Below are 72,089 nucleotides of genomic sequence, written 5' to 3' on the forward strand. Positions count from 1 at the left end.
CCTTAGGCCCCGTTGTGGGTTGATGACCTGTGCCCAGGTGGGATATATATACCGTATATATATATATATATATATATATATATATATATATATATATATATATATATATATATATATATATATATATATATATATATATATATATATATCATGTATCCACACTGATGGATAAGATCTTGATAAAATCACACGGGAAAATGGAAACAACGGAGTACCTTAGCTTTCGTCTTTATTCAAGACATCTTCAGAGGCAACTGGATTACATGGACAGAGAGAGGCTTAAATATACAGGGTGACCTAAAAACATGAGGTCAGGTCATAATGATGACATCCACTAATCCCCACACCAACACACACGTAGAGGAGCTTAAGAGAAGGGTGATGACGTGACTAGACAGGTCAGGTCAGAAAAAAGGGACCCACAAAATAACTATCATACATCAAGATCAAAGGTTTTCAAAGCATTTTTAACCTTGGGCCAGTCATCAAAACATTACCGAGTTCTTCACCTGCCACCCACCACAGCCGGCCCAAGTCAGTGATAGTGATAATTATAGTGAGGATATGGACTTATATGGCCTTTGAGGGGTTTGACAAAGAGGCCCTGCAAGCCTCTGTGGTGGATAGTGATACAATTGATACAAGTGATACAGGTGAGGGCCAATAATCTGCCCTCTGCCTCGGAACCAACCCCCATCCCCGTGTGCCCAGCCATCTTTTCTACTAATGCAAGTGTTAAAAAACCTAATATTATTGATATTTCTCTTAATTATTAATTGTGTGTGCATACCATCATAAAGTTAAGATAAAATTTTTACTACAACATAGTTGTGTGTCATCAAAAAGTGGAGTTTTGGGTCAGGCCAGTCTTATTGAATTAATCCCTGTGGGTTCAATTGACGCGTTAGCGGCATTACTGTGTGTATATATATATATATATATATATATATATATATATATATATATATATATATATATATATATATATATATATATATATATATATATATATATATATATATATATATATATATATATATATATATATATATATATATATATATATATATATATATAATTGAATCCTGGAATCTGCCAAAATGTCAGTTTTTTCTGCTATGTTTTTGAGATGTTTGCATATTTGTGACACTGAATTGATGAAGAACTGAAACACATTCAGTCCATTGCACAAAAACTTCGGTAGCCTTCATTGTTTGTTGATCATTTTTTAAAAGGGCTAAAAAATCCTTTCATTCGACTCAAACCAGGCGGCAAATTCCTACATTTAAGAATATTTTGACTGCCTTATCGCAATGAATTTGTCCCGTGAGTTCAGTCCCTTAAATTATTAAAAATTAATGTTGTTTTTAAGTATGACTACTACTACCAACATATTAAATCAAGAATAGCCCAACCTTGAATGTAAATGGAAGTGTTTACTGCATTCCATGTAGTAACTGTAATGGAAATTATGTAGGACAGACTGCATCAGGGTTGGCCGATTTAAACCAAACATTTTTTTTTTTTTAATCTGCCATTTTCTTGGGTTGAATAAGATTTTGTGAGGTTTTATTACATACAGATGGTTTTAATGATTTATAGTATATTTGGAAAAGGTATATTATACAGTGAACAGAAAAGTGTTGTGGGAGGTAACAGTGTATGGGGTGGGGGTAAGGCTATTAAAGGGAGTAAAAGCATTCTATGTGAACACCAGGGCAACATTAAGAGTAAATGGGAAAGAAAATGAAACTTAAGAAAATAAATGTGGGTGTTAGACAGGGATGCCTTATGTCCACGTGGTTGTTCGGTATATACATAGATTTGAACTATTATACAGTATTCCTGTACTGTATTGGTGAAAGTGAAAAAAATAAGCTTTCTTACAGGGCTGCATGCATATCTAATTCTGATTATAAGAGAGCCAAGTTGCCACTGGTGACTGCTTCTGTTCATGGTTGGGCTCTGAGCCTTTGATTCTAGCGTTTACAGATCACGTATTATATGGGTCCAGAGGAGCCAAGTTGCCACTGCCCATCACTCTCTCTAACTGTACTTAAATGAACCCTTTAAAACTTTAAATTATAAAAGTAGAATAATTTTTTCCAGGCATTAAGATGAACATAAACTTAGTTTTTGCCTTTTAACACTCCTGGGCTTCGAGCTATGGTTGGCACCCCCCCCCCTCCCCCAAAGTGGGCATATTCAGGAACATTTAGAAAACAAATAAAAAGCAATTAATTCTAATCTTACAAACTGACCATGCAAAAAGATATAAACAAGAAATAAATAAGATATAAACAGGAAATAATTATATGTCCTTACCACAGGTTGCCAACACGGGCTAGGAAGAGTCAAGAATGTTCGTAAAGTGGAGTATGTATGACACAACAGTATGAGGTTAACAACACTAATTTGTAGGTACCTGTAGTATGAAGTACAGGACACTTGTTTTACTAATTGCACTATTAACAATCATAATTACTGCTCCAGTAATTGATCACAATATACTAGGCTTGTACTTGGGTGTTGGGGGGTAGAAACACATGGTGAAGTGAGTCAAGTCCAAGGGCAAGATTCCTACATCACAAAAGATGAGAAGAGACTGGGAGGCTCTCATGTGTGAATGAGTGAAAGATAAATACCTACTGTACTTGGCAACATACTCTAGCCAGGACCGCCCTATTTATTCAAACAGGCCCGGGAAGGATCAAAACATAAGGGCCGGATTGATAGTCATTACGAAGCACAATGCCAATTGATAGTGTTCGTGCTGGTCTATTAATAGTCATCCCGATAAACGAGGTATCGGAAGGGAACCATACGCATATCCCTGAAATGTTGGAAACAACATCGGGTGGCTACCCCCACCCGATAGCTGCCTTACGACAAATAATAATCATCATTATATTTTATGAAAGTTCTTCCAGTACTTTATATTACAGATGTCTACGTCGAATTATATTATTTTTTTTGATAAGAACAATTAAAAGAAGTGTTAATACGGATAAATGAACTTTCACAACACTGTTATGAACTTGAAACATTATTGGAATGTTGACGTCACAGCTCCGACTTCGATGACAACTGCTGTCTGTGCTGTGAGCCTCATCTTCAATTAACAATTACTTCTGTTATCATTTAAGATATGTTTCTTATCTTTATTCAGTCATACAATATTTTTGTCGTAGTAGTAATAAAATTTCAACCATCTGAACCGGGAAATTCACTTATGTTTTCCGGAATGAGGCAAGCCAAGTGAGCTCACTCTATCTTGAGTTAACAAGGAAAATATCACAGTTTTTGGCCCAGTAATATAGTTTTTTTTACTTCACTGTGGTCTTTAATAATGGAGCATAACTCAATATGTAAGGTAATTCACCTGTGAGGTTTTATGAAGACAACAAAAGGAAAGAAATATACATTTATTTTTTTAATAAATGTGTAAAAATTAAGAAAATAAACTATAATTTTTCTATACATAGTTCTGCATTTCCTGAAATTCACAGCTTATATTATAGATATATAAAAATAAATCTTAACTGCCATACTTTGGACAATATTTGTAACTGACATGAAAATATTTCTATCTTGGGCACAAAAAGAAATGGTTCACTCCTTCTCTACAGCTATTTATATCAATGCATAAAATTTAATAAAAGAAACATATCCTCTATACAGTACTTTGCACAGTATAACATATTTTATAAATACCTGTATACACCAAACAAAACTTTATTCTTTATCACAGGAAATAAATTCAATTTTTGAAAATCACAGCCTTTATGTATATTATAAATATTCATCCCCCACAAATAATTACCTGCCATACTTATGACAGCTTTTGTAAACAAAAAAACCTTTGTCAAAATAAACACATGTATGTTTATTTCCTTCAAATAAAATTAGTTGAATATGTAAGAAATAGAACGAATAACTTTTACTTTAGATGCCAATTTCTGAAATATTACAACCTCATTCATATGTTTTAGCCATGGCATCATATGCAGCTCCTGCTTTCCTTAAAACACTATCTAACAAATCCAAAGAATTATTCAATTTTTCATGTGTCTTTTCAATTGCAGTTTGTTGTAGTTTTTGTGTTAACATCATTTCTTTTTTCAGTTTCATTTCCTCCTCATGCTCCCTATTCAATCTGTACAACTTAGATTTATGTAACTCTTCTTGTCTTTTATCACACATTTCATAGACACTTGTCACCCTCCTAGTTCGCCTTGGTTTGCTCCTTGGCCGAGAACCAGATGCCCTGGACACTGAATAAAGGTGTTGGTTGGAAGCATGAGCAGGAGGGGGTGAGGCAATATCACTCGATAGTGAGTCAGGGGCATTGACTGCCGAGGCAGGAGCAATGTTTGGTGAGGCAGGAGCAATGTTTGGTGAGGCAGGAGCAATGTTTGGTGAGGCAGGAGCAATGACTGGTGAGGCAGGAACAATGACTTGTGAGACAGGAACAGAGGGTGAAAATAGAGGTCGATAAACAGTAGATGGAACTTCAGTAAATTGTGCAGAAGACACAGATGATGGCCCTGGGGTAGGACCAGGTAAAACAAGTGGATCATAGCTGGCGTTGAATGAAGCAGTAATTTCATCCCAGGCCTTTCTTTTCCTATAATTTATGGTGTTGCTTGTAGACCTATCCTCAATGATTGGCCTTTGCTCAATATGGCGCAAAAGTGCCATACGTTGGGTTTCAGACAGAGCTGCAGAACGTTCTCTTACTACCTCCATGTTTGATAACCCGCGCGCAAACATTGTTGCCAAGTACTCAGATGAAAAAATTATCTATTTTGTTTCGAACAGATAATAAAGTTCAATTTTATAAAAAAATATATATTTACAATATATTATTGTGCCGGTATAAAATAACAACTAAATATCTCTCAAAATCGTCTTTCTAATTATGTGAAATAATACATTTGGCATTCGCGCATGGCCAAAAAAAATTTTGCCATCCGACACGAGCTGCCGTGTTTACACGCTCATGTAAGTGTCTAGGAATATGGCACTCAGCGTTGGGTGGTTGCATCCCGACACACGATCATCGTGATGATGATCGTGATCGTCATTATCGTCGTAATGACTAGGAATCGCCCAATGTGACATGACCTGAAGCTCAACAGACACATCACAGAACGTCACCTGAAGCCTAGGGGTTAAGCATGTAGGATGAGTCTGGATGACTGCTTTAAAGTATTAATGGTTCCAAAATCATCCTGAATGTAATGTTTATTAGCATTGCCTGTGACAGCATCTCTTCCGCTTTCTCACTTTATCGAGAAAATTTTAGCTGAATTGTATATAATTTTATCAAAGAAATTTTAAAATGCAAACATGAAAAGGAACTTAGGATTTTCTTTTGATATTCTTATACTGTACATCAAATCTTATATTTTATGAATATGAAAACCTTAAACTGTGTATGAGTTGAAAGAGAGAATTGACCCCCATTTATAATGGATCCGTATCAACTTTGCCACACCCCAGTAAGCTTAGGATAATATTTTTATTCCCATTCTCATACCCCTTTTTTTTCAGGTGATCTTTTGCAGTGAGGAGTGTCAGAAACAAGGACTATCAGGTTGTCATTGGCAAGAGTGCCCTATTCTGCCAACGTTTTCTGCTCTGGACATGGGCAAGAACCCTTATTTAGCATACAGAATATTGATGAAGATCTCCCATGTCAGGCTCAAGGAGATAATGCCACTGCTACAATGTGAGGCCAAAACTCAGGCTCCTGAGACACTCGGCTTCAATAAGGAAGGAATCTATGATGCTACAGACTATAGATCAGTGTACCACTTAGTTACCAATAAAGACAAGCGATCGAAATCTGATCTGATCCGGAGATGTATGCAAGCTTTTATTGTAACCAAACTCTTGCAACAGAGCGGGCGCTACTTCCTCGATAGTGATGGGAAACCACTTGCTCCAAGCCATGAAGATATCATCTTGACCGGTAGCACACTTATCCATCACATGATGAACCTCATCTGTAATGCTGAAGCCGATGGAATTATGGAGGTATATTATTTTCCCCTTTGTGTTTCATATTACAGCTTTGCCTGTTAGTACAGTACAGGATATTTTTTTTATTGAGCTTCAGTTACTTTATTCATTAATAATTTATTTTTATTAACTTCTGGTAAGGCTTCAGTTACCAAACTAAGGATATATTACCATTTTGCAAAATTTCTATTAAAAACACGTGTGGGCAAAGCATCAGAGAGTTGAAGATGATAGTTACGCAGACTCAGATCAGTACAAGGCGTAGGTTTTAAATAGATTCTTTGCCTCGGTGTTCACAAAAGGGGAAAGATAGTTTGACACAGGACTGACTCACATTGTGTACTCGGAAGAGGGTATAAAAAATAAACTGACAAAGCCAAAAGTTCATAAAGAGTCCCGGCCCTGTCATGGTGCTTCCCCGAGTGCTAAAAGAGTTGAGCAATGAGCTGAACCTACCTAACCTTACCTAAGATCTTAGCCCGGGGGGGGGGGGCTCCACCCTCCAGATCTATGCAATATTAAACAGAAAGTACTTATTAAAATATCTGGTACTAATGAAAGCAACTTTGTTGAAGCTTCATTGTGTAACTTGTTTTTTTGTGAATATGAGAGTACGCATGGACCAAGCGAGTCGGTTGTAAACAAACGGACGACACACAGTGATTCATTAGATTTTCCAGAGTTGTATTTACAATAAATAATAAATTTCTTCATGTACAAAGCATGTAGAGACATCATTTTATGTTCATATGATCAGTTTTTCCCCACTATGTTTTACCCAGTAATTTCCCCCATCCTTCAAGCCTTTCCCACTACAGGTGACTTACTGTATAATCGTAGATAGAAAAAAATATAATAAAAAATAGTTATTATGCTAAGAATATATGTGGAAAAAATTAACAAAATCGAACAACTCCTTCTGGTGGTGTTCTCATAAATGACCATTAATACCTGTACCCTTCATATACCCTGTATATATATCTCACAGGTAAAAATAATGTTATCAGGAACGCATCTCCATAAATGCAAAGGTAATAAATTCATTTCCTTAGCACAATTAGAGCGGATGTTGTGAATAAAAGTTTATACGCTTTTTTGCTAACAGCCTCTTGCCTCAAAAATACCTTGGCTTTCATCTTTATTCAAGATATCTTCAGGTCATGAGACCCACTAATTCCCCACCCAGCAGTGGGTGACATGACATTGCATCAGAAGGTAAGTAATACATGGAAAAGACCACTAATCCTCCACCTGACATTGCGTCAGTTCAGGCCAGTAACACGCGACCCATTAATCCCCCATAACTCTGTGGTAATGGAAAATAACCATCTTCACTGTAACACAGTTTCTTTCACGTACGTATCATATAGATTTTTAGCTCTGTAAATATTATTATTTAACCAAACTTTTAAATAAACTATTCGGGGTTATTCTATTAAAGAAATGGAGTTTTTAACATAATTAGAACTGCTTTTACAGTCTCCAGTAGTTTAGCCTCTTGAAAAATTTTCCCCAGCACCCAGACACATTCTGGGGATGTGGGCTAGTGTTTGTCTGTGCTAGATGTGCAGTTTAGACTCGGAAACTTTTCCCAGTAACCGGAAAAAATTCTGGGGATAAGGGATTTGAGAAAATTGTCTGAATACCCAGAAATCGTTCATCCCCGAAAGTGCTCTGTACCAATTGTTCCAGCTATTGGGGATATCACTATTATACAATAAAATATCACAAAAAAATGACAGTTTGGCTGCTATCATTCTTATACACTTATCCTCCCATATATGTGAACTCCGTATTTGCGAATTCACTTGGTGATAAAAAATGGTTTGTGACCTTTCATTCAAGATTCACGACCAGTGATTGCCAAAAAATCGGTGGTCAACCAAGTTAACAAGAGGTGCAGATCCTTCCTACTTGAAACAAAAGCATCTAGCCTGTATGGATAGTGATATTAGATAGGCAAGCCTAGAGTGTGTTTTTGTAGTGCACCCTTATGGCCAGGAAATGGAATTTCATATTTTAATCTTTCATTTGTAATTTTTTTAACATTTCAAGTAAAAGTTACAGTTATTCTTTTGTTTTCTAGATTGATTTGACTGACCCTATGATGGGAAGTATAAATGAGTCATTTGGCTTTGGAATTTACCCAGGAGTATGTCTTCTAAACCACTCTTGCAATCCAACTTGTGCAAGAATTACCTATGGTAAGTCAGAAATGATAAGAGCTAAACATTTTATTCCTGCTGGCGGTCCATTAACCATCTCCTACTGTGAAGACTTCACAGAAATGGAACTAAGATCCAGGAGGTCAACACTTTTGACACAATACCATTTTACGTGCAAATGTGATGCTTGTGAAAATAATTGGCCAACTGGTTTGTGTATTCCTCCAATTGTTTCACTAAAATGTATCAAATGTGATCAGGTAGTCAACTCCGACACAAAGAAATGCTTGCAATGTCAGTTGAACTATGATGAACCAAATGTAGAGGCAGGCAGACAGAATGTAAATCTGTACAACTACAGGCACATCATTACTAAGATAGGAGTAGCTCAGGGGGAGTATTTCAAAGCCAAACAAAATATATCTACAAAAGGCATCGTTTCAAATGAAGACTTAAAGTCTGTACGGATTCTAATAAAGCTTTTGTGTAAGTATGCGAAGCAGCCATGTATTTCTCTCGTAGATGCAGGCAATACTTTACGGTACTGCCTTTCACTTCGTGGTTCACACATGTATGTTAGGAGAGATGGTATCTGTAATATACCATTCAAATTTTAAAATCTGATTTGATACAGCATTATGAAATAATGTTAGGAACCCATCAAGCAGTAACTTTTGGAAAATCTTTGCTTAGAATTTACGTAACTTCTATGGATATTAAAATTTGAAATTGTTTTGTATAAACTTGAGGTTTTTCTTTTTGAATTTCTTGTTATAAGATTAGGTTGAATTTAAAAGCCTATAATGATGCTTGTGGTTTTCAACATATGGAATACAGTACCAGGGTTTTGTCAGTGTAACAGTTTGTAGGGTTTTTAGTATACAATAAGTATATTATTATTTTTCTCTAAAATATACCCTGGATGTTGTAGCCTTTTGTTAGAAGGCTTATCATGTTCAATGGCAGGATATGCTATCAAGGTGGCCATGTTCAAATATTTTTATTCTCACAAGCTGCACCTTCTCAGTCAGTTGAGTCAATTATGGTTGACTCAAGGTTCATTGAGGGGTACAAACCCACTTTTACATCTGACAATATATTGGTGTCTAATGAAAAATCATTGCCGATCATCCTAACTCCAAAAAGGGACTGCATGTTCGTGATCAAAGATGATGGTCACAGTCAATGAAGTTTACCTTGCTTGAAGAATAGTCCATAGTTATCAATTGATTGTTACAAAATTAACACAACTAAAAGGAATGATCATTTTCCAGCAACCCACATTCCTGAACATCTAATTTAGTAAGACATTTTCTTAGTGTACACTTTCCAACTCTCACTGTTTTGCATAACCCTAAACCTGACCTAATATTAAATCTGTAACACATGCCACCCACTGTTAGACTGATTCAAAATCCAGTGGTTGCTCTGGCTTGCAACCATGTTCTGACCTTACTAGAACAGATCTGGCTTTATATAACCTAACCTTCTAGAATCTTTGAGAACCAATGTACAAAATGAGCTTCTCTTTCTGGATCTAAGGACTTCCTAATTGGGTTGCTTAAATCTCACAGGTCTCGTGCCAATGACCCATGGATCATAAACTAAGGATTGACATGGAATCCCTCAAAGAAATTGGCAGGAATTGAGAAGATTAACGTATATATTTTATGGCTGCTGTGGGTTTGAATCACATGGGAATAACTGAGAGTTGCAATCCCTGAGTCAAGCAACAGATAAAATAAAATTTATTTGACCCTGATTCAGATGTGTGCTCTGCTAACAGCTCAGACATAAACTGACATTGTCCACCTGGGTAGTCCAACCTACTGTTAAATATTTCAAAACAATATGTAGATTCTGACACGTTATTGCAGTGGGATATTTCTTGAAGGTCACATGTTTCATTCAAGAGATAGGATTAAATTGTTTGGGATCTCATTTTATAACTGAACTCTAATGTTTGTTCTTAATACCAAATTCGGCCTTGGTTCAGTTTTGTAAGTACTGTACAGTACTGTAGTAAAAATTGTATTATACAGGGGATACTGTATACATTATACAAATATAATATTAATACTGTATTAGTAAACAGTTTTCATTGTTCTTCATTAGTAAATATTAAGATGAATAGCTGTATGAGGTACAGTTTAGAGAATGGTGCCATCAATTATGGATTTTTTTTTTACTTCAATTGCACCTTAAGTGTTAAGTATTGATGTTATGACTAATAAAATAGTCAAATAATTTGTTAACCATTTTATTATTATAGGAAGATTCTTGATGATGTCACTGTTGATGCATGGTTTGTTGGGGCTCACTAGACAAGTGTCTCCCACATTATACAGTACTTGTACAGTGTATTGGCAGTGCTAATGTGCTGCTATAGTACATATTTCAAGTTAGTAGCATATCTGGCATGTTGTTGGCAGCCACTACATCGGAAGTGTTTGTTTAACCCCTTTAGTACAATGACATAATCTCCAGAAAATAGTGTCATCTTAATCCATGAAACATATGAAAGGGGTTAAGTTATCCTACATCCTACTTCTTGGGGTAATACTGCAGGACCTCTGTTATCCATAATGTATTGGGAATGTCTAAGAGTTTGTGTTTCTCATGAGATACCTATATAATATAGAAAACAATAAATAGTACCATATTATCAGCAAGGCACAATCAGACATGTTGCATCGGACAGCTTTTTAGGCTATCCCTGGTTTGTGTCGCTGTTTACAATTACAGTACAGTATTACTGTATATACTGTACCTGCACTTGTCTCGGTGCTTAGAAATGTGTATATACCTGTACTCTCATGGCCTATGTGCACCATGTATCTATATTGTTTATATTCATGTTGACCTGCATACCAATAATACTGTATACATGTCTATCCAATTGTAAACCTACAAGATAATTTTACTGAGTATACAAGTACATTACAGTATACTATACACTTATTATTATGTACTTGAGCATCTAGCATGTACCAGTAGATATCCATTTGCTGGCTTAAAATATCATAAATACTACAGAACACTGTATACAAGCATATAATAAATTCAGACATAAAGGAGGCCCAATTCTTGCCTTTGTCTAACTCCTTTATAATTATTTACCTAATGACCACCCACTACAGCAGAATAACCTACTGTCCCTCTTCTTTGTGTTACAGGTACTTGTTTTATTATTATTATTATTATTATTATTTTTTTTTTTTTTTTTTTTGTTGGAGCAAAATAATGTAGAATTATGAGGCTGTATAGGTAAGCTGTCTTAGGAAGTGTGTGGAACCATCAATGCCATTGGTGCATTGCTTGGTGCTCCTGAGAATTATTCTCTTGGACTGCCTGAGTACCAGTAATCAGGAACGAATTTGAGCTTGGCTATAGAGAATGGACCATATTAGTAATACAGTGTATTTGCAATTTTTATAGGTGTTTATAAGTTTAATTATCATGTAAAGTTGAAATACCTGTAATGATGTTGCTAATTTATTTATGACTATTCTGTAATTTGGTTTCAATTTATTTTTCAATAGAATTATAAGGAATTGTACAAAATCTTCAATCATTTATCTAATTTTGATTAATTTTATTAGCCTAAGTAGTAATAAAAAATACTATACATAAGAATTAGGTACAGTACATTTCTATATGGTATATCTCTAGTCTTTCATGTGAACTACTGTACGGAGTATTGTGATGCTAACATAGTTTTTCTCTTTTGTATTAAATAACAGTGACAACGCTCTTAGTTTAATTAATAAATTAACTCCCGTTTCAGTAAATCTTGGCAGTAGGGTAATACCGGGTAATAAAAATCAGGGGACAAGCCCCCTTTTAGCTACCTTGCATCATAGCAGGCAAAGGTTTATATGCATAAAAAGAAAACTAATACTGTACTGTACAGTAGTTGTAGAGTGTAGGTAATTTTCTTGGGCTGAATGAATACAGTATTTAGTTTAATTAGATATCAAAACTGTAGACCTGATATTCTACTTATTGATTGGTAAGACACATGGGCAATGTTTACTGAAGCATTACTAATTACTATACAGTACTATAATTATCTGACTATATTAATTTTGCAGTGGCACTGGTTTTAGAATCCAGTACTACCTAACTGAATAAGATAAGATGCTATACAGTAAAGTAACATATAGTAAAGGCAGATGAAATATTTACTGTAGCTGCAAATTGAAGTCCCAAACAGAAAAGACAAAAAAAAAAAATTTAGAATATTTTATTTTAAAAGCTGAATAACATCTCAAGTACTTTTACTTTTAGCCTCTTCACCACTGATCGGCTCGTTAGCCGCTTGGGCGATCAGTCACGTCTCTGTTACTCACTGTTGTCAAGTACTGGGCATGAACGGGCTCCTCAATGTACCTGAACCTGCTCCAGTGTTGGTCAAGTCTGGTCTTGAAAGAGCTCACACTCGGTGCCGTCACAACACTTTCTGGTAGAATGTTCCAGAGTTCACATCTCTCACTCCGAAAAAGTTTCCCCTTACAGTTTTCTGGACCTGCGGCTTCAATCTTGAGCTGTGACCCCTTGTGGGGCGAGCGTCCGCCAGCTCCAAGTAAGGACACTCGACTGAGTAGTGCCCCCTGAGATACTTATACACCTCAATTAGGTCACCTCTTGCCCGTCTGTAGTATAAGCTAGGCAAGTTCAGGCACTTCAATCTCTTGGGGTAGTTGAGATGCCAAAGTGCTGGCACCAGTCTGGTGGCCCTCCTTTGAACATTTTCAACCAACTGACAGTCTCTAGCATATCTCGGGGACCAGACAGGGTGACAGTACTCCAGATGGGGAAGCACTTCACTCTTGAAGATCGTTAAGAGGGATGGACCGTCTAGATATCTGAACAACCTTCTTATAAGGCCCAATAATTTATTTGCCTATAATTTTAAATATGGAATGTCTGTAACATGTTTGCCATATGCCCACACTCCCATTAATAGTTCAATAATGGCAATATAACAAACCATGTAGATGAAAGATATGGCAGCTTTGAATCTTTTTTTTTTTTTTTTTGCATAGCTGGGAAGCCATTACAGCACTTTTTTACTTTTATCCTCGTTGCCACTGATTGGCTCGTTAGCCACTTGGGCGCTCGGTCACGGCTCTTTTACTCACTGGATGAAAGCATCTGCTGAAAGCCCAGTTAGATGTTAAAATGATCAGTAATGTTGCTTACCACTTAAAATGTAGGCACTTATTGTTTTGTTTTGCAGTCTCTGCACCCACCTTTGAAAATTAATGTGACCCATATCTAGAAGTATTGATTGCGAGGAAATATGAACACCTTATCCAAGGACATTAATTATGTTATCAAAAGAATACTAGTGTGTTAGAAAACATACTTATGTGGTATGCCTTCATTATACAACTTTTTAATGCAAAATTTATTCACAGTATCTTTTGATGATAAATTCAGTAGGAGAAACTATGATTTACAATTTTTTTAACTACTAGTTTATATAATGAAGCAGTGCTTTCTACACTAAATAAAAAAAAAATACGTAAGAATATTTTTTTTCTGTTCATTCTCATTGGGCCATATGTCTCCTGAATAGTTTGTGATGCTGGAACTTAAGAAGTCGGCTGTGGCAGTTCCTCTACAACAATATATAAACTGACTTTATTTAGCCTTGTATGATATGCAGGGGTGAGAGGGATTGACAGCAGCAAATGTAAGAGTCTCTAGTTAAATGGCTCACTGTCTTATTTTTTTATTTACTTTTATCCTCTTCACCACTGATCGCCTTGTTAGCTGCTTGTGCGATCGGTCACGTCTCTGTTACACACTGTTGGCAAGTATTGGGCATGCACTGGCTCCTGAATGTATCTGAACCTGCTCCAGTGTTGGTCAAGTCTGTTCTTGAAAGGGCTCACACTTGGTGCTGTCACAGCACACTGGCAGACTGTTCTAAGAGTTCACAATTATCAAAAAAGTTTGCCCTCAGTTTTTTCTGGACTTATGGCTTCTTCAAACCTTGAGCTTTGACCCCTTGTGGGGTGGGCATCCATTAGCTCCAGGTATGGGGGACACTAAACTGAGTAGTGCCCTGTGAGATGTTTATACACTTCAATTATGCCACCACACAAAACACAAGGGAGTCAGTAAATGAGACTGCTGCAGAGAATAGATAAATAACTGTAGAATGCCTGCAACTGCCTAGGTTATACTATAGACAGGTAAGGTTGATCTAATTGAAGTGTATAAACATCTCAGAGGGCACTACTCAGTTGATTGTCCATACCTGGAGCTGACGGACGTCCACCCCACTAGAGGTCACAGCTCAAGGTTGAAGAAGCCACAATTTTAGAAAACTTTGAAGGCGAACTTTTACAGAGTGAGAATTGTAAACTCTTGGAACAATCTTCCAGTGTTGTGACGACACCCGAGTGTGAGCTCTTTTAAGACCAGAATTGACCAACACTGGTGTAGTTTGTTTACTTTGGTCATACCAGGCCTCTTACTGGAATAATTCTGGTATTAATTTTTGTTTTACCATTTTGTAGGGGTCAAAGTTCATCATTTCATAGGACGTGGGAGAGACATTTTCCATTACATTGCCATCTTTTATAATATTAGAAATTTATTTTTATACAAAGTATCGGTACACGGTGGCAAACTACAAGGTAATAAAACTAATACATGATATATAGCTCTTTTGCCTACTGTATATAATTGTATAGGGCACAATTTTTATTCACTAAATACTTATTAATCAAAATACTGTATGACAATAAATCCAAGATTATCCTAAGCAAAAACTCGGTACAGACTCACAAGCTAAACCAAGAAAGTTTAAAAGCATCAGTCATAACAGAACTTAATGAATATTTTTTGGCTCCATAAGTCAATGTACAATGATTAAAGGAGAAGATTGTAAAGCAATAATAAAATCAGGTAATTAACGGGTGAATAACCTATCAGATTACGTAGTCTTTATCCTCTTCCCCATTGATTGACCTGTTAACCTGTTAGGTGGTCAGTCACATCTCAGTAAGACACTATTGGCAAGTAATAAGCATTCACTGACTTCACAATGTATCTACCTGTACCTACGCCAGTGTAGGCCAAGTGTGATCATGAATGAACACATACTTGGTGCCATCACAACACTGGTAGATTGTTCCAAGAGTTCACAACTCGTACTCTAAAAAAGTTTACCCTGACAATTTCTGAATTTGTGGCTTCTTCATCCTGAGGATATGACCTTTAGTGGGTGCGGTCATCCGCTAGTTTCAGGGAAGATAACTCGGCTAAGTAATGTCCTCTGAGGTGCTTATAGTGATTATCATTGGATTTATGTTATGTACAGTTGAGTGTTTAGGATTATGTATCCTTTTGAGTAAGACAATATAGATAATAACTAGGTATTCCTTGTAATGTATTAGTTTTATTAATTGGTCTCATTGTTAAATTATGATTTGCCACATACATTATGATACAATACATATTTGTATTAATTGTTTATAATCCATTTGAAAAATAATTGTTCAGTGTAAGCTTGGAAATATATATCGGCATGTTATGTATTGCTTGAATTTAAAAACATTCTGATGATGGAAAATTCTATCCCAAACAAAGAGAGAGAGAGAATGTCATCCTCCAATGTTCTGTAACACTGGAAGTGTCCAGTGTTATCAAACGTTACACATCCGGTAGGTATCCTGCCTGCTGTGCCACTACCCACTGCCCATATCCAAAATGCTGTACCCTGCTGTATCAACACCCTTACACTGTACCCTGCTGTGTCAACACCCTTACACTGTACCCTGCTGTGTCAACACCCTTACACTGTACCCTGCTGTGTCAACACCCTTACACTGTACCCTGCTGTGTCAACACCCTTACACTGTACCCTGCTGTGTCAACACCCACACCCTTACACTGTACCCTGCTGTGTCAACACCCCTACACTGTACCCTGCTGTGTCAACACCCTTACACTGTGCTGTGTCACCCCCTGCTGTGTCAACACCCCTTACACTGTACCCTGCTGTGTCAACACCCCACTGTACACTGTACCCTGCTGTGTCCACCCTTACACTGTACCCTGCTGTGTCAACACCCACACTGTACCCTGCTGTGTCAACACCCTTACACTGTACCCTGTCAACACCCTACACTGTACCCTGCTGTGTCAACACCCCACTACCCTGCTGTCAACACCCCCTACACTGTACCCTGTGTGTCAACACTTAACACTGTGTCACCCCTACACTGTGTACCCTGCTGTGTCAACACCCCACACTGTACCCTGCTGTGTCGTGTACCCTGCTGTGTCAACACCCTTACACTGTACCCTGCTGTGTCAACACCCCTACACTGTACCCTGCTGTGTCAACACCCTTACACTGTACCCTGCTGTGTCAACACCCCTTACACTGTACCCTGCTGTGTCAACACCCTACACTGTACCCTGCTGTGTCAACACCCTTACACTGTACCCTGCTGTGTCAACACCCTTACACTGTACCCTGCTGTGTCAACACCCCTACACTGTACCCTGCTGTGTCAACACCCTTACACTGTACCCTGCTGTGTCAACACCCTTACACTGTACCCTGCTGTGTCAACACCCTTACACACAATCCTGCGGTACCAACTAGTCTTTTTTCGGGAATTAGCCCACCCTGGCACAGGTCGAACGACCCACAGCGGGGCCAGGGGAGCGAAAAAATAAGAATAGAACGAAATTAAAAATAGAAAAGAAAAAGATCATACTAATCTACACCAGGAAGATGCCGGGAAACCAGCTTTTAAAGTGAGACATTGTATGAGTATGGAAACAAGAAGGCAGAGCATTCCGCAGTTTGGCTGTGTGAGGAAAGAAGGATGTAGTATAACGGTTATTCTAGTGTGACCGACATCCACAGTCTATCGCTGTACTCTGATGTGCCCTACTGTATTGGCTATAAATAAACTTGCACCTTTAATGTGGTAAATATATAACAAAACACACACACACAGCCATCACTACAATCGCTTCTCGGCCTATTGTCTAAAATCAAAGCGTGTGCCATCACTACAGTTAAATAACAAATATTAAAATGCAACAAATTAATAACAGGAAAAACATATTATAATACAACGTTTCCAAGTCGTAGCTATTTATAAAATATTTCTGCTTGTACTCGGAAAAGTGTTTATTCAGTTTGTAATTTTCACTAATCGTAATTGCCTATGCTTCTGCTTATACAAGAACAAAATATGATATAACGTCTTTTTTTTTATCCCAGTCGTAGCTATTTATGCTTTGTTCTCACTAGAATAAAATATCTAGTGTAAATCTAGTTAATATCTAGTAAATATCTAGTTGTAGCTGTCTAGAGAAGTCGACTTGTGAAAGAGACCTAGGGGTACTTGTAGGCCCGGACCTACGGCCTAGAAAACAGTGCGTTAATGTTCGAAATAAGGCAAACAGAGTATTGGGTTTTATATCTAGAAGTGTAAGTAACAAGAGTGCAGAGGTCTTATTGCAACTATATCTTGCGCTAGTTAGGCCGCACCTCCATTATGCGGTTCAGTTCTGGTGCCCCTATTATAGAATGGATATAAATTCACTAGAGTCGGTGCAGCGAAGAATGACAAAAATGATTCCGGGACTTAGAAACCTTCCATATCAGGATAGGTTAAAGAAACTTAACTTGCATTCCCTAGAAAGACGAAGAGTGCGGGGAGATATGATAGAAGTATTTAAGTGGGTGAAAGGAATCAATAAAGGGGATATAGATAAAGTTCTTATAATATCCGAGCAGGATAGGACTCGGAGCAACGGATTCAAGTTGGATAAGTTTAGGTTTAGGAGGGAGATAGGAAGAAACTGGTTCACAAATAGGGTGGTGGACGAGTGGAACAAGCTTAGCAACTTTGTAGTAAGTGCGGGAACTCTGGAAAGTTTCAAAAGGAGGCTAGATAGATTCATGGATGATAGAGAGTGGTAGTAACTCTCGACAGGAGCTGCCATGCACAGGCCAACCGGCCTATTGCAGACTCTTTATTTTCTTATGTTCTTATGTACTTATAAAGAGAAAAGTTAAAGCATATTATTATTCTAAGATAAGATTTGCAATATTTTAATGCGATATTCAAAGTGTACTCAGCAAAGGATGTGGCACATAATTATTTTGTAATTCACATTCTTAAGTATTGAAAAAATTGCAGACCACAGTCTAGAGTAGGCCTATTAATGTTATAGACAGCACGCTATAGTAGCACCAAAGTTATACACTATTAACTAAGTTTAAACCCAGTCGTACCTTAATTCTGCTCATATTAGGAAAAATAATGCATCGCATGGTGTTCCTAGAAGGCAGAATTTGTTAAGGTGTTTTCTTTAAGTACGTGAGAGTGTAGCGTACTGTAGGATCTGCAGTGGATTCCTCCCCTACAAACGCCGTGTGTCGCTGACTGGCCGACCCCTGCGAATCTACCGGCGTATCCCTCGTGGTCAAGGTCAGGTAACCAGCGGGGTGGCCTACCATCAAGCCACGCCTACCCCCGCTATATAAGACCTCACCTAGCCGTCATCGACCTCTTTCTACCTACAGCCAATCATCAAGCAACACCACCTCCTGCCTGGCGGCCCTCGCTCCCGCCGGCGAGCATGGCGACCCACAAGCTGGTCCTCCTCTGAGCATCCTCACCAACCAGCTCTCTCTACATCACGCTTGTAACCACCCTGCTACTTCCCAGCACCAAGCTGCACTGTACATCCGATACAACATGTATACAGAGAGCACATTGTGAGTTTCCTTTCTCCATCCCATCCTGAGTGTGAACCAACATCCCGTACCCCCACAGATCCACTACAAGTGTGTTGATACCTGTACTGCTCCGGTAAATGGGGCGGTAGCTTGGATGGTAGTGTGGACATCGTGATAAGGGGTAGTTATTATTATTGTTAGTAGTATTTTTTATAAGTTTTTACTTTATTATTATTATGATTGTTGTTATTATAAATGTTATTTATTTTTATTTCTAGTTATTGTTGTCATTATTTAGATCAGTGTTACAGTGAATGTTATCTATCTCACTCCTTCCCTCCACTGTGTTTATATCCTTCCCTCCCACTTTTGGCTTCCCCTCCGCTTTTTCTTCCTTGTTTTGTCCCTTCTCTCTTTTACACTCATACAAACAAACGCACACAAAATCGGGGAAATGACGACAGGAGAGAAAGAGAGAACAGGAGGTTGAGTTATCAGGGTGACGTGATGTGGAGAAGCACCGAGGAGGGGAGGGTGCGTTAATCACGTGATGTGGGAGAAGCACCGAGGAGGGGAGGGTGCGTTAATCACGTGATGTGGGAGAAGCACCGAGGAGGGGAGGGTGCGTTAATCACGTGATGTGGGAGAAGCACCGAGGAGGGGAGGGTGCGTTAATCACGTGATGTGTGCGTTAATCACGTGATGTGGGAGAAGCACCGAGGAGGGGAGGGTGCGTTAATCACGTGATGTGTGTGTGTGTGTGTGTAAGCAAAATGTGTCTTGATTTATTCGGCCGTTGTACAGTACACACTCACACTGTCAAATAAAATATATTATTTGTAGTTGCTTTATCACTCTGGTTTAGGTGCCCCACAAGCATGTTACATATATACTTCGTTGCACTTGGTTATTATGGTATTACATTTTACCTTTAAAGGAATGAGAAAATTTACACTACAAACTGTCACTCAACATTGTGCACTGAATTCTCTCCACGTATGTTGGTAAACGTGACGCAATACTATTATACTTGGTCTTCACAATAATACCGATCTTCTAAATGGCATCTTTTCATTGTTGTACCAGACTGTACTGTTTAGTTTTTAGTTTACTAAATTTCAAAGTCTGAAAAGTAAGACAGTGAATATTTTCGTGCTTCAACGTCGAGGCTATGGTGCTGTCTGAAGGTCGCATGACGTCATCGTAGTATTGCCATTTAGTTTATTATTTTCTAAGGGATTTCCGGTGCACATTGTCATCCAACACACCCACTTCTTGACAGATAATTATACGTATAGATATTACACCAGTTTATTGTAGATAACATACAAACTTAAGAAAATATATTCCGAGTCGTGAATAATCCATGTTCAGTAATACAATAGGATATATAGTGGTGCTAGCACAACTACAGCGTGCGGTCAGGGTTTTTTTTTATCATATTCGCCACTTATCAGCTTACTAGCCGTTAGATTAGGTTAGACTAAAGATATCCTTGTAGACCGCACGCTATAGTAGCACCTATAAATTAATCTCTTAAATTAATCGAATTGATCAAGAGGCATTAAGTTTATTTTGATGTCTCTTCAACATTATCTGTTGATGGCGTATTTATATTCGGAAAATAACCTTCAACACGTTTAGTTCCGATATGTTGACCACTGTAACTCTGATTCACCAACAAGCACCAAACATGAGAGCTGCACGTTCTGGTACGGACCAAAACGTACTGGGCTTGATTTCCAACCAATCAGGGAGTCCCAAGGTATACGTCATCACTAGAATAGTGTTCTCCTATTGGTTGAGAATAACGTGCGCACTGCGCGGTTTCCTAGAACTGGCAGGGATAGGACGTACGAGCTTTGTCGCTTTGTTATACTTTTAGCGTCCAGTGGAGGTGGATGTGTTTGGGGATCGTTATTATATCCAGGAAACTGTTACTGTTATACACAGTTGTATAAAACGTAAACTTTGTGGAACAACTATTGTGTGTACCAGTTCGGATACCCTTCAACTATCTTGTAGAGGAGAGAAGCGTGTGTTACTTAGCTTCTGTTGCAAGTTGTGTTAGGTACATGTAAAATGAGTGATCTTCTTGATGGTGGGTGGAATACGGTGGATCATGTATCGCCTACTTCACTGTCATTACAAGTCTCTGACAACATTCCCATCCCTGTGGGTGGCGGGCAGGACCTACAAGAGCTGGACAACAACACCCTGGTGACTGTGCTCGGCCTTAACCCATCACCTGAAGAATGCACCAACAAGTTGCTGGACGAGTGTCTACATTATACCGACCTCTTGCCATCAACTCCCATTGCCTTCTCGCCCCAGGATGTGTCCACAACTGTCCACCCCACTACCTACATTACCGATCCCCACCACCTAGATTGTGTCACGTACACTCAGCCTGTAACACTGACGCTGGATGACTACCAGGGATTAGAATTTATCGAGAATTTGGTGACAGTAAGTCAAGCACCAGAGGCAGTGACTCCTCAAGAACCTTGTGTCAGCACCACCAGCGAGAGCTCCACGCCTGCTACACCAGCCACACTCAGCCCTCCTTCAGATAGTGAAGGGCCTACAACCAGGAGACGCAGAAGACAACAAGATATCACTAAGGTCAAAGCACCAAGGCAGCGTCGGCCAAAGAAGACCAAGATTTACGAGCGGGAGGATCCCTTCGAGGATCCTGTCGCCGAAAAACGCAGACAAAACGCAATTAACGCCAAGAAGAATCGAGACAACAAGAAGAAATTGCTGGAGGATTTAGACGACAAGGTGGCGGCGGTGACACGGGAGAGAGATGACCTGGAGCAGGAGGTGAAGCAGCTGAGGCAGAGAGAACAAGAACTCAGACAGGAACTGATGTCTCGTTATGGTGTCACTTTCCCCCCCGTCGTCCCCAGTCCTCACAACAGTTTCTGTTAGAACACGTTTACAAAGCTCAATATTTTAAATCACCGAGTGGCTTATGTGGGCCACCCATATAGTGCTGAGAATAAGTTGCAGATACCACATAACCAGATTAGGGAAGGTTGCCGTTGTCATGACCCTAATGATAGTGCCATGACAATTGATAGATAACATCGTTATGCTGTGTTATCGCTTTCCGATTAATTCATACACCCATGCCTAATATTATTTCTGCTAATCTCCAAGTTCAAAACATTAAGAGATGTACTGATTTTAAATTTAAAAATTACTTAAATTTTTTGTTTTGTTTTTCTGACCTTAACAAATTACTCAGTATATGTGATAACTTAATACTATGCTCAGAGTATATGTTAACAATAGAAAAAATTACATCAGAACACAACCATGGATAACATGACTTGTACCATAAGTAATTTAAGGGGGGAAACAATAAATGACAATCATACACCCAAAACATTCACTAATACCGGTGTCAATTATCCGAGTGACTACACCCAGTGACGAACATTTTGTGTACATGCTGCCACTGTAACTACATGTGGAATATTATTGGATTACACATTTAAGAAGACAAATTTATTTGAAGTAAAAATATACATCAAGAACTTTGTTGTGATACAGATCCTGATAGTTTTATTTTAGTCAGAATCTACCAACTTTTTTTTGTGGGGGCCAATAATGGCAACTTTATGACGTCACATTGACGTCAACAACTCTCGCGCATGGTCCCAGGATCTAAATAAATTATTCATAGGACACCACAGTAAGGATATATATATATATATATATATATATCTATCTTGATAAAATCACACGGGAAGATGGAAACAACGGAGTACCTTAGCTTTCGTCTTTATTCAAGACATCTTCAGAGGCAACGAAAGCTAAGGTACTCCGTTGTTTCCATCTTCCCGTGTGATTTTATCAAGATTTATCTTATCCACGTTGTCATTGTGGATTTACATGAAATATATATATATATATATATATATATATATATATATATATATATATATATATATATATATATATATATATGTTAATAACAACAAGGAAATCATTTTCCTTGTGGTTATCAGCATATACCTGGATCAAGTGCACCTATAGTGATTTACTTGCATATATATATATATATATATATATATATGTTAGTTTGATACAGCTGTAATGCCTGTATTTCTCACTAACACGTCATGGGTTCGAGTCACCCTGGTGTGGACACTTGAGAAGGGTGTTATCCAGTGTGACCCTACCAAGCACCACAGGTTTATTCCGGGTTTCTGTACCAATGCTGGACAATAAAGAACATAATAAAGAAAAAACTAACCAACTGAACTGTCAGTAAGTTCACTTACTTATGAAACAGTCGCATACCCTTCCCTTCCCAATGTGACGTAGACATGACGTCAGAGTAACGTCACAATCTCATCCAGTCCCCGGGAATCCCCAGTTAGCCCGAGGCACGTTCCCTTCCCAGCTATGGTTGTCAGGAGCATTGTACCTACTTCACTTACTTTATTCTCTTCGTCTTGGGACAAAACGATCCCTGAATTCGGTGAATTCTGGGATCGCTCAGCGCTGCTCTTATAAGTTAAATATACCGCGGGCATCTTGATCGTTCACTGGAAATTGGGATTATTTTCCAGACTCCGGGTTGATGTTGTGAATAACTTTTACACAGTGAATATTGTATTGATATATGATCCTATAATGCAAAACATGGTATTATATTAAAGAATATTATACTGATTGATATTATATCATAGTATACCATACAACTACAATATTGATAATTTAGTTTTCTTAAGACGTAAATTAGAAATGGGAAAATGACGATGAAATATACCGTAGATCTCGAAGACAACCTGGTTCTATAGGACGATAAGCAAACCACTATATCTAACGGTGAACGGAAATAAAGTCACTTGAAGATGACTTGTACACATTGACAACACATTAAATATATATATATATATATATATATATATATATATATATATATATATATATATATATATACAGTATATCATGTAGATCCACAATGAAAACGTGGATAAGATAAATCTTGATAAAATCACACGGGAAAAGGGAAACAACGGAGCACCTTAGCTTTCATCATTATTCAAGACATCTTCAGAGGCAACTGGATTACATGGACAGAGAGAGGCTTAAATATACAGGGTGACCTTAAAAACATGAGGTCAGGTCATAATGATGTCATCCACTAATCCACACACACGAAGAGGAGCTTAAGAGAAGGGGGGTGATTGATTGATTGATTGATACGTTTATTGAGATACAAAAAACATTAATACATCTCAAAGGGATGAAGTGACATAAGTCATCCTCACCCCAGTCCAGGAATGTCCCTCTCAGGACTCACATAAATCCCTAATATTTCATATAATCAGTTATAGTACATAGTTATATTCTAGATGCAAAATTTCTATATTTCTTTAATATTTCATCTATTTTCCCATTTCCAAACATCCACTCTATTTGCATGGGGACATTATTTATATGAGCATTTCTATATACATTAAGCAATAAGGGGGGTGACGTGACTAGTCAGGTCAGGTCAAAAATATGGGACACACTAAATAACTATCATACATCTATATCAAAGGTTTTTAAAGCATTTTTAACCTTGGGCCACTGACAAATATATTTATGTAACATATTATCAGTTTTGAACTGACCATCACTAAGGTTTATTGATTTTAATTCCTTAATCAAACTAGCTTCAACCAGAAGTCTAGGCCCACTCTTGCTCATAATCTACATAAACGATCTAGATACCGGGATCAGCAGTGACATAAGCAAGTTTGCGGATGACACCAAAATAGGGCGGCAAATTAATTCAGGGCAGGATGCAAATGCATTACAGGAGGATCTAAATAAACTGCACGGGTGGTCTGAAAAATGGCAAATGAAATTCAACACCAGCAAGTGCAGCGTACTTAATATTGGAAGAACAAATACTTATAATGTATACAGCCTTAACAACATCAACCTAGAGAAGTCGACTTGTGAAAGAGACCTAGGGTACTTGTAAGCCCGGACCTACGGCCTAGAAAACAGTGCGTTAATGTTCGAAATAAGGCAAACAGAGTATTGGGTTTTATATCTAGAAGTGTAAGTAACAAGAGTGCAGAGGTCTTATTGCAACTATATCTTGCGCTAGTTAGCCGCACCTCGATTATGCGGTTCAGTTCTGGTGCCCTATTATAGAATGGATATAAATTCACTAGAGTCGGTGCAGCGAAGAATGACAAAAATGATTCCGGGACTTAGAAACCTTCCATATCAGGATAGGTTAAAGAAACTTAACTTGCATTCCCTAGAAAGACGAAGAGTGCGGGGAGATATGATAGAAGTATTTAAGTGGGTGAAAGGAATCAATAAAGGGATATAGATAAAGTTCTTATAATATCCGAGCAGGATAGGACTCGGAGCAACGGATTCAAGTTGGATAAGCTTAGGTTTAGGAGGGAGATAGGAAGAAACTGGTTCACAAATAGGGTGGTGGACGAGTGGAACAAGCTTAGCAACTTTGTAGTAAGTGCGGGAACTCTGGAAAGTTTCAAAAGGAGGCTAGATAGATTCATGGATGATAGAGAGTGGTAGTAACTCTCGACAGGAGCTGCCATGCACAGGCCAACCGGCCTATTGCAGACTCCTTATTTTCTTATGTTCTTATGTTTAAGCTTTTTTCCCAAGCAATGGGATGATTATTATTCCTAACATGAACGAACAAGGCACTGCTTTCAGATGCTGTTCTGATATTATACTTATGTTGTTTGATTCTGAGCTGCAGTGTTTTTCCTGTCTATCCTACATAATTACAATTACATTTGCTACATGGAATACAATAAACACTTCCATTTACATTCAAACTTGGGCTATTTCTTATTAACATATTGGTAATGGTTGAGTTATACTTGAAAATAACATTAATATTTAGTAGCTTGAGGGACCGAACTAACGGGACAAATTTATTACGATAGGGCAGAGTCAAAATATTCTTAAGTGAAGGAATTTGCCTGGTTTGAGAGGAATGAAAGGATTTTTTAGCGTTTTTAAAACAACGATCAACAAACACAGAAGGGTACCCGAGTTTCTGTGCAATGGAACGAATGTGTTTCAATTCATCGTCAATAAATTCAGAGTCACAAATACGCAGACATCTTAAGAACATAGCAGAAAAAACTGACATTTTGGTAGACTCCATGTGATTCGATAAAAAGTGTATGAAACTGTCTACCTGTGTGGGCTTTCTGTATACATTAAATTTGTAGTTTTGGCCATTTCTCATGATAAGCACATCAAGGAATGGATCCCTTCCAAGTAAATCACTGTAGGTGCGCGTGATCTAGGTATATGCTGATAACCACAAGGAAAGAAGAAAATACGAAGTTCCCAAGCGCTTTCGTGTAATTCACATCTTCAGGGGTGAGTACAGTCTGTACTCACCCCTGAAGATGTGAATTACACGAAAGCGCTTGGGAACTTCGTATTTTCTTCTTTCCTTGTGGTTATCAGCATATATATATTTTTTTTACGGGGATTAGCCCACCCGGGCACAGGTCACTGACCCACATCAGGGCCTGGGAGGCGAAAATGTAATAATAATAATTATTCATATTAAATAAAAATTATAATAAAAATACAAAAATAATAATTAAACAATTTATAGTAAATAAAATTTATAATACAAAATTAAACACAAAATAATAATAATAACAATAATAATAATAACAACACTAATAATAATAATAACAATAATGATAAAGAACCATAAAGAAATTAAAAAATGAAAAATCAATAGTGAGAAACAATATATGTACAGTATGTTGTGTCGTCAAAGTAAGAGAAACAATTGAGACCCTGCAATTACATAAGAACATAAGAAAATAAGGAGTCTGCAATAGGCCGGTTGGCCTGTGCATGGCAGCTCCTGTCGAGAGTTACTACCACTCTCTATCATCCATGAATCTATCTAGCCTCCTTTTGAAACTTTCCAGAGTTCCCGCACTTACTACAAAGTTGCTAAGCTTGTTCCACTCGTCCACCACCCTATTTGTGAACCAGTTTCTTCCTATCTCCCTCCTAAACCTAAACTTATCCAACTTGAATCCGTTGCTCCGAGTCCTATCCTGCTCGGATATTATAAGAACTTTATCTATATCCCTTTATTGATTCCTTTCACCCACTTAAATACTTCTATCATATCTCCCCGCACTCTTCGTCTTTCTAGGAATGCAAGTTAAGTTTCTTTAACCTATCCTGATATGGAAGGTTTCTAAGTCCCGGAATCATTTTTGTCATTCTTCGCTGCACCGACTCTAGTGAATTTATATCCATTCTATAATAGGGGCACCAGAACTGAACCGCATAATCGAGGTGCGGCCTGACTAGCGCAAGATATAGTTGCAATAAGACCTCTGCACTCTTGTTACTTACACTTCTAGATATAAAACCCAATACTCTGTTTGCCTTATTTCGAACATTAACGCACTGTTTTCTAGGCCGTAGGTCCGGGCTTACAAGTACCCCTAGGTCTCTTTCACAAGTCGACTTCTCTAGGTTGATGTTGTTCAGGCTGTATACATTATAAGTATTTGTTCTTCCAATATTAAGTACGCTGCACTTGCTGGTGTTGAATTTCATTTGCCATTCTTCAGACCACCCCTGCAGTTTATTTAGATCCTCCTGTAATGCATTTGCATCGTGCCCTGAATTAATTTGCCGCCCTATTTTGGTGTCATCCGCAAATTGTGTGTAAAGGAGGCAGAAAGTCAGATCAGCAACCTGGGACTTGGTCACAATTTTCGTGATGCCATATAGTAGCAGGGTCTACTATTAGACAATACATTATGCTTCCAATATCTTCCCAGGCAGTCGTACCTCCCTGTTTGGTAGCTGCCTACTACCTCTATATATATATATATATATATATATATATATATATATATATATATATATATATATATATATATATATATATATATATATATACTGTATATGATGGCATTGCACGTAGGTTAGGTCTCATTTATTTAACTAACTATTGACACCACAACATACCGACATCATTTCTCACTATTGATATTTGTATTTATTATTTTTGTATTTATTTATGGCTCTTTATTATTACAGGGGTACTTTTATTTATAAGTTTTATAATTTATTATTATCATTATTATTATTATTATTATTATAACATTTACGCCCCCCAGGCCCCGATGTGGGTCAGTGACCTGTGCCCGGGTGGGTTAATCCCCATAAAAAAAGAAGAAAAAGAAGCTTTTCATCTCATGTTCAGCGACACAAAATAAAATATTCCATGAAAATATGAATAATGAATACAAGTTAAATGATTTAATGACACGATCTTATACGGTTCAATCCATAAGTTGTACAACGAACCTTAGAGAATCCTGCTAGCCTCGTGTGAGGCTAGTGTTAGTAGCCAGACAGCATTATTTTATATAATTTATCATTATCTTAGGTCTTATTTAAAATATATATATATATATTTACTGAGGTGTCGTAACTGCCAAAACATTTTTATATAACAACTATAACAAAAATATATTCAATCAACTCGTAGGTAAAGTTGATGATAATATAAGGAACCTGTAATATATACTGTACGATAACTGCATGACACCAGTTACCATGTGGAGAAATACAGTACTCCACCACGCTCAGCCGATACGTGTATACACAGCGGTGTATTACCACTGGTCACTTATTTACTCTTTGCTAAAAAACGTCGAGTTTATAGTGTTGTGTGAAGTTTAAGATCGGTGATAATATGCGTAGTTGTGAGAAAGACCTGCGATTGGTAGTGAGAGTTAGAGAGAAGTAAACAACCGTCGTAAGAATGGCTGGAGCTCCAGACACGACTCTCTTATCGCTGGAAAATGCTTACGAAATGCTGAACGCCCCTTTGACTACCTTGGTTACTGAAACTAACAGTTGTGACGATAATTATACTTCAAATGTCTGTAGTGAAGGTCAGTCATGCCAGAAAGAAACAACTATGCAGCCAGTTCAGTGCCACCTGGCACCAGCAGTGAATCAGTCAACAAATGTGTCATGGGGGCAGGGTAACTATCATACTGATGGAACAGGATTTGGTATTGGTAAAGAACATATTAACCATAACTTCCCTTCCGGCAATACAAAACTAGAGACATATTTAGTAAATATTGTGCCTCAAACAGCAATAATTCCTACAGCGTATCCAGCAGGTATGTCTCACACTGTGCCTCAAACAGCTCAAGCTCAAGCATTTAATTTTGTAGGAGACCAGTTACAGCCTCACACACAGCTCCTGCATAATGCTGTAATTTCAGGCGGAGATACAAAGGCTCTGTCCAACGATGCATCGACAGTTACTGTCGATCAAACCTCGGGAAACAAGATTATGAATTGTAAGTTAGATAATGGAAAATCAGGAAGCCAAGCCTTAAATTACGTTGAAGACGACACTGTGTGTAATCTAAATTCGGTGAACCTGGAAGATTTTCAGAATTTTGTTTACCACATGCAGAAAATAGGTGGGAGTAAAGCATTTAGCACCATCGAAAATGCTGCTGAGCAAGCAGTTCATTCACCATTTGAAACACTAGGAAGTCATGAAAAATACACAGAAAAAGAAGTTTGTCAATTCGGATCTTTAAGTTGTGTTAACATCCCAAATGATGACCTGGGAGCTATGTGTGCTGACTCATTTATACAACAGTCCTCTGATACTTCTCAACCTAACACTGCACAGCCCAAAGATGGAACAGTCAACTGTATTGACGATCACTTAGACTCAACCGGAAAATGTACAAATAGTGTTGAAATAAATACACAAAATATATTAGAGGAACGACTCCAAGTTGCAGACAACACTGGTACCTTACTTGTCTTGCAGTCAATGGATTCCCAAGTGAGGGAAACTAAAGACATTAGGGAGAGTGCGGACATCATTCAGCCTACTATAAACTCAGAACCACCAATTGCTATTAACTGCATGAGTGGGACGAACATGGCAAAAGGGTCATTACGTCGTCGTAAGAGGAAACTACCCTCAACAAGAGAAAAGCTGTACGATCATCTGGTACCTTACGAAGATGAAAACCAGGAAAGAAAGAGACTAGATGCTATCAGGGCCAAGAAAAACAGAGAAAAAAACAAGAAGTTGATAGACCACCAGGCGGCTACCATAAGACAACTACAGGCAGAGAAAGACAGTATGGCTAAGGTGATTGAAGGACAGCGTCAACACGAGAAGACTCTTCTGAATTACATAGAAGAAAATTGCGGCATCACCTTCCTTCCTTATTGTAGTGTCAAGTAAGTTTACCTCAAAGTTTATAATGTCCTCGTATGTCTTGAAAATTCACAAATTTACAAAAAAAAATTCCGGAACATCCGATACTGAAATGAAATCATGAAAGGGGCAAATGTATGTGTAAATGCTTCTGTTCCCAAGTTTGTGTTTCACAAAATAATCAGGTTGGAGAATTTCAATTTAATCTAAATTAAACATAGTTTTATAAATTTTGTAATGTACTGTATATAAACACATACCAGTACTAATAATTTGAACTCATAAACCAGCAAAAAATGTGACAATTTAAGTGGATGATTTACTATCTGACTTTCTACCTCATTTATACACCTACAGTGATTTATTTGCACACACACATCTATATATATATATATATATATATATATATATATATATATATATATATATATATATATATATATATATATATATATATATATATATATATATATATATATAAGCAAATAAATCACTGTAGGTTATGCTCACAAATTTGGTATGGCAATAGGTAATCCACTCTCACCAGTATTAGGCAACCTATATATGGAATTCTTTGAAAAGAAACTATTAAGTAATATTTTACCACCTTCAGCAGTCTGGTTTAGATATGTAGATGATGTATTATGTCTCTGGCCATGTAATGAGGACCTAAAAGCTTTCCTGCCACAACTTAGTAACTTAGCCCCCTCGATCAAATTCACTGTGGAATTAGAGCAAGACTAAATTGTTATTCCTAGAATGTGTGATCCACAGAATAGGTAACACCTTTAAGTTCAGTATTTATAGAAAACCTAATAATGTGTGTTTATACATTCATTATTATTCTGCCCACCATAATAGAGTCAAACAGTCAGTATTTTCATCAATGTTTATATGTGCTTTGAGAATTTGCAGCCCGGAATTCATTGATGAGGAATATAAATATATCTATAATATTGGCTTGAACCTTAAATACCCTAGATCTTTCATAGACAAATGCCTGAACATTACTAAGAAATCTTTTTATAGAACTGATCCCAAGCCCACCCATGACCATAAGAATCTCTTAGTATTACCATTTCACAAAAATTTCTCTCAAATTCCTTTACAACTAAAAACCTGGAACGTCAATGTGGCATTTAAAAACTCATGCACTGTTCAACAAATGTTAATCAAGAACTCCACCAATAATACAAATGGCTGCATTTATAAAGTCCCTTGCAAGGAATGTAATAAGTTTTACTTAGGCCAAGTAGGTAAAGATCTTGTAACTAGACTTAAACAATATAAATACAGTGTTAGGACAGGCCAGGAATCCAATGCTCTGTTCGTTCATTTGAGGGATAATAAACATTGCATTGACTGGGATAATGCCTCCTCAATATTACCTTGTAATTCAATTGACAGTAGGAACATCATAGAATCTAGTCTCATTAAACATACCGAATCCGTTAACATGAATTTGAGTAATGGTATGTACAAATTGGACAATTTTGTAATTAAGAAGATTTGTAACCAGGTGAGAAGGTTGGGTCAGTTTTTCCTCTGACCTGACTACCGACCGCTGCGGTGCTTTTGTAAAGATTAGTAGGGTCATTACCTATACTTGACCTCTGTGGACTTGTTCTAACCCTCCTCTGTATATATATCAGAAAAGAGGATGTTCTTAAGAAGATAAATAAACTAAAGAAAACAAAATCCCCAGGGCCGGATGAAATTTTCCCTCCAGTCTTGAAAGAGTGTAGGGAACAGATTAGCGGACCCCTCGTAAACTTATTTATAAAATCATTAGACACCGGAGTTGTGCCAGACTTGTGGAAACAGGCAAATGTAGTACCCATATTCAAAAAGGGAGACAGAGCATCAGCGCCAAATTACCAGCCGATCAGTTTGACGTCAGTTGTGGGGAAATTTCTTAAATCAATTATAGCAGATAGCACCTGATCGCATCTAGAGAAAAGGCTGAAAAGCAAATTAATCTACGACTCTCAACATGGGTTTACAAAGGGAAAATCTTGTCTAACAAATCTGCTAACGTTTTTTAGGAAAGTCTTCGAGGTAGTAGATAATGACGAAAATTACGATGTTATTTACTTAGACTTTAGCAAAGCATTTGACAGAGTACCGCATCAGAGGCTTCTGAGAAAAATTAAGGCTCATGGTATCGAGGGGAAAGTTTTAAATTGGATAAAATCATGGCTCACCGATAGAACGCAGAGGGTCAGCGTAGATGGCGTTAAATCTGAGTGGGGCCGTGTAACCAGTGGGGTTCCCCAGGGGTCAGTACTAGGCCCACTCTTGTTCATTATCTACATAAACGATTTAGATACTGGGATCAGCAGTGACATAAGCAAGTTTGCGGATGACACCAAAATAGGGCGACAAATTAATTCAGGGCAGGATGCAAATGCATTACAGGAGGATCTAAATAAACTGCAGGGGTGGTCTGAAAAATGGCAAATGAAATTCAACACCAGCAAGTGCAGCGTACTTAATATTGGAAGAACAAATACTTATAATGTATACAGCCTTAACAACATCAACCTAGAGAAGTCGAATTGTGAAAGAGACCTAGGGGTACTTGTAAGCCCGGACCTACGGCCTAGAAAACAGTGTGTTAATGTTCGAAATAAGGCAAACAGAGTATTGGGTTTTATATCTAGAAGTGTAAGTAACAAGATTGCAGAGGTCTTATTGCAACTATATCTTGCGCTAGTCAGGCCGCACCTCGATTATGCGGTTCAGATCTGGTGCCCCTATTATAGAATGGATATAAATTCACTAGAGTCGGTGCAGCGAAGAATGACAAAAATGATTCCGGGACTTAGAAACCTTCCATATCAGGATAGGTTAAAGAAACTAAACTTGCATTCCCTAGAAAGACGAAGAGTGCGGGGAGATATGATAGAAGTATTTAAGTGGGTGAAAAGAATCAATAAAGGGGATATAGATAAAGTTCTTATAATATCCGAGCAGGATAGGACTTGGAGCAACGGATTCAAGTTGGATAAGTTTAGGTTTAGGAGGGAGATAGGAAGAAACTGGTTCACAAATAGGGTGGTGGACGAGTGGAACAAGCTTAGCAACTTTGTAGTAAGTGCGGGAACTCTGGAAAGTTTCAAAAGGAGGCTGGATAGATTCATGGATGATAGAGAGTGGTAGTAACTCTCGACAGGAGCTGCCATGCACAGGCCAACCGGCCTATTGCAGACTCCTTGTTTTCTTATGTTCTTATATAACTTGTTCTGCACTTCTATTTTAGTCTGTACTCACCCCTGAAGATGTGAATTACACGAAAGCGCTTGGTTACTTCGTGTTTTCTTTTTCCTTGTGGTTATCAGCATATACCTGGATCACGCGCACCTACAGTGATTTTATTGCATATATATATATATATATATATATATATATATATATATATATATATATATATATATATATATATATATATATATATATATATATTGTAAGAATGTCATGAGTTTCCCACCACTTGAGAGTTCCCGCTAATTTTAAGCCAATAGTATGAAGGCCTTAGGCCTGTCTTCGACCAATGAGAAAGCCTATGAGGCGTGTCGTCATGAAAGTTGTGGCGTCTTTTGTAGGCTGAGTTGGAATTTTGTGTAGGGAGGTGTGGGACGTCTGTGGTGGCGACTTGGCACGTATTTTGGTGTATTCTATTTGGTAAATCCTTAAGTTCCCATTTGTTGTGAGATACGTGGTCCCCGTTTAACTAGCTAGGACCATAGGTTTATTATTTTGAAGTGTAGATTCACAATGAAAACGTGGATAAGATAAATCTCGATAAAACCACACAAGAAAGGGGAATCAGTGGAGCACCTAAGCTTTCGTCTTTATTCAAGACATCATCGGAGGCAACTGAATTACAAAGACTGAGAGAGAGCTTATGTACACAGGGTGACCTTAAAAAGCATTGGCCTTATTTTGTTCGCATGAACAATCTTCCATTATGTTAACGAATCCCAATGTTATCCACATTAGGGCAAACGTCTTATTCGGATGATAAAAATTACCGTTTATCATTTGCCCTTTGGATAATTGCAGCAAAGCGGTAATTCTCATGTATATTAATCCCATCTCGAAAGTTAAATCAAGTGAATGCAGGATTTTTCAGTAAGAGCCCAGCCTCCGAGGGGGAGGTGTGGGTGAAGAATGATGAAGAAAATACTGAATTATGTTAAATAAACTTTCTGGTGAAATATATCAAAATTCAACTCAATGGTTTTATAGATTTTTTCAATGCATATGCTGTTGTGATATATACGCACACTGTATAATGCTTATAAGAATAATAGCAAAACAGCTATATCTTGATTCATTTCCTTTAGTAAATTTCTGACCTGCGAAAGATGATCATACATATGATTATAATAGACACACGTGAATAGCTTCGTAGATACAAAAGTTAAAACTTACCTAGGTTAGGCATAATTTGGCTACCATACGATGGTAAGCGGCGTCTTAAATGAACGAAAGCCAATTTTACCATTCACGAATTAATTTCCGCTACGGTGTAACAATAAAAATATTCTTATTTTAGAAAATAAAACACCAATTGCTTGCTTTTTAAATCTTAATTGACTATTAAAAAGAAATCGTTTTATTTGATAAAGTCTTCAGTACAAACAAACCTGTAATTTTTAAAAGAAACATTTGTTTTTCAACAGCACCAAGTGAGGTGGACTACTGTACAGTAGAAGTTGTCATCATCACCTATCTCTGGAGGTCGTGATCCCCTTCAGCAGCCTTCAAGATGGAAAACAAAACAAGAGAGCATCAGCGGATACTTCATGTGTAGATTGAGTGTTGTTCTTACATGGTTTCATTTTTAATGGACAAATTACTCCTCCTGCTTTGAAAAATATAACCACGCGAAGATTGGGCACCCCATATTATTTCTCGTGAGGATTAAACACCCTAACACTAACATAACGTAAAATAACATAAAGCAACGTAACGTAAACTAATGTAAAATCCATGTAAAGGTGCAGCTGATTGGCTTGGTATAATGGCAGGAGAAGGGAATATTACAGCTCTTCCTGATTTTAAAAACATTTCATAATCAATAGCAGTTTGTTTCACTTCTAACCTCTCGTCACCATCTAGCATAAATCTATAGCCCCACGGGACAAGAGAAATGGGTTTTACATGATTAGTCTTTGAGACAACTATGTATTGCACATTAACTTACTCATCATAACTTGGGATAGCTATACTCTTTATGGTCTTCCTCAGCTTTTTTTTCCATCCTCTGGGATACAATGGCCTTCATACATATGTTCTTTAGTTGAATATGTGCTTTTCATAACTTTCCCATTACGGAGTTCAACCTGGGAGCAAGATAAGCGACAGTACAGGAAATATCATGGAAGGTACGAAAACGTTATCGGTTTGAATCTTAAAACTAATATAGTTCTCACTCAAAATATTGGAGTATTTATTCACCAATTCCAAATAAACAAAACTTCCTTGAAATATCGTAAAAACTGAGCACTTAAATATTAGATTTTTACACGTAAATACTAAATAGGTGCGGTACAGTTAACCGAAGATGTCTCATCCCCACCCTCGGCCTCGTACTCGCAATTTTACCTGGCAATACTTGGTAAAGTTGGATGTAATGGTGATTGTGATTGGTGGATTTATTTTGGGCTGTATCACTGTCAGGATAAATATTGAACATACCATAGGTAGCATTTTTATAATAAACTATTCATCATTATTTTAGACCATGAGAAGTTTCCAAATGTTCGTATATTTTTTTAGATAATTAAGAAAATTTGATGTGAGAATTTTGTGGCAGCTGTGGTTGCAATTGAGCTGCTAATTCATTAATATAATTTTCTTCATTATTTAATTAAATTACGAAATTTTGGAAATATCTCATGATCTAAAATAATGATGAATAGTTTATTATAAAAATATTAACTTTATTTTGTTTAATATTTATCCTGACAGTGATTAGATTGCGTTTAAGAGACCCAGAGTGGAGTTAGTGCATATTTGGTTGACTGTACATCCAGTCAATTAAAGTTACCGCGCTCCTGAAGAAATACCAAATTAGTGGTCTGTACCATGTGAAACGCTGTGACAAGTAGAACGACCGACGTCATGTAAATTTCTCTAGATAAAGACATTGGTTGGGTTTCAAATTATATTTATTGAAATAATCATTTAACTTTGAAATCTGAAATTGTGTTTGATGTGGCTTTGAGGTACATTGTCTATGATGCCTCATACATCGTGGCGGAGGAATGCATGTCCGGAAAATATAGCCACTTTTTTCTTTACTCTGGAATGATTGAGTGATACGATTATTGAGTTAAAATAATACATCTCAAAGGGATGAGGTGATAAGTCATCCTTACCCCAGCCATATACACTGAATCTTTCCGCCTGCTCCTATCTTTCCTATATGTACAATTTGTGTTCATGAGAACCTGATGGTAATGTTTTATGTTTCACACGTTTTCCAAAACCGCCAACGTAGGAATGAGCTTTGTAGAACGCAATGATTTCTTATTTATTTTTGGTCTTAGTTATAAAGTAAGGTTAACTGAATACTTCTAAATGCAGTATAACTTTAGGCAAAATCAAATATATTTTATATTTTCATATAAAAAGTGAAAAACATATGAAACGTGACATGAACCAGCGAAAGCCGCATTGCGACCACTTATATTAACCCCGCTTCATTAAACTACCTGGTGTTATGCCTATAACACTTATGCTGCACAAAATAATTCTTGGTTTATCAATAATATTTTAGTATTTATTGAATTCCTTGAGTAGGACTGATTTTTTCATCATATTACCTTGAGCTTCGGTCAGATGTCTCATCATACCATTATACATTATACTGTATACCAGTTACAAAGTGCTAAAGACTGTATAATCTGAACAAGTGACCCTAGTGTTCGGCAGTACTGACCTGTAGTAGTCGTTTGGGAGATATACAGTGTATTTCTGTCACTACACTTAAAGAATAAACAGTTGAGGAATACAGTTCATATTGAGATTGGTATTCAGATCAGAGAACACCGTAGAAGTGGTATACGTAGTTTTAAAAGTTGAATCCCTGATGAATTGTATCGAGCAAACCAAATGACTATACTACAGGTCAGTACTGCCCAACACTGGTATACTTTATAATGTTCCGACTGGTAACACTTGCCTTTGAATATTCATTTTATGATACGGGGTTCCAAGCTTCTGCTACTCTGTTATTTAATTTTTTTGTTAAAAGTATTAATTTTAGCAGTCAATAATGTTCAGTAATGAATTTTTTTTCGTAAAGTTAGAATGTACCCAATGTTGCAGTTCATTTTATTTCTCATACTAAGGTCTTAATACTGATGCTACTGTATTCGATTTCAGGTTAAATAATATCGAAATATACCAAATAAATGTTATTGTTTATCTATACGTTGGTGCTGTCATTCTTCCTAAGTATTTTCTCCCTCAAAGAGTCAATTGGACCAGGTTTATATATTGGCTACTGAATATATGTAACGTTTAGTTTCTTGTAGGCTTATGATTTGTAAACACAGTGGCTCCCTCAGATACGTGGATTGTGATTATGGGACTGGGGTTGAATTAATTGCCACAAGTAATTTTCTATAACCACTTTAAAAGTATCCAAAAAAACAGTTACTCAAATTTATACTTTATGAGAATCTTACGAGTCACACATGACTTGTAAAATATACCTTTATGATGTTCACAGGATATAAACCTGAATGGTCCAACTTCTATCGATACGTAATACAGCAGACAGCAGAGCACCTAAAGCTTACGATATATTAAGTTATCTTGAAGTTTACAGGAAAAGGAAAATGAGAAACTTTGGTCATATAATTAGGGATGAGGAGATAATAAGTGAAATGTTAGTGGGTAAAGTTGAGGATAGGAAGGCCAGGGGAAGGTAGAGACTTGGATGAGTGAATGAAATTAAAAACTGGGTCCCCAAGAAAAATTAATGTGGAGGACTGTAGTCACCAGAGTGCCTTTGTCGACTTACATCACCGCCACCCCACGGTACTACGGCTGCCGTTTTTGTCCCCACCTAACATACACCCAGCTTCAACTGCATATGTTTTACAGGTAATTTACAGGTATTTAATTTTCCAATCACTAAGGCTTTTCCAAATATCATACGCCTCCTATCTGCATTGTGAATGGTCGCACAATATTGCAGGCAGAGCCAGTGACAATAAGCATTAGGCACAGCGGGACGCCTGCTTGCAGGGTAAGGACCGTTGGCCTGTCTAATTGTGTAGCAATTATGTTTACACAGGAGTTATAAACACAAGAACAAACTTCTGTGCCTTCCTGTTGGAACGTGTGTCATTGGCGTGACAGCAAGGGCGGCCCTTACGCTACACCTTCGAAATAAGGCAAACAGAGTATTAGGTTTTATATCTAGAAGTGTAAGTAATAAGAGTGCAGAGGTCTTATATCTTGCGCTAGTCAGGCCGCACCTCGATTATGCGGTTCAGTTCTGGTGCCCTTATTATAGAATGGATATCAATTCACTAGAGTCGGTGCAGCGAAGAATGACGAAAATGATTCCAGGACTTGGAAACCTTCCATATCAGGATAGGTTAAAGAAACTTAACTTGCATTCCCTAGAAAGACGAAGAGTGCGGGGAGATATGATAGAAGTATTCAAGTGGGTGAAAGGAATCAATAAAGGTGATATAGATAAAGTTCTTATAATATCCGAGCAGGATAGGACTCGGAACAACGGATACAGGTTGGATAAGTTTAGGTTTAGGAGGGAGATAGGAAGGAACTGGTTTACAAATAGGGTGGTGGATGAGTGGAACAAGCTTAGCAACTTTGTAGTAAGTGCTGGAACGCTGGAAAGTTTCAAAGGGAGGCTGGATAGATTCATGGATGATAGAGAGTGGTAGTAACTCTCGACAGGAGCTGCCATGCACAGGCCAACCAGCCTATAAGAACATAAGAAGAACATAAGAAAATAAGAAGTCTGCAATAGGCCGGTTGGCCTGTGCATGGCAGCTCCTGTCGAGAGTTACTACCACTCTCTATCATCCATGAATCTATCTAGCCTCCTTTTGAAACTTTTCAGAGTTCCCGCACTTACTACAAAGTTGCTAAGCTTGTTCCACTCGTCCACCACCCTATTTGTGAACCAGTTTCTTCCTATCTCCCTCCTAAACCTAAACTTATCCAACTTGAATCCGTTGCTCCGAGTCCTATCCTGCTCGGATATTATAAGAACTTTATCTATATACCCTTTATTGATTCCTTTCACCCACTTAAATACTTCTATCATATCTCCCCGCACTCTTCGTCTTTCTAGGGAATGTAAGTTAAGTTTCTTTAACCTATCCTGATATGGAAGGTTTCTAAGTCCTGAATCATTTTGTCATTCTTCACTACTACGACTCTAGTGAATTTATATCCATTCTATAATAGGAACTTAGGGCAGACACGCCAATCGAGATACTCTGTTTGCCTTATTTCGAACATTAACACTGTTTTCCCCTAGGTCTCTTTCACAAGTCGACTTCTCTAAGTTGATGTTGTTCAGGCTGTATACATTATAAGTATTTGTTCTTCCAATATTAAGTACGCTGCACTTGCTGGTGTTGAATTTCATTTGCCATTTTTCAGACCACCCCTGCAGTTTATTTAGATCCTCCTGTAATGCATTTGCATCCTGCCTGAATTAATTTGCCGCTCTATTTTGGTGTCATCCGCAAACTTGCTTATGTCACTGCTGATCCCGGTATCTAGATCGTTTATGTAGATTATGAACAAGAGCTGGCCTCGTACTGACCCCTGGGGAACCCCACTGGTTACACTGCCCCACTCAGATTTAACACCATCTACGCTGACCCTCTGCGTTCTATCGGTGAGCCATGATTTTATTCAATTTAAAACTTTCCCCTCGATACCATGAGCCTTAATTTTTCTCAGAAGCCTCTGATGCGGTACTCTGTCAAATGCTTTGCTTAAGTCTAAGTAAATAACATCGTAATTTTCGTCATTATCTACTACCTCGAAGACTTTCCTAAAAAACGTTAGCAGATTTGTTAGACAAGATTTTCCCTTTGTAAACCCATCTTGAGAGTCGTAGATTAATTTGCTTTTCTCTAGATGTGATCGGATGCTATCTGCTATAATTGATTCAAGAAATTTCCCCACTACTGACGTCAAACTGATCGGCCGGTAATTTGACGCTGATGCTCTGTCTCCCTTTATGAATATGGGTACTACATTTGCAGACTCCGAATTTTCTTTTGTTCTTATGTTCTGTATTTATACTCCTCTCTCTCTCTCTCTCTCTCTCTCTCTCTCTCTCTCTCTCTCTCTCTCTCTCTCTCTTTATATATCTTCATATATCCTTCTCTACATATTTTTTCTTATTTCACCCCTCTCTTCTCTATACCCGTCTCTCCCCTCTCTGTCATTATTCTTTTCCTTCTCTTTATTGCCCATTTTCTCTCAACTTCGTTATCCTTTTGTCTGTCTCTTTCTTCAACCCTCTCTCTCTTTATTCCTTTCACTCATTTTCCCTGTAACCTTAGTCATTCTTTCTCTTTGTGCTTCCCTCTATCTCCTTGTCTCTCCTTTCTCTCTTACCTTACATCTTTTTCCTTCTATTAATCATCATTCTCTCTTTTTATGCCTTTCTTTCTCATTATACCCATGTCTTTTTTATCCCCCTTTCCTTCTTTATCCATATAACTTTATTTCTTTTTCTTTCTTTATCTCTCTATTTCCCCCATTCCTTATCGCTCTTATTAGCCTTTTCAGCTCTCTCTCTCTCCCTCTTTCTCTCTCTCTATCCCTGTCTCTCTCTTCTCTCATTGTATTGTTTTCTCTCTCTCATCGTTAACTTTCTCTCTCCTCATCCTCTCCCTCTTTCCTTCCAGAACCCTCTTCTCCCTTTCTTCTTATCTCTCTATTTCTCTCCCTTTCTCATTAACCATTAAATCTCTCTATATTTTTTATATTTTTCTTACCCTCTATTTCTTAGTCTCAATGCTTTTACCCATCTCTCTCTTTCTCTCTATTACGTTTTAATCTAAAGTTTCATTTGCCGAAGAACAGTGGTAAGAAAAACCCACTGTACTTCATAATACGAACACATACATATCACACCACTAGTATTGTTGCCAGACTAGTATTATAATAAGAATGTTTATTAGTGATGTATATAGTATAAATATCCGTTTAATATTATCACAAGCGTTACTGTGTTTATTGATAAAGCATAAATTAAAGGACTAAACATGACTCACGTACTCTGATCACGAAAAAAACGTAACACATACTATCTTGAGCTAAATGGCAACTTGCGCACAACTGGCAACACAGCTCGACTCCCATCCATGCTCAGTAGAAAACATCTGGCTCCAAGGAAAACTACTGATTCATTGCTAAGCTATATTCTTGATATAAACTACTCTTGTGTTATCTCAGATACCAAAATGGAGGAATCTATTGATTCAGACTGTGATGAAGTCGTAGCCGTTTATGAGCGCAAAGGGAGTCTGCCAAAGGACAACAGAAAAAACAAGAACAACCTGTTTGACATGCACCCTAAATCTATTAAGGTAAGACTTTGTAAAAAAATGCCAAAACACTAATCCAACCCATCAACCCATCTGCTCAGGAGAAACTATCACCCACCACTGACAGACCACACTTGCTGACTTGTTTTTTTTATCTTACTGTAGGATGTGTCTAGCGGAGATTACAGATTATCAAAATATATCTTGCGCTCGTGAGATCTCACTTGGATTACGCAGTTCAATTCTGGTCACCTTATTACAGAATGGATATGGAATCCTTGGAAAGAATTCAGAGGAGACTGACAAGACTAATCCCGGGCATTAGGAACCTTGAGTACAGAGACAGGTTAAAGCTTCTTAATTTGCACTCCCTCGAGAGACATAGAGTGAGGGACGATATGACAGAGGTGTATAAGTGGAAGTGAGGGCTGAACAAAGGTGACATTACAAAGGTACTCAAACTACCCAACCAGGAGCGAACTTGTAACAATGTTTTAAATTAAGAACATAAGAATGGAGGAAACTGCAGCGGGCCTATTGGCCCATACTGGGCAGTCCCATTTACACCCAACCCCTATTGCTCATATAAGCATCCAACCTATGTTTGAAGCTATCCAGCGTATTCGAGTTAATGATGATATTTGGTAACTTGTTCCATTCATCCACTATTCTGTTACCAAACCAGTGTTTATCTATTTCGCGCCTAAATCTAAATTTGTCTAATTTAAAACCATTGTTACGAGTTCGCTTCTGGTTGGATAGTTTGAATACCTTTGTAATGTCCCTTTGTTCAGCCCTGACTTCAATTTATACACCTCTATCATATCGCCTTTCACTCTACGTCTCTCGAGGGAGTGCAAATTAAGATACTTTAACCTGTCTCTGTACTCAAGGTTCCTAATTACCCTGAGGAATCTGGCATGAAACCATTAATCAACGACAGACCAAGATTATTAGTAAACATTTTCTTCCATGCCATATCAGATATTTTATCATTCATTGTTGTTTGTTTTTTCCAGGAACAAGTGAAGTCTGATTTAGATCGCCAGCCCTCAACTTCTGCGGCCAGCGAGTATGTGGATGGACAGGGGTCAACATCATCACAGCCAAATGTGTCCATGAAAAGAAAATCCAATGACAAAGCAAATAACCAAAAACCACGGAAAAGAAATAAAAAAATGGAAAAAGAAATGGAGATAAAGGAGCTGAGAGAAAAAATTCACCACAAAAACATACACAAACAAAAACAGCAAGGCATCATTCTTGGTATACGAAAGAATGACCGTAATTGGCGGACAAAATTGGATAACAGGGTGAAGAATATTGAAGAACATATGCTTTGTTCTGGAAAATGTTCGAGATCTACTGAAACAAACAGCAATGACCAATATTTTAATAAAAGAACTCACAGCACCGTTAACACCATTCCTCCGGCTAAGGTAAGTTAATCTATAAAGTGTTTGTTTTTCCATCTACTTTGATGAATTTAATCTTTAAGAATTATGAAGCAGGTCAGTTTAAATGATTCCAGTTCAAGACTTTCGGGAAAAAAAAAATTCATACTTAGTTTATCTTTTACCAATTGTTAATGCATTTACCTGTGTATATTTCTCAAGTAATTTTGTGCCTCAGATCTCCATGTCATATATTCATGCTACTTTTTGGAAATATTTTTACCTTACGCTCTATCACTCTCTCCGCCACTACTACTTCAGCCCCATGATCCACTCACCCAAGCTCTTCTCGTTATGCCTACTCATTTCTTGGGTTAACCAATCGCGACTTCTCGTCCTTTTCAGGCCCTTCGTAATTATACCTCCTAACATCTGATCAGTATATTTATACCCATGCTTGTTTAACATTTCATTTAGCTCTAACATGACGTCATAGAATTTAGCAGACTATCATTAGGTTTCTGTTGCCTGTTTATTAGGCTATGATTGACTGTGACTGGATTCACTTGGAGCATGTATGCCTGCTTCTAATAGCCTGTTAAATCTTCTATACTTTACCACTCCCTGTTTGCATTATATACACGATCCGCCGCAGGTCCCACGAGATTCCGCACTACAAAGTTTATCTTTTCTTCCTCTTCCTCGTCCAGCTGCCTGAGGGCTTGGTCGACCTCTCTCAACCACCTGCCCACCCCCTGCCCTGTTTTACCGTCGAACTTAGTACTGGTCAGCTCCGCCTAGCACCCAGCTTTCGCTCTGGCATTTTGTTCTCTTATTTCGCCTGTCATTTCTTATGAGCTGTGCGTGATACCCTGTTTCTTACATCTCCCAACTGGGCTAGGCGTGTTTGGTGTTTTCTCTAACTCTTCCATGTGTGGCTGATGCTCCCTTAGTTTGACACCCTGGCCCTCCCTTGTTTCCTCAGTATGTGTCTAATACCCCCACTTTTACTGTTCTCTGTGTGATTGGTGCTCTATTCTTAATTGTTCCATGGGTGACTGATGGTCCACATTCAATCGAACAACCTGACATTCATGCATCTTCCTTTCCCGCCTACTGTCATTCTCCAAAATTGTCTTCATTTCCCTCAAATTTTCACCGAGGGTCTACTCCATCTGCCTCAGGTGATCCCTGTAATCTCTCTCCATCTGTAGTACTCGTACCTCTAGCTGTGCAGTCTTTTGGCTGTCTCCCTTCTACCCAGGTACATCCCTACTATTACTAGCATGTAACCAGCCCCTGCAACAATAAATAGAACTGAAATTTAAATCCCAACAATTTATACCCAAACCATGATTGCGACTAATCTCCCAATCACTGAACTACTTGCCACTTAACCACGCTCTGCTATCACCTGTTACATGTCCAACCGTGGTTGATACAGACGTTCAGCTGTCGACCATATCAGGGAAGTGGGCAGCCAACCTTAAACTACCACCTCACATCAGCTTCTTATGTTCCCCCTCCCCACCAAGCGACTCACTGATGCCCCTGTTCATTAATAATAATAATAATAATAATAATAATAATAATAATAATAATAATAATAATAATAATAATAATAATAATAATAATAATAATAATAATAATAATAATAATAATTAACGGTTTATTGAAAGAGCTTGGCAGTCAGAAGGCTGAAAATATTCAGTTACATATTTGGGGAATGGGTTTCGAATTGCAAATAATATACAAGTAACATAAGAGATACAAATAAGATATATAATAACTAGATGGGGAAAAGCTCAAACTACAGTGCATTTCAACATAGTAACAGTGCAAGAAGTAGTATTTACTGGGAGTGAATACACTGGTTTATTACAAGTTATTGATAATTTTTACAATGGTTGGGACTGGGCTGTTCTTATACCGATCAGTTCGTGCACGTATGGGCTGGATGCGGTTGTGGTGCCGAACAGCAATTCTCGGGCTAGGGATCTCAGGTGGTAGTAGGAGCCGGTGTCGAGGATGGTGTAGAAGCTTCTTACCAAATTTGCAGATGAGGTCGTGGTGATGGTCAGTGAGAGTCGAAAGGGTCATTGTGTTGAGCGCTTCTTGATATGTGGAGTAGGAAGGGGAGAGAATAATCTTGCATGCCCTCTTTTGCACTTTTTCTAGGTGTTTACGTTGTGTGGCATTTAGGGAGGAAGACCAGGTAGGGGAGGCATAGGTGAGCTTGGGAAGTATGAATGTTGTGTAAACACTGAGGAGCTCGGGTGCAGGAACTCCGAGGGACTTGAGTCGGCGGAGGAGGTGGAGACGGAAACTGGAGGATTTGACAACTTCACTGACGTGTGGACGTCTTTTGGACATGTAACAGGTGATAACAATAAAGTATTAGAGATTGCACACGAAATTAACATCATTCTGTTCACTGGATGTTTCATTTACCTCCCTACGGTTTCATCTCACTCCTACCAAACCTGTCAGGTGCTGTATATTTTTTTCAAATCGTAATTTCTTTAAATACCTGTATAGGATGTTCACACTTATTATTATTTTCATTATTAAGGGCCATTTCCAAATATAATTTCAGGAAAATATGGCGTCAGGGAGTGGGAGCGCCCTGACAACACCTATAGTGACCGTTCCAATACAAACAACGCATAATCAATCACCAGTCAGAAGTGCAACGGAAGGAAAGAGGGAGGAAGAGAGAGCCAAGAAAGAAAAAGAAAGATTGAGATCACAATTAAATCGGAAGAACGAGAAAGAGGCGATTAAAGACCTAGATAAAACCATTAGAGAACTCGAGGAGGAGGACAGGAAGCTTGACGTGGATATTGGGCACTTTGAAGGCATTGTGGAAGGGCTGCGTGAAAGAGACCTAACATTCAATGATATTCTGGCTGGACGGATAGATACACTGGAAATTTTTGTCCTGGCTATATCTCCAGATAGCCAAACTGTTGAATGAAATTCGTATGATGTTCCTGCCCTTTTAACCATCTCCTGAAGCCGTCTATTGTCTCAATCAGTGGGGACGCCGCACAACCATATCATGGAGCCCACAAAGGTTTATTAGAAAATAATGAATTATTTGGAATTATTTGTAAGAGGGAAATTAATGAAAATTTGTAATAACTTGATACAACTGTATTTACCCCAGACCGGGCCCAGAGAGAGAGCCAGCCTTCTCACTGGGGTAAATATACACATCCTGTCCAAGAGTAAATGTAAAAAGTATGTAAATGGCAACAGTTAGACGTGTAAAACTGCTAATAACTGTACAGTATATATGAGATTTTTTTATTTTGAATGTAGATCCAAAGTGTTGGTGCTCACCACTATATTTTCAATGATAAATGCGGCCTAGAGCCTACAAAAGCTTGGGGTCCACTGCTCAACTAAGTATTATGTTTCTGAAAGTGGACCACAGAGGTATGACTGCCTGATAGGGATAGTGTGGCTACGGCGCACTGTATAGCACAGTTTGTCATTCGCCAGTGCTACTAAAATAGATTCCAGACGGTGAAGAATCAAAGCGGCAACGTCGGGACAGAGGGCAAACATCTCAATAGAAATATATACAGGGTGTCCCATAAATTTCAATACATAGGAAAAATAAATTTTATATGAAAATCCATTTTTATTTATATAATATGCTCTACATGACTACCATTCTGTTGAAAACACTCTTCAATGCGTGTCCTCCACTGCTGAAGAACACGTTCAAGCACAGCTGGAGTTATGCTTGTAATGGCGTTGGTGATATGTTGTATGGAAACTTATGGGACACCCTGCTAGTTCATACGCTGATAGCTGGTACTATATTTTTTTTATTCTTTGTCCTTTAATGAGCATGATAATAAATGAACAAATACCGGCGAGCTAGCTAATAACGACAGAAAATGAGCAATAATCTGAATAAATATTTTTCAATAGTTTTTACCACCGAAAATTTAAACATGATACCCGAGGCAACGACTATATACAGAGATAGTGAAGAAAATAGATTAAGTGAGAGAGTAGTGACTAGTAATGATGTTAGTAAGCAAATAGAATAGCTAAAGCCGAATAAGTCTCCAGGTCCCGATGAGATATTTACCAGAGTATTACGGAATGTAAGGAAGAGCTTAGTATGCCCTTAGCAAATTTGTTGAACATGTCCTTAAAAACGGGTGTACAGTAGTACCAGAATCCTGAATCCTGGAGATCGAAAGTAATACCGATTTTCAAGAAGGGAGACAGATCACTATCCTCTAACTACCGTCCAATCAGTTTAACATCAATTGTAGGCAAATTACTGGAAGCAATAATTTCAAACTGTTCGAAATCACCTGGAAAAGCACAAGTTGATCAATGATTCCCAACATGGCTTCACAAGCGGGCGGTAAGGGCTGTAACGAGCGGGATGGTTGTCTGCCGCTCGTTTGCTAGGGTGGGTAGATGGAGGTGAGAAGGTCACTGCTGCTTCGTCACACATCAGACACTACCCAGCCAGCACCACAGCTGCACTTCCCCACTGTTCGTTCAAACTTTGGTTGCGTGCTCATCTGAGGCTCCTGGGGCACGTGGGCTGATTCCCCAGACCTAAACTATTTGGCTGTCAATCTCCAGACACCTGCTTCAGCTACTACCGCGGCTGCCCCGTCATCGCCACTTCCTTCACGCCCAATCCACCGTCCGTGCCCTCTCGAAGGTTAGTGTCGCCGATTATTTAGGTCGTGTTGACTAGTTCCCTGTTGTTAGGTGCTACCTGCGTTGTCCCTATTTCATTGGTTGGTCTAATGTGGTAAGAGCGCCCATTAAATTTGCTAGTGTTCTCATTGGTAATGTTCCCGGAGTTCGTGACTAACGACCAGGAACTCTCCTCGCCACCAGCGCAAGTCTCCTCGCCACCAGCGCCAGTCTCCTCGCTACCTAACCACACCACCTCGCCACCTGCCGACGTCGCCTCGCCACCCTCACCTCCAGCAAAGGTCTTAGCTGTGGAGATACGGTCGGCGGAAGTGAAACGACTGTATCCCCTGGTTCTTCTGAAATTGCAGCCACTGACTGTGACGCCCAAGGAGTTCGCCAAGCTTCAAGACTCGTGTACCACTCTGACGTGGGTGAGGGAGAAGGTGACTTCCGGGGAGGAGGATCAGGCTAGAGATGAGTCTGTTTACAAGTTTGTTTGTATTAATGGTCTGTTACAGAGGTCTTGTGTGTCATCCAAGCAACCAGCCAAAGTAGGTCGGTTTTTACTGGTTGTCCCTGTTGATTGTCGTAGTAACATTCTCTCTGTAGCTCACGAGAGCTCTCTAGCAGGACACTGTTCTCGTAGGAAGACTTATATGAAGGTTGCTGGTCAGTTTTACTGGCCAGGTATGAGAGCGGATATTAGAGTCTTTTGTAGGAGTTGTGATCAGTGCCAGCGTATGTCCGCCAAGGGTAGAGTCCGTCCTGTTCCTCTTAAACACTTACTGTCATTACAGAGCCATTTTTCTCGGGTAGCCATAGATTTTGTTGGACCGTTCTCACCCCTTCCTCTAAGAAGCCTAAATTATATCAAGCTTATTTGTTAAGGAAATATAATTGCAGGGCCCACATTAACTTTGCTTGTGTCCTTGACGACGTTCCTAAGCTGGAGTCAGTGGAGGCACGACCCTGCAAGAGTTCCTGTGAAGTTCAGGCGCCAGACTCGGATGATCTCGATTGCCAGTTACCGATAACGCCGGACAGGATAGAAAAATCCTCTACGACTGGCAATGGGCCCAAACTTAAACCTGGACTGAAGTGGATCCCACGTGCAGTTCCTTGATACGGCCTTACGATATTTGCATATCAAGTTACCACTTATTCTTTTTAATGTGACCATTCTCTATTCTTTATCTTGCTCTGTATATTTAACCATTTGTTGTAGGATCGTTATATGTTTTGTTGTACTAATCTTAAGTTTTAATCTACCTTACAGTAGATTTTTGTTGGGGGAGCTGTGTAAGGGATGTAACGAGCGGGATGGTTGTCTGCCGTTCGTTTGCAGCCCCACTAGATGGGGGGGGGGGTGTAGACGAAGGTGACAAGGTCACTGCTGCTTCGTCACACATCAGACACTACCCAGCCAGCACCACAGCTGCACTTCCCCACTGTTCGTTCAAACTCTGGTTGTGTGCTCATCTGAGGCTCGTGGGCTGATTCCCCAGACCTTCACTATTTGGCTGTCAATCTCCAGACACCTGCTCCAGCTACTGTCGCGGCTGCCACGTCATCGTCACTTTCTCCACGCCCTATCCACCGTCCGTGCCCTGGCGTCTCTCCTGTGTGGCAAGACATCGCCCACCAATGCCAAGTGAGGAAGCTGCCCTTGACCTTCCCCCTGAGAGTGGACCACCACGTCAACGGAACATTCCACCGGGCTACAGCCGCAGGAAATATCTGTACTTTGTTTGGCTCCCGTAATTGTTTGACTCCCGTAAGTGATTGACTCCCGTAAGTGATTGACTCCATTAAATGTTTGATTCCCGTAATTGTTTATTTGATATTTGTGTGAGTGGTGTCAATTATTGTGATTATTTTCAAAGTAAAGATATGTTAATCTCTAACAGTTTTTTGTTACCCTTGGAAACCCATGGTTCTTGACTTTCCTTTTACAAGATCCTGATTAGGTTGGCAAGGGATTTATATCCCAAAGTCCAAGCCTTTACAAGGACGCTCATGTCTAACTAATCTATTAACATTGTTTTCAGTTGTTTTCGAATCAGTGAACGATGGGCACGACTATGATGTGGTATATCTTGACTTTAGCAAAGCCTTCGACGTCTACCCCACCAAAGACTAATAAGGAAAGTGGAGGCTCATGGCATTGGAGGAGACATTCTAAAATGGATTAGTGCACGGTACGGCACAAAATCTGATTGGAGTAACGTCACTAAAGAAGTACTCCAAGGTTCAGTACTTGGACCATTATTATTTATTATATACATAAAAGACATAGATATCGGAGTAGACAGCTACATAAGTAAATTTGCTGATGACACTAAAATAGGGCGTGTAATTAAATCTGACGAGGACTCCGCAAAACTACAGGAAGATCTAAAAAAAAAAATTCGAATGGTCTGAAAAATGGCAGATGAAATTCAATCTGGACAAATGTAAAGTACTTAGTCTGGGAGATGTAAACAGAGAAATCAGATATCAGATGAACATCGATGTTATAGAGAAATCCGAATGTGAGAAAGATTTAGGAGTAATGATAAGTAGGAATCTTAAGCCAAGTAAACAATGTGTATTTGCTCTAAACAAGGCTAATAAAGTCGTGGTTTCATAAAAAAGGATTATTAGTTACAAGACTAGCGAGGTCATCCTAAAACTATATCTTGCGCTTGTGAGACCTCACTTGGATTACGCAGTTCAATTCTGGTCACTGTATTACAGAATGGATATAGAATCCCTAGAAAGAATTCAGAGGAGAATGACAAGACTAATCCCGGGCATTAGGAACCTTGAGTACAGAGACAGGTTAAAGCATCTTAATTTGCACTCTCTCGAGAGACGTAGAGCGAGGGGCGATATGATAGAGGTGTATAATGGAAGTCAGAGCTAAACAAAGGTGATTTAACAAAGGTACTCAAACTATCCAGCCAGGAGCGAACTCGTAACAATGGTTTTAAATTAGACAAATTTAGATTTAGGAGCGAAATAGGTAAACATTGGATTGGAAATAGAGTAGTGGATGAATGGAACAAGTTACCAAGCATCATCACTAACTCGAATACGCTGGATAGCTTCAAACATATGTTGAACTGGGAGTGCTCGGGAATCTAACAACCGACCCCTGGAATAGGAGGCGAGGGTGTATCCGCTCGACTGCCATGCCCCATTTATACCATTAAACATAAACTGACGGTGTTAGAAATTACATGTGAGGGTTTACATTAGTTTACCTCTGTATATAGTCCACTCCAGCTCACTCTAGAAATACAACATATTTGCAGACGATAGTAATCTCTATGCCAGTCACTCAGATTTCCATTCCTGGATGAAAACTATAAACAATGAATTAAAGAAAATAAGGAACTGGGTAATACGTAATGCGAAACTCGGTGTGTTGATGGTCACCGGATCGAATGCATGGGGCTTGGTTCACCGACTCTGGAAAGTAGATAGTATACTGTCTTTGCACCAGACAGCAAGTGAAGCCACGTTCAATAAGTTTTCCATTTTTTGTACAGCCAACACACAAATGCCATTTGTATACAAGAAAAAAGTATTTGATTCTGTAGTAACGTCATCATTATTGTACGGTTCTGAGTCGTGGCTGACCAATTACTTGAAAGTATTGGAAAGACAAAATAATAAACTAGTGAAGTGTTTGTTAGGCGTGAGGAAAAACACGAGTGTGAATCTGTGCATGATCGAGTCAGGTATTCCCCCAGTGCAAGACATTATCGCAGAGAGGAGCTGCAAGTTATGAAATCAAAACATGAGATAATGGACATGGAACAACCTCTTCATTTTGAATATGATTTATGCAGGACAGCAAATACACCAGGATTTAGATTCATGGAAAAATCAATTACCTTAGACTGTAACACAAACCCCTTGGACAGAGTGGCGAATCTGGTAACGGAGAGGTCAGCTGGCGCTACAAAATTTGCTACATACATGTCCGAGCTGAACCCTTTTATGACAGTGCATGAGGTATACTTAAGTAAGATATTTATCCCAGATTTTCAGCGCAAGTCGTTCACCAGGCTGAGATTCATGTCACACAACCTTAAAGTAGAGACAGGCAGGTGGAGTCGTACACCAGCAGAGTTGAGATTATGTCAGAGCGACGACAGTTGTGTACAAAGTGAACATGTGCTGATCGATTGTTCGCTCTCTGCACATTGTCGTGAAAGGTATCTTATGCTGAGCTTCTCCAGTATCAGTGAACTCTTAAATGAAAAGTGTATGTGCCTGAATTATGTAATTATGTACAGGAGATACTAGGAATCTATAGTTAAGTTTGAAATTGCCCCTTACAGGTTATGTTTTGACTTAAAATATTTTGTTGGATAGAAGTATTTTGATTTCTTTGTATATATTTACCATATATTTATACTTTTGTGAATAAACTACTACTACTAATAATAATAACAACAAACTAACCTTATACCTCGAAAAAACCCACTACACAATATTTTACAGAAGGAAAAACTTAACCCAGCTCTGCACCCCTTGTACCTTGTTAATACAGTCCTCAAATATGAATATATACTACATTTCTTAGGGTTGTTGTTGATGATAAAGCAAACAGTAGAGTCAATAAACAGCGCGGTATCCTGCATCATACTCGTCAGTCACTCACTCTTGCAGCAATGGAAGAAATCTATAATGATCTTGTTTACGAACACCTGATACACTGTCACACACTATGGGGGCCCAGAAGAGAGGTGTGTGGACAATGACCTACTTGAAAACAAAACAAAAACTGATCACACTAACGAACAGTTTGTTAAATTGAAAATGTAAAATTTGCTGTTATCTACAGTATTTGTTTATCACTTAATCACAAAATATCTATTGTCAAAGTGTTAATATTTTTGTAAAACTTATTTCTATACTCTTACTGAACTAACAAAACCATTACCATTACAATAATTATATATTTGCCATCAAGACATGATCCTGTCTGTGCTTGCCTCACTTATCAGATTACTGTAACTCCACTGTAAAATATGTATACTGTCCAGGGTTTAGATGTTAACGTTCTCTGGTTCTTTTTAAGATTTATCTCAGGTGGAACACTTCCGCCTTTACCAAGGGTATTGAACAAGATTATGGATATTTGTAAAAAAAAAATGTCTATTTACAAGTATTTACACTGATAATCGGCATGAAGGCAGTACAGATCAACATAAACATATGTGGTATGGAAGTGCCGGACTCCCGGTCAGAACAAATGTCGTGAGCGTAGACACTGTTTGTCACGTGTGGGGTCTTGTATATCAACACGGCACAGGTGTTAAATTGGTGTTTTCTCCTCAACAACTTCACAGGAGATCAAGTATCCTCGAAACAGGCACAGGTACTGATATTGGACCCGGGAGGAACGGCACAGAGGCAAGGGGTGACAGTGTCCTAGCTGGCGTGCTGACATACAAGGCTAGGAGTGCAGCAGTTCACGCCAACGAAACCATGAATAAAAAGAGGTAGCAGGTCACTAACTGGGTCAGAGGAAGGGAGCCAAGTGACCAGCTATACGGATACACCCCGCACTATGACTCAGTTCGAGCTACCCATGAGCAACACCTGCTTCAGATACAGAAAACAAACCCAACACTGAACAACACAGTTCCAACAATCACTGGGCAGGAATATAAACCCCTTACATATACTTACAATGTAATTGTAAAAAAAAAAATAATAATAAAGTGATAATCATAGTAATATTCTCATACGTATTTACTAACACCATGTGACATGTATTAATCCAGATGATAAGCATTCCTTGAGATAAGGTACAGTAGACCTATATATTCAGGTGTCACTAAGAGAGCTCAGGCTCTCAATTGGCTCAGCCATGTCAAGATTAGTATTGCCAACTTTATATCTGTATTTGTCTTACAAAATAAGCTGTTTAAATATCAATACAGTATATCAATATTAATATCGACAACACCATTGTGCCGGAAACTGATTAAAAAACTATCCCTTGACCCATGTGTGGGTGGGCTGCCTTAACCCTGAAGGCTCACGGTGGTAAGCGTGTGAACCTCTGAGCTATCAGTCAATTTGAGTACCGTCCTTATATCTGAGGGTTGGCGACCCTAGTCCTCCACTCTAAACGTTCTCGGGCTGTTTTTACCAATCTTGGTCTTCCTCCCTAAATGCCACAATGTAAACACCTACTTAAAGTGCAAAAGTGGGCGCGCAAGATTATTCTCTCCACTTCCTACTCCACATGTCAAGAAGCGCTCAGCACACTGACCATCACCATGATATCATGTGCAAATTTGGTAAGAAGCTTCTGCACCATCCTCGACACCGGCTCCTGCTTCCACCCGAGATCCCTCGTCCGCGAATTGCTGTTTGACACCACAACCACATCCAGCCCATTCAAGCACGCACTGATCGCTATAAGAACAGCCCAGTCCCAACCATTGTAAAAATTATCAATAACTTGTAATAAACCAGTGTATTCACTCCGTCAATTTTATCTTTTTGCACTGTCACTATGTTGAAATGCCCTGTAGTATAACCTTCTCCCCAACTAGTTATTATACAGTATATCATATTTGTATCACTTATGTTACTTGTATAATATTTGTTAATCAAGTGACCCAATCCAAAATTATGTAACTGTATATTTTCAGCCTTCCGGCTGCCATGTTCTTTCAATAACCCGTTAATTATTATTATTATTATTGTTATTATTATTATTATTATTATTATTATTATTATTACTATTATTATTATTATTATTATTACTATTATTATTACTATTATTATTATTATTCCATTAAAGACCCCATCGTCAAATGGGGAGGGGTTAATTACTTCGTCACACCACTTTCTTGTTGTATATATTAATTTGTCTCAATAACTGTCATAAAATATACACCGAGTAAAGTTACATATAAACATAAAATAATTTGGACGTAAGGTAGATCCATCATTGTGGTCTTCACTTGTCTAGAGAGACGAAGCTGAGTTAGGCTAGGTGCGTGAGGCATAAGAGGATTTAGGCGGGAGGGACGGGAAGGAGTACGCGGCTGGGCAGACTGTAACACTTAATTTGACAATGGAAATAAGCAAATAAATAGGGGATAGGGGGGGGAGGGGAGGGGGACGGGGATGACTCTTTGGAGTTGTAGAAGGGTGGATGCATAAGACAAATAATTCCTTAAAAAAAATTAATCCTTATAAAACTTAGCTCGAGAAGGAGGTTTGGCCCATAAGTACCTGGATATGACCATTAACTGAAACACAATCTGTACTTACACCAGTATGGCCATACAAGTGTCACTCTCCAAACCCATCTTCTCTATATAATACTTCCCCTTTTCTCCTCCCCTACCCAGAAAAAATGGGGAAAATATTTATAATTTACGATATATATTACGGGACTTTTCTCCCGCCCCCACAAACCAACTCGAGGGAAAAAACTGTTTGCAGTGTATACCCCCGATAAATCTTAATGCTATGTATTTTTTTTTTCATTTTGACGTGATATTAGAATCAAAATAATTTAAGGCATCGTAATATTTTTATTTTGTAAAAGACATATGTAATTACTCAAATAATTGTCATCAACCAATGGTATTTAACAAACACAGAGATAGTCGTCACATGAAAAAGTCCCATTAAAGTAAAACAAAAAACATCCTTACATAGAACTCATTCTTAATCCTTCACATTAGTTGAGTGTCTTCGAAATCCTATATGTGGTGTTTGGCCTACACACCTGTACACATGCAACTTCCCATTATTATAGTCATGAGAGCAGAAAACAGGTGTGATAAAACTCTCACTCATCAATTTGTCATGTTACTTGATTCACTTACATTCTAATGTTTATCTTAAATCACTATTACCACTGTACTATAGTTATCATCTGATCCACTAAGCTTTCAGTGAAGAACCAACGTCAGGTCACATGATCCAGCACATACAGTATCAGGTCACATGACCCAGCCCACACAGTATCATGGCACATGATCCAGCCCACACAGTATCAGGCCACAAGACCCAGCACATACAGTATCATGGCACATGATCCACCACATACAGTATCAGGTCACATGATCCAGCACATACAGTATCAGGTCACATGACCCAGCCCACACAGTATCATGGCACATGATCCAGCCCACACAGTATCAGGCCACAAGACCCAGCACATACAGTATCATGGCACATGATCCACCACATACAGTATCAGGTCACATGATCCAGCACATACAGTATCAGGTCACATGATCCACACACACAGTATCAGATATCAGGTATCACACATGATCCAGATCAGCACATACAGTATCAGGTCACATGATCCAGCACAGAGCATCGGGTCACATGATCCAGCACATACAGTATCAGGTCACATGATCCAGCACATACAGTATCAGGTCACATGATCCACCACATACAGTATCAGGTCACATGAACCAGCACATACAGTATCAGGTCACATGAACCAGCACATGATATCAAGGTCATGATCCCTTTTATACAATCAGATGCATGATCCAGCACATATAGTATCTAGGATCACATGATCCAGCACATACAGTATCCAGGTCACATGATCCAGCACATGCAGAATCCAGAGTCACATGATCAGCACATACAGTATCAGGTCACATGATCCAGCACATACAGTATCAGGTGCATGATCCCAGCACATACAGTATCAGGTCACATGATCCAGCACATACAGTATCGGTCACATGATCCAGCACACTGATATCCAGGTCACATGATCCAGCACATACAGTATCAGGTCACATGATCAGCACGCAGTATCAGTCGCGGTCAGCACATACAGTATCAGGTCACATGATCCAGCACATACAGTATCAGGTCACATGATCCCAGCACATACAGTATCAGGTCACATGATCCCAGCACATACAGTATCAGGTCACATGATCCAGCACATACAGTATCAGGTCACATGATCCAGCACATACAGTATCAGGTCACATGATCCAGCACATACAGTATCAGGTCACATGAATCCAGCACATACAGTATCAGGTCATATGATCCATGCAGTATCAGGTCACATGATCCAGCACATACAGTATCAGGTCACATGATCCAGCACATACAGTATCAGGTCACATGATCCAGATCCACATACAGTATCAGGTCACATGATCCAGCACATACAGTATCAGGTCACATGATCCAGCACATACAGTATCAGGTCACATGATCCAGCACATACAGTATCAGGTCACATGATCCAGCCCATACAGTATCATGGCACATGATCCAGCTCACACAGGGCCGGCGCTACCCACTAGGCGAACTAGGCGATCGCCTAGGGCGCCAACATCTGGGGGCGCCACAAATTCAGGGCAAACTTGGATAAAATTAAAAATGAAGGGAAAACTGTGGTGGACACTGTGGTGGAGCCGTGGAGGGTCGGAGCAGGATGTTAGAAGGGTGGGGGGGTCGGAGGGAGGCGAGGGTAGGTAGACGGTAGCCGACTGTGTTTTCTTTTTTAATATTATTCGTTAACCCCCCGGAGGAACTAACCCGGGTCCTGTCCTTTAGCGGCCAGGAGAACTGTCGAGCAGTGACCTGAAGGCTGACATCTGAGGAACCCTTCTCCCAACCTCACCATCCCCTCCCCTCCCTTACTGCCAGGGCGGCTGAGCCGCCCCTTCCCTGCCTTTGTCGGGATGAGGCAAGGTTACCTGACCTCTGAAGTTTGACCTCGCATAACATAATCCCACTGAGACTGGCCAGCGGCCAGAGCCGCCAGCCGCCAGGCAAATAGTAACCTGGAACAACTTGATTAGTTGGAGATCAAGATTCAAGCTGTCCAGACTACTCACAGACACCAGTGACCAGGCCACTTCAGTCCGAGTCAGTCATCTCCAAAAGTGTGGTGCAGTGGCAACAACTTCAACAGCTGGCTATCCTGCTAAACAGTAAGTTGAAACTTGAAACTGTCTTATTATTTTTATAGTATGTAGTTATTTGATTTATCTTGTACTCTGTCTATAATGCTGTACACAGGGATATACCTTAGCGAGTCTTTGTTTCAATCTTAGTGCTTCTCGTCATTTCGTCAAGTTTTATCATACGTGTGTTACGATGTGTACTAGTGGACGTATGTACTGCGTGAGTGTGTACTAGTGATTGTATTTTTTTCAACAATAATTTGATATATGTTTTGTAGAATATATTTGGTTATGTATCCATTACAGTAAAAGCTAATCTCCAGTTTCACGATTGTCAACATTACAAATAATTGTCCACTAAATTTTTATTACAATAAAAGACTTATTTATTTATATACTTATTTGTTTGTCATATAATATCGTCTACAATAAGCTCCTATATAATGTAATTTCAACACATACACTAAATAAAATTCACCTAACAAATTAATATGTTTTATATAGGTAGTAATGGCGTACAATAGGAGCTCAAAACCAAATACCAAGAAACAAACCAAATGTATTAAAAAATTTTTTTACATCATTAAATATAAAATGGGTGAACGCTTATTGTACACGACGTAAATGTAAATAATTTTTTAATGTGGCTTGGTCAGAGTTGCAATTATTTTTATTCATAACTGTTACATCTCTCCATTAAGCTTTTTCTATTTATACTTAAGATGTCAATTTAATATATTGTCCGACCAATGACTGGTCACAACTCACAAGTATCTTATTTTGCACTACATGTATATAATAATGATGTAATAATAGTAGGTTATAACTCGCAGGAGGCTGGAGCGAGCTAAATGCTTATATGTTATTATTTTTTAAAGATTACCCTAAAATAAAAAAAATAACTAAAAATTGTTTCATTGACATTTACGTCAAGGATTTATTGACTTAATGTACTAACAATAATGGGTTATTTGCATGGATGAAGTAATAAAGCCACAAGATGAAAATTATGTTATCAGTGGTGTTTGGAGAGTTAGAAACAATGTAGTAATGGGTTACTGTACCTACATTAGCTTATCAAGGGGGCGCACATCTAAAGGCTTGCCTAGGGCGCCAAATCATCTTGCACCGGCCCTGCTGACTGTATTGGTCCAATCTTTTCTCGTGTTTTAGTTTGATACATTTGATAGAATCCCCTGGGGTTTGACTTCGCCTTCTTTGCTACCTTCAGTTCATTATTCCTCTTTGCCTTTCTTATCTCGGTCTTAACCCTACTGGCCAATACCTTAAAATAATCTCGGAGGTAAACTTCACCACGATTTATTCTTCTACCTATAGCCTTCCTTTGTCCAATAATATTCTTTAAATAATTATTTACCCACATAGGGTCATTGTTGTCAGATCTGAGTTTTTTGTATGGTATGTTCTGCCTTTGTGCATTAAGTACCTCATTATTTAAATTGTATGTATGTATGTATGTATGTATGTATGTATATATGTATGTATGTATGTATGTATTCCACATCGAGCTACATATCTGTACGTATATCATGTGTAATTATTCACAAACGAATACAAATTTTAAATTTTACGTAGTTATAATATCAAATGACACACACACACACACGTACGTACATAGAACGGACCCACAATCCTTAAATGAATTACGACCCATCGCCATCACCACAATGCCCAGCTTAATCTGTAAAAGTTTCGTGTTTGACTGGGCATATGCTAACATTGCAGGCACCATAGATCCTCAGTAATTTGGCAATATGAAAACTTCATCCACCACTCACCGTCTTGTCAGCTTTCTCGACTATATTATTATACCGCCATATGGAAGAACGAAAGACGTGTATGTCTGTGTGTGTGTGTGTGTGTGTGTGTGTGTGTGTGTGTGTGTGTGTGTGTGTGTGTGTGTGTGGCTACCTAGGGATTCGTTTTTTGAAATATTGATACCTTCTTTGTACATGTTTTTAGCATCTATATTGATTATAGACCAACATAAAACAAAAGTAAGATTGGGGGACGATGGGAACTATACTACATGACACTGACCATGATTCTTGATCAAGGCTTACTGAAGATAATCATTGACTCCTTATCATGCACCAAGCGTTCTGTTCTCAGGTGTGTCACACAACACTGTGCTTTCGGCTGTTCCGTCTGCCCTACCGTCTCTTACACCTATAATTAATTACCAATTTGGTTCGCGTACAGGACACCAAAGTTCTCATAATCAAATATCTATTTTCGATATTAAGTAGCAAGATGCGAGTCCCTTTATGAATAATTATGTCTCACTGTTAAACCTATTTTCACATGTAACAAAATTAATGGAAAAAAGTGCTTTATCTGCAGACACATTACTTGGGTAGTGAAACTTTGAGTTTTATTAAGTATGTGATAAGTATACGTGTGGGTCAGTGGGCCACCAACATACACTAAAGAGCGAAACGAAGGCATCCGGTCAACATTCAACCTTGTGTGAGTCACATCTGTTACATACGTACTATTATTTTATAAATCCGAGTTATAACGTAGCTGTAGTTACATATAATTAATAGATCTGTCAGTATCATGTCAGAAAGAAGAAGGTTCTCCTCAAGTCAATTTGTCTAAGGTTTGAAGTCAAACACAGTCATCATGTTTCCCGGAAGTCAAGAAAAACAAAGAAGGGTCCAGGCAATAAATTCTTCCGAGAAATACCTCAAGTGGAGGCCGACCACAGAAGATTTGTTGGACGCATTTGACTTAACCCTGTTTGACGAAGATCACAACTCCTTAACTGTCAACACAGTTGATTCTTCAGGATCCAACGAGCTGTGTACCTCGTTGTCAACTCTATGTGCAGTTAATAGGAATTATCATCGTACATCCACAAGCTCATGTGCAGGAAACACTGGCCACTATCAACTATCCACAAGCTCATGTGCAGGAAACACGGGCCACTATCAACTATCCACAAGCCTGTGTGCAGGAAACATTGGTGACTATCAACTATCCACAAGCTCATGTGCAGGAAACACTGGTGGTTATCAACCATCTACAAGCCTGTGTCCAGGAAACATTGGTGACTCTCAGTCATTCATAAGCTCATTTGCAGGAAACACTGACCACGCGGCTGACAACTTCAGCAACTTGTGGACAGAAGGAGAAATTGACGGTGGCTCAGAACTCTCAATGTCGAACTTGGGGAACACTACGAATACTGACTCAACGATGACAACTGCTACAACAGCCTGGCTTCCTGCAGGTCAAAACCAAATGATGCGTCCGTGGACAATTGGTCACTCGACAATTGGTAGACAGATGAGGTCCCTCACTGGAAAGAAGCTGAAGGCATACGAGTTACTACCCCAAAGTGACCCCGAGAAGGAGAAGAAGAGGAAACAGGCGTTAAAGGCCAAGGAAAACCGAATGCGACACAACGAGTGGCAGACGGAGCAGTACTCGAAGCTGAACACCTTCACCCAGGAGGTGTTGCAACTCAAGATGGAGAAGAATGTTCGTCAGCAGCGCATCGCGGCCTTGGAAGCACAACTAAGTCACCTGACGGCATCAACCGCTTCCCAGCACTCAGGTAAGTCTTGATTTTTCTCCCCAGTATAATATTAAATATTTTCCCCACCAAGACAAAGAAAATCTTACTATTTTCTTCCCAACAATGGTGGGTCTTGATATATTCCCCCAGCACTGGTAAATTAATGCAGTCTCCCCATTACTATTAGGACTTAATATATTTAATTAATCACTGTCCAGCTTATGATATTCTTTGTATAAAGTATATTAACAACATGTTTCTCTTGGCACAGGTGACCCCTGGTGATAGATCAAGATGGACATCCTCATGTGGGTTATTGACGAAGGTAATCACTCGTGGATGTTGGTGAACCACATCATCACTTGCCAAGATCATCTGACCTGACACTGTATATGCTGGATCATGTGACCTGATACTGTATGTGATGGATCATGTGACCTGATACTGTATGTGTTGGATCATGTGACCTGATACTGTATGTGCTGGATCATGTGACCTGATACTGTATGTGCTGGATCATGTGACCTGATACTGTATGTGCTGGATCATGATGTGACCTGATACTGTATGTGCTGGATCATGTGACCTGATACTGTATGTGCTGGATCATGTGACCTGATACCTGATACTGTATGTGCTGGATCATGTGACCTGATACTGTATGTGGTGGATCATGTGACCTGATACTGTATGTGCTGGATCATGTGACCTGATACTGTATGTGCTGGATCATGTGACCTGATACTCTGTGCTGGATCATGTGACCTGATACTGTATGTGCTGGATCATGTGACCTGATACTGTATGTGGTGGATCATGTGACCTGATACTGTATGTGCTGGATCATGTGACCTGATACTGTATGTGCATGTGATCATGTGATACTGTGTGCTGGATCCTGATACTGTGCTGGATCATGTTACCTGATACTGTATGTGCTGGATCATGTGACCTGATACTGTATGCGGATCATGTGACACGACCACTGTATATGGTGGATCATGTGGCCTGATACTGTATGTGCTGGATCATGTGACCTGATACTGTATGTAGTGGATCATGTGCGGCCTGATACTGTGTGCTGGATCATGTGGCCTGATACTGTATGTGGTGGATCATGTGGCCTGATGCTGTATGTAACGGATTATGTGACCTGATACTATGTGGTGAATCATGTAACCCACAATACATAATGCTGAATCGCCAATGACATACTATGGCTGCTGAATCATGACAATACTACGTAATGCTGGATCATGTATTATTCTGTATGTGCTGAATTATCTTTCGACATGTTTGCGCTGTGGTGAATCATAATGACTTATTTTATGATAACTTGAATCTCTGTATAATGCTGAATCATGTGACACCCTGATATATGCCGCTGAATCATGTGACCTGTACTGTAATGATGAATCCTAATGACTTTATTACTGTATGTGCTGGATCATGTGACCTGATACTGTATGTGGTGGACGTCATGTGGCCTGATACTGTGTGCTGGATCATGTGGCCTGATACTGTATGTGGTGGATCATGTGGCCTGATGCTGTATGTGCTGGATTATGTGACCTGATACTGTATGTGGTGGATCATGTGGCCTGATGCTGTATGTGCTGGATCATGTGGCCTGATACTGTATGTGCTGAATCATGTGACCTATGCGTATTAGCACAGGATCATGACTGTCTGCTGTATGGTAACGGATTATGTGACCTGATACTGTATGTCAATTGAATCATGTGGCCTGATACGCTGGATCATGAGCCTGATACTGCATGTGCTGGATCATGTGGCCTGATACTGTGTGCTGGATCATGTGACCTGATACTGTATGTGCTGGATTATGTGACCTGATACTGTATGTGGTGGATTATGTGACCTGATACTGTGTGGATCATGTGACCTGATACTGCATGTGCTGGATCATGTGGCTTCAATACTGTGCTGGATTATGTGACCCGATTCTGTATGTGCTGGATCATGTGACCTGATACTGTATGTGGTGGATCGCTGAGCTGATACTGTGTGCTGGAGCATGTGACCTGATACTGTATGTGCTGGATCATGTGACCTGATGATACTGTGCTGGATCATGTGACCTGTACTGTGTGCTGGAGCATGTGACCTGATACTGTATGTGCTAGATCATGTGACCTGATACTGTATGTGGATCATGTGACTGATACTGTATGTGCTGGATCATGTGACCTGATACTGTATGTGTTGGATCATGTGACAATACCTGATACTGTGAAAGTGCTGGATCATGTGACCTGATACTGTATGTGCTGAATCATGTGACCTGATACTGCATGTGCTGGATCATGTTACCTGAGTACTTTCAACTCCAATATTGCTGGATCATGTGACCTGATACTGTATGTGAAGCTTAAGAGCCGGTGCAAAGATGATTTGGCGCCCTAGGCAGAAGCCTTTAGATGTGCGCCCCCTTGATATTAAGCTAATGTAGGTACAGTAACCCATTACTACATTGTTTCTAACTCTCCAAACACCACTGATAACATGCATTTTCATCTTGTGGCTTTATTAGCTTCATCCATGCAAATAACCCATTATTATTTAGTACATTAAGTCAATAAATCCTTGACGTAAATGTCAATGAAAACAATTTTTATTTATTTTTTTATTTTAGGGTAATCTTTAAAATAATAAGCATTGCAACTCGCTCAGCCTCCTGCACGAGTTATAACCTACTATTATTGCATCATTATTATATACATGTAGTGCAAATAAGATACTTGTGAGTTGTAGCCAGTCATTGGTCGGACAATATATTAAATTGACATCTTAGGTATAAATAGAAAAAGCTTAATGGAGATGTAACAGTTATGAATAAAAATAATTGCAACTCTGACCAAAGCCACATTAAAAAATTATTTACATTTACGACGGTGTACGTGGCTTGTTCACCCATTTTATATTTAATGATGTAAATTTTTTAATACATTTGGTTTTGTTTCTTGGTATTTGGTTTTGAGCTCCTTCGCGCCATTACTACCTATATAAAACATATTAAATTTGTTAGGTGAATTTTATTTAGTATATATTTGAAATTACATTATATAGGAGCTTGGCAAGACTGATATTATATGACAAACAAATAAGTATATAAATAAATAAGTCTTTTTATTGTAATAAAATTTAGTGGACAATTATTTGTAATGGTAGTAATCATTGAAACTGGAGATTAGCTTTTACTGTAATGGATACATAACCAAATATATTCTACAAAACATATATCAAATTATTGTTGAAAAAAATACGTCCGCACAATTGCACACTCACGCATTTTATGCATCCACTGGTACACATCGTAACACATTATGGTAAGCTTTGAAATGACGAGAAACACTAAGATTGAAACAGAGACTCGCTAAGGTATATCACAGTATTTTAGCATTATGAACCAAGAGTACAAAGAAATCAAATAACTACATACATTATAAAAATAATAAGACAGTTTCAACTTACTGTTGCTTAGGACAGCCAGCTGTTGAAGTTATTTGCCCACTGCACCACACTTTTTGGAGATGACTGACTCGGACTGGAAGTGTACAGTCACTGGTGTCTGTGAGTAGTCTGGACAGCTTGAATCTTGATCTCCAACTAATCAAGTTGTTCCAGGTTACTATTTGCCTGGCGGCTGGCGGCTCCTGGCCGCTGGCCAGTCGAATGGGATTATGTTATGCGAGGTCAAACTTCAGAGGTCAGGTAACCTTGCCTCATCCCGACAAGGCAGGGAAGGGCGGCTCAGCCGCCCTGGCAGTAAGGAGGGAGGGTGTTGGGGTTAGGAGAAGGAGTTCCTCAGATGTCAGCCTTCAGGTCCTGCTCTACGACAGTTCTCCTGGCGCTAAAGGACAGGACGGGGTTCGTTCTCGGGGGTTAACGAATAATATTAAAAAAGAAAACACAGTCGGCTACCGTCTGCCTACCCTCTCCTCCTCCGACCCCCACCCTTCTAACATCCTCCGACCCTCGGCTCCACCACAGTGTCCACCACAGTTTTCCCTTCATTTTTAATTTTATCCAAGTTTGCCTGAATTTGTGGCGCCCCAGATGTGTGTGTGGCGCCTAGGCGATCGCCTAGTTCGCCTAATTAGGTAGCGCCGGCCTGATGCCCACATAAACAACGTGGCCTACTTGCGACATTTAGGAAAAACTATAAGAGAAATGTTTGCAGCGAACAACCTACACGGTAAGCTTCCAGACAATGCCCCGTAAGCGGGTGGTTTCGAAATAATAGCAAAGCAGTCTAGGAATCACCAGCAAAAGAAAGGAAGATAAAATAACCGCAACAGAAAAATGCACAGGAGCAGGAACTGCAATGGGGCAGCCTCCCAACTAACCACAACACACTACAGAGACCACGAGAGCACAACCGACCAATCGCAGAAGTCAACACCAGCTAGACCACGTAGAAGAGAACCCCACTGGTCAACGGCCAGCCGACGTCGGAGACAGCACTGGAATCAGGCTTTACTCGAATCGCTCCCAGCCAGCAGTAACAAATGAGAGACTGGTAAGTTATTCAGAAGGAACAACAAAATACGCGAAGTCAACAAGTAGAAGAGGGATTCTCAGAAACACTAATACGTGGAAAAATAAACGCTTAAATATAACGAAATCAGGCGCACTTTCAAAATTCAAGAAAATAAGAACAGGGCTGCAGGAGGGCAGAACCTCCCGGAGGGGCCGAGCAACCGTGTGCACCCGGTTATAAAGACACGATTACGCACAGCAGACGCGAAAATAATATAACACAACGTCCTGGCTGGACGCCTGCGAAAAACCAGAACTAACAAACATATGCAACAACAACATAGACTGAACTTGTAATTCTCGCAGCTCCGGTGGAAAAACAGTGACAAAATAAAACTCCCTTTATTACACGCATCAGCTGAACACACAGAAGAGATTTAGCGACAGGCAGCAGCGTGTCAAAGAAGCATAAAGCCACAAACTCGCGACAGCTTTGAAACCGACTTCTTAGCAGTCGAAATGCGGCAAAGATTAATAGCAGAACTGGAACAACATATTTACCTTGCCGACGACAAACGCCGACTGGTGACTTACTAAACTAATGGGGCTTGTTAACACACGGCATAACGAGACTTAAACGCAGGAGGGCACACCATACTCGGTGAGGACCGGTGGTAGAAGCAGTACCGTTCTTGCCTCACAGCAGGAATGTCACAGGGTTCGATTCCCGGGCCGGTGGAAGTTGTTTGGACTTACTTCCTAGCTAGTAGTCCCTGTTACCTAGCAGTAAAGTGGGGTACCTGGATAAGTTGCGAATTCGTAGTCAGGGGAGTTGTTAGACTGACTTTCAGGCTTCACGCCCTTGACTCAGCAAGGCTACATATATTTCTGGAATATTTCTACGCCAATATTGACATAAAGGCAAGCATGGACTTGTACTTCCTGTTGGGCACTGTAAATCTTCATACCTTACACAAGGATGTAGGGAGTTTTAATAAATGAAAAAAATACTCGGACACAAGATTAGAAACTTAAGGAAGATTATACACAACCTATTAGAAAACGGCAGCATCTACCTGGGGCTAGTGTCAGAAACCTACACAGCTGCAGGAAACACACATGAAACCTGGACCAACCACCACTAGCGATCACCTGCCCATAATTATCATTCTATCAACATCACCAATACAAATCCCCTCCATCCCTAGATTCTCTTTCAACAGAGCAAACTGGGAGGGTTTTAAGGCAGAACTCAACTCAAACGAACAAATACATCAACATTACAAAAACACAGCAGACATTGACATAGCCCTGGAAACATGGTACACTAAAGTCACCACAGCCATGGAAAATAACACCCCTAAAACAACTTACCGCACACTACCCCACGCACAATTAACACACGAACAGAAGATAATCCAGACAAGACTGAATAATATACTAGAACATACAAATACACACGGCTGGAACCAAGAAACAATAACTCTCTTCAGAAACCTAAAGGAAGAGCTGAAAGAAATATGCAAACAATCACACAACGACAAATGGAACCAGCTAATTGCAAACACAGAGGCCGATTATCACAATTATTTCTGGAGTAAAATAAAAAACCTAATGAGCACTAACTCCATAGATAACAACCATCTTATAGACGAAAACGGAGTAAAAGCTCCAGAATCTGTAAACAAAGAAGTGATCTTCAGAAATTTCTGGAGCAACATATATAAAATCACAGAAGAAGAAAACGGAAACTTGTGTAGAGTAACAGAACAGATGGTAACAACACACCTTACACTAAACACACAGAAATGGCAACCACCAAGAACAATAGACCTCAACATACTAAACAGTGCAGACACATTAATCACTCCAATCACCACAAAAGACATAACAAACATAATAACTAGTTTTAAAAATAAAGCACCAGGACTAAGTCAGATAAAAAACACGATCCTTCAAAACATACCCGCAATACTGATAGAACAACTTACACAGATCTTTAACGCTTCACTAGCAACAGGACACTTCCCCAAGATTTTCAAAACAGCCAAAATCAGACTCATACCCAAACCCGGGAAAACCCAACAAGGCCGGAAAATTACAGACCTATATCCTTATTAGAAACACCAGGGAAAATACTAGAAAAATAGTCAACAGCAGTCTCAGAAACTAGAACAGGAGAACAAATATAACCCCAGGCAACATGGATTCCGAAAGAACCGAGGCACAAACACGGCTATTGCATTAATTTATGAATCAATAGCTAACGCCGTCAGCAACAAAAACCAATGCAATATTGTTCTCAGAGACGTATCAAAAGCTTTTGATAAAGTGTGGCACGAAGGCCTCAAATATAAAATAATTCAGCTTGACATGCCAAAAAACATGACAACCCTTCTCTGCAACTTCTTAGACAACAGACAAGCCAAACTTAGTATAGACAACTACACTGGACAAACCTTGAACATACACAGTGGAGTCCCACAGGGCAGCAACATTTCACCCACACTGTACACAATATACAGTACACAGCAGACATACCAGACCCAAGACACCCGGACTACATAGCATACGCAGACGATATCACACAAATAATACAATATCCGGGGAGATCTAAGCAAATGATGGCTATAAGAACAGGAAGAGAAATTGAAGTAATTAACAACTATGAGAGAAAATGGAAAATCCAAACCAACATCCAAAAACTAAAGATCATATACATTGCTAAAATAAATCCATACCCAATCATAAGCAATATTTAACAGCTACCATATGAAGAAAGTGGGAAAACACTGGGGACTCATAATCACCAGAAACGGTATACACCAACACATTACAGAAAGATTGACGAAAGCTAAATTGCAACTAACCAAACTCCGTCGCTGTAGAAAACTAAACACCAAAACACAGCTACATCTATACAAATCACTCGTCAGACCACACCTTGAAAACCCACCAATTCCACTTAACACAATAACCAAAACAAACAAACTCAAGCTGCAAGCAGTCCAAAATACAGCACTAAGAAGAGCAGCAAAACATAGCCCGCCATACAGTAAAATAATACGAGACATACACATCGAACATAACATAGACACAATTAACATAAGAACACACAAACAAGCAAAAGTGGTATGGGACAAACTACACCGAACACAAGACCCTATTTTACAGGAACTAGTACAGGCAAACAACAATATATCACACAGCTGGTGGCCAAGAAGCATCAACATTAACACAATCAGCCCAGAACCATTATATGCAAGAGAGTAACACCACTTAAATAAATGAAAAGATGGGGACTATCCTGCCAGTTACACAAGAACCTGAAGGGACCCCCCAGCACAATCACAAAGGATGAGGAACATACCTTCAGCAACACAAGAACCTGAAGGGACCCCCCAGCACAATCACAAAGGATGAGGAACATCCCTTCAGCAACACAAGGACCTGAAGGTACCCTCCAACAAACCCAAAGGATAGGAACACCTTCAGCAACACAAGGACCTGAGGACCCTCCAACAAACCCAAAAAACATCACTTCGTTTAACCACAAAACAGCCTCCACAAAGTGGAAAGCCCACCTGCTTTCATTCTCCTTCCTGTACTTCCCACTTCAAAACTATACCTTGCCCTAAATATCCTTGATCACCTCAGAGCCACGGCTCTCTTATCTCGGTATCCTGACTGACTGACTGATTGGCCACGCGCTTCAAGTGAGCCTCAGACATCGACTACGGCGAGCCTCCTGATAGACAAAATGGAAGTGTGGTAAGGTGGAAGACAATATCTGACATGACCGTTCCACACGTCATCTTGCAGCTTCAACTAAGCTCCCGGAGCTTCTGTAAAAACCTTCGCCACTAGCTTCACTCACCACAGACAAGATCCATTTATAACTTCTTAAATTGATAATACCTATTCAGTGTTACCACCACACACAAATCACGATAGTGCATGCAATACTCATAATACTAATATACAATGGCAAATATCTGACACGAATAAATGTCACTTTTCCATTATACTGTATCTAATATACTATAGCGCTATCCGAATGTCTGTCTGTCTGTCTGTCTGTCTGTTTGTCTGTCTGTGCAGCCGAAACGGCACAATAGTTTTTCATCAAACTTGGTGGAAAAATCGCAAAAAAAATTGTAGAGTGGAACAAACCTGGTCCCATGTCGATGGTTTCTTTAGGAAGGCATTAATTAACAATTATATTTACGATGGAAAACGATACAAGTCTACGGACTTGGCGCACCCTCATTCGCTATACGCTGTCGGCCCACGATTGCAGTTATCGTACGGCTCCCTCCTCCTCCTCCCCCCACTTTTTTTCTTAGCCTACTTTTTTTAATGAAGTTTGGATTAGTAAAGGAAGGAAGATGAGTAAATAGAAGAATAAAGAAGGGAAAACAGAAATTAGTTAGAGATAACAGGTGGGGGGAGCTGAGTTTCATCATGCATCTGGATGCACAGTTTCAATGTTACCAGACGACCTTACAGCTACAGTGTATACTTATTCCTGTGGCTGACTGTATATGGAAAAGAGATAATAACAGGAATGCATGGAGAAGATGACTACAATAGACACAGGGTGAATATAGACAGTGAAACAGACAGGAGGTTGACAAAAATAGACAGATTCATACATGCACAAATAGACAATATGGCAACTAACATGACAGACAGACAGCTGACTGACTGGTTCACATTAGACAAACAGGCAGACACACGCCAACAACGGATAAGACAGACAGATTTGACGACACAAAGAGTACAGACGGCTTACATTCAAACACCACGCAGACGAACAGACAGTTGGGATGGCAATAGACAGGACGGATAGACTTGAGACAGATTAGAAGGCATTTATAAACAAGAATAACACCAAATTGACCATAGCTGCGTCAGTGAGGGTAGGAGGTGTTACATCCACCAGCGTAAATAATAAGACGCATTGAAAACTAACACCCTCGTGCGGAAAGAACATCGATGGTCGGTCAGTCATGTGAGATGGGCCTAAAACTGACTAACGTAGATGATGACTATGATGACTTAACACAGGTGATGACTTAAGCAGATGGTGACTAATCTAACCAGAAGCAAGGTCACTTCTCTTCATAATATAATTTATCTCGGAATGATCATCGGTGATTCATATTTTTTTTTAACCTCTCCTTATGGCGAATATTTCTTTAACTAATTATTCTAACCTCTATTCAATTCCTTCCTTTAGTATATTAGATACTGTAAGTATCATGACCACGACCATGATTATAACAATCACGACCATGATTATAACAACCACGACCATGATCATAACCACGACCATGATTATAACATCCACGACTATGATTATAACAAACACGACCATGATTATAACAACCATGACTATGATTATAACAACCACAACTATGAGTATAACAACCACTACCATGATCATAACAGTCACGACTATGATTATAACAACAACGACTCTGTTTATAACAACCACGACCATGATTATAACAACCACGACCATGATTATAACAACCACGACCATGATTATAACAACCACGACCATGATTATAACAACCACGACCATGATTATAACAACCACGACCATGTTTATAACAACCACGACCATGTTTATAACAACCACGACCATGATTATAACAACCACGACCATCTATCTCATATACTATAGGAATAGCCGTGTGTCTGTGTGTGTCTGTTCCTGGCAGCCGAAACGGCACAATCGTTTTTCATCGAACTTGGTGGAAAAATCTAAAAAATTCGTATAGTGGAACAAACCTGGTCCCATGTCGATGGTTCTTTAGGAAGGCATTAATTAACCATTTTATTTACGCTGGAAAACGATGTCACATACGCTGTCAGCCGGACGGCGGTTGCTCACTAGCCAAGCAGAGTGTTCGAACTTTCACGCCTTGGTAAACTGTACTACCGGACTCGCCATCGGGCACGAAGGGCCCACGATCACTTGTATAATTTATGATTCGAAACTGTACACAGTAAACTCTTCTAAATCCTTTTGTAATTAAAAAAAAATGGACTATTAACCAATAGCCATTGTTTGGTTCATAATACTCCATGTCATTGTTTGCGTTACGCTTACACACGCAACTCAACTCCGATGTTTGTTTTACTTGAGATAAGGCACCCAGGGAGCCATGACTACAACATCACATTCCATTAGTGGTATGTTCGGCAGTCTATAGGGGGGGAGGGGGGGCGATTGAGACAGTGTTGTTGTGCTGTTCATCAGTGCCT

The 72,089-nt window shown here is 39.1% G+C and overlaps 3 protein-coding genes across 7 annotated transcripts in view; all 3 read left to right on the plus strand.

Moving 5' to 3' along the window:
• The window catches only part of LOC121854445 (SET and MYND domain-containing protein 4-like), a 19,447-nt gene extending 7,505 nt beyond the window's left edge, over positions 1–11,942 (plus strand). The window contains exons 5-7 of one of the 2 annotated variants that reach the window (XM_042349112.1): positions 5,557–6,042; positions 8,114–8,231; positions 9,767–11,942. In XM_042349112.1, coding sequence (XP_042205046.1) covers positions 5,557–6,042; positions 8,114–8,231; positions 9,767–9,795 — 633 coding nt within the window. In that variant the 3' untranslated portion in view covers positions 9,796–11,942. Of the gene's footprint in view, positions 1–5,556; positions 6,043–8,113 lie in introns of both variants that reach the window. The other variant, XM_042349111.1, reaches the window with a different exon arrangement.
• An 8,810-nt stretch (positions 11,943–20,752) lies between these two features.
• Positions 20,753–22,139, plus strand: LOC121854452. Its single transcript, XM_042349126.1, has one exon. The coding sequence runs from the start codon at positions 21,004–21,006 to the stop codon at positions 21,853–21,855; it is 852 nt and encodes a 283-aa protein (XP_042205060.1). The 5' UTR covers positions 20,753–21,003; the 3' UTR covers positions 21,856–22,139.
• A 6,397-nt stretch (positions 22,140–28,536) lies between these two features.
• Positions 28,537–46,303, plus strand: LOC121854487. Of its 4 annotated transcripts, XM_042349171.1 has the most exons (4): positions 28,537–30,213; positions 41,669–41,802; positions 42,780–43,199; positions 45,751–46,303. In XM_042349171.1, the coding sequence occupies exons 2-4, from the start codon at positions 41,677–41,679 to the stop codon at positions 46,129–46,131; spliced, it is 927 nt and encodes a 308-aa protein (XP_042205105.1). In that variant the 5' UTR covers positions 28,537–30,213; positions 41,669–41,676; the 3' UTR covers positions 46,132–46,303. The 4 variants fall into 4 exon arrangements, with proteins under 4 accessions (XP_042205105.1, XP_042205103.1, XP_042205106.1 ...); XM_042349172.1 differs by lacking the exons at positions 28,537–30,213; positions 45,751–46,303 and adding an exon at positions 43,865–44,750 and having other exon boundaries at positions 41,124–41,802; XM_042349170.1 differs by lacking the exon at positions 28,537–30,213 and having other exon boundaries at positions 41,133–41,802.
• The last annotated feature ends 25,786 nt before the right edge of the window (positions 46,304–72,089 follow it).

The sequence above is a fragment of the Homarus americanus genome, unplaced genomic scaffold, assembly GCF_018991925.1.
Source record: "Homarus americanus isolate GMGI-L3 unplaced genomic scaffold, GMGI_Hamer_2.0 scaffold53225, whole genome shotgun sequence".
Taxonomy (NCBI): domain Eukaryota; kingdom Metazoa; phylum Arthropoda; class Malacostraca; order Decapoda; family Nephropidae; genus Homarus; species Homarus americanus.

What these genes read in the sequence shown, in the direction of transcription:
- LOC121854452 (XM_042349126.1), top strand. Translation starts at nt 21,004, where the DNA reads ATGAGTGATCTTCTTGATGGTGGGTGGAATACGGTGGATCATGTATCG.
- LOC121854487 (XM_042349169.1), top strand. Translation starts at nt 28,751, where the DNA reads ATGGCTGGAGCTCCAGACACGACTCTCTTATCGCTGGAAAATGCTTAC.